We start from the raw sequence: 72,089 nt of genomic DNA, 5'->3' as shown, positions 1-72,089 counted from the left end.
ATTTGTGTACCGATACATAGGTAGTGTATCGATACATACATTAAGGAATGAAAGGTTGGAGTATACTAATTAGAATACTGATATGTATCAATGTATTATTATCTAGATATAGAACATAATCTCGTTCCGGAACAATCGAAGAATTAGGTTTGAATCAACGCAAGCAAGGCCAATGTGAGTTCATAATATAGGGATAATCTAATGGAAATAAGACTTGTGATGAGTTTATTTCCTAGGTTAATTCTGTAGTATAATAATTATAACATGCATACATTATAGTCTTTATTTACATATGCATAAGTCATATATGTATAGATATGATTCACTACATGTTATATGAACCATATGAATGTATTCAAATATTTGTATTATAGAATATAAGATGCATGGTTATATGAACAGGTGGAATGTGATAGAAGAAAATATATATGTGGTTACAATGGAAATGATATAATTACATGTTTATATGAATTATAATCTTAATGCCCATTTTATGTAATATGAGAGCTATAGGTATAGTTGACATGCCAAGAGTCGAGGGTTTCATAGGTCCTTCGGGACATATTCACAGGTCTTTCGAGACAAAATTTCATATTCCACTCAGTGGGACTTATACGAGATGTGGTGACAGTAGATGTGCACAACCTTTATGTACTCGAATACCTTATGTTCTCAGTATATACATGGTCCTATAAATTATATGAAAAATGTGTATTGCATGATATGTTATAGTATTAGTATTGTATATATATATTGAATCATAGGAAGTGATATGGAATTCTGATTTCAATGTTGCATGTTCATATTCATAAGAAATGCATTATCATTATAAGTTTATGCCTCACTAAGTCTATGACTTAGCGTGTAAGTGATTTACACGTAGGTACAGAAAAGCCAGAAGATCGATCTTAAGAGTAGCAAAACAACATATCATCATTTGAAGATCAGATCAGAAGAACAATACACAGTATGTCTGTTTATATAATAATATATGTGTTGGCATGTAAATAGAGTCGTTTAGTATGTATACTCTGATCGACTTTTGTCATGTTTTAAACGTATATATGTAAATGGTAAATGTATAGTTATGAAAGTTTAAATTTTATGAGTTTTATATAGAGTCATTCATTACTGTTCATGGTATTGTTCATTACTTCTCACAGTACTGTTCATACCATATAGTACTATTCATAAAAATATTTCTTTCCTTAAATTTGTCATAACGAACATAATTCAACGGTGTATTATCTTATTTTCTTAATATAAGTCCAAACGTTTTGTATTTTGTAAGAATATTCTTTTAAAAAATAAATGTGACATCTCAGACTCGTATCCGGGTCGGGTACGGGTTGGGGTATTACATTTAATGGTATAAGAGCTATGGTTTAGCCGATTTTAGGCATAAACCAGGGTCTAGATTATCTTTATATGTGTACATACCAACATAAATGTGAAAACTTCTGATCTGGTATAGTAATGAGTATGTTGTTTTGCTAATAGAACAATATGTTTACTCTTATTAGATGTTCGGACAAGATAGCTCCCGAAGTGAAGCGGGAGATGAGAGGCTGACCGAAAGTAGTAATTCACCTGCCCTGGCCAAGCAAGGTGAAGAACAGGCACCTTCTAGATTGCTTGTGCAAGACCAAGATATCTTCTTCAGGACGTTGGAAGCAATCTTGAAGCGTTTCCAATCTCTTACCTCCTCAACACAGAGGATGAATATTGCAAAGGAGCTGAAGGGATTAGGAGCTCCTGATTTCAAAGGAGAAGCTGAGGAAGGTCCTGTTATTGCGGACCTTTGGCTCAATGATATAAAGATCATCTTAGAAGGACTCCACTGTTCTGATGTGGAGTAGCTGGACGGAGTCATCTCCTTGCTTCTTGGGCAAACGAGAATTTTGTGGACAAATGTCACTTTGAGGATGACCAGTGATCAAGTGAGATGGTCTCTGTTCCTGGAAGAGTTTAGGCATAAGTATATAGGAGACTAGTTCATCAAGCAAATGAAACATGAATTCTTAAATTTAAAATAAATGAACCGCACTGTATATGAGTATGAGAGTGAATTTAATAAGTTAAGTCGTTTTGCAGCAGAGTTGGTGCCTACAGAGAAAGATGCCTACGAGTGGTTTGTTGAGGGCTTGCGTCCAAGGCTAAAAGAAATATTGATTGTATTGAATCTGTCCTCATTCCAAGAAGTAGTAAACTGTGCTAAAGCTCTAGAGAGAGCTCGGAGTGAATGGTTTGGGGAGCAGAGAACTCAACCATCCAAAAGAACTGGAGCTTCATCAAGCTCTACACTACCTAAGAGAGGTAGAGATTCTGGTTTTCGATATCAAACTAGATCTGAATCAGTGGCATCATCTGCTAGAGAATCAAATTAGGCAAGAGCTAGACGAACTCAATCTGTAGGGACTGGTGATGGGCGAGCACAGTAGAGTCAAGTTGGGCAGTGTCAGATCTGTGGAAGAAACCATAGTTAAATATGTAGAGTTAAAATAGGAGCTTGTTTTTGATGTGGGGAAATAGGAAATTTCATGAGAGACTGTCCCTTGACGGCCGATGAGTCAGTTTCACTGGAAAAATCTGCTTCAATGTCCCAAAGGGGACTAGGTAGAGGAAGGGGTAGAACTCAACCTGAATCCTCTACTCAATAGGAAGTTTGCACCACTGCTCGAGTGTATAACCTCAAAACCAATGAAGACCAAGATAACCCAGAGATAATAGCAGTTACATTTCTACTGTTTGATAAACGTGTTATGGTTTTGATTAATCCGGGATCTACATACTCATGTATTAGTAGTAAATTAGTAAGAGAATTGAACATTCAGTTAGAAACTACTAGCAACGAGGTGATAGTGACGAATCCATTAGGGCATAGTGCTTGTGTGAATTTGATATGTCGGGATGTCCCATACAGATTCAGGGAATTGAATTCCCTGCTAATCTGATGGAATTACTCTTTGAAGAATTTGTAATGATATTGGGAATGGACTGGTTATATCGCTATTATGAAAATGTCGATTGTAGATTAAAAAGGGTAACGTTAACCAGTTTAGATGGATTAGAAGTGGTAATATTCAGTGAAAGATGGAATCCATTGGCAAACATTATCTCGGTGATGTCAGCAAAAAAAGTTATTGTTACAGGGATGTCGGGGTTTCATGGGTAATGTATTGGATACTAGAACTGAGGAGAAAGGGTTAGAAGAAATCCCTATAGTTAAAGAATTTCCTGATGTTTTTCCAGTAGAATTATTGGGGTTACCTCCGGATAGAGAAGTGGAATTCCATATTGAAATAATGCCTTGAACTGCACCTATTGCCATGGCACCATATAGAATTGCTCCAAAAGAGTTACAATAGTTGAAGATACAGTTACAGGAGTTATTGGAAAAAGGATTCATAAGACCGAGTGTTTCACCATGGGGAGCTCCAGTGTTGTTTGTGAAAAAGAAGGATGGGTGAATGCATCTCTGTATCGACTACAGGCAGCTCAATAAAGTAACTATTAAGAATAAGTATCATCTCCCTAGAATTGATTATTTATTTGATTAGTTGAGAGGAGCTTCTGTCTTCTATAAGATTGATTTACGATCTGAATATCATCACTTGAAGGTTCAAGAGAAAGATATTCCAAAGACCGCATTTAGAACAAGGTATGGCCACTATGAATTTATTGTAATGCCTTTCGGAGTTACAAATGCATCGGCTACCTTTATGGATTTAATGAATAGAATATTTCAACCATATCTAAACCATTATGTAGTGGTTTTCATCGATGACATATTGGTATATTCAAAGATGAAAGAATATCATAGTGAACACTTGAGAACAGTATTGCAGATTCTACGAGACAATAAGTTATATGCCAAGCTATCCAAATGTGAGTTCTGGTTGAATGAAGTAATATTTCTCAGACATGTGATTTCTGCGGAAGGAATTTGAGTATATCCTCAAAAGGTAAAAGTTATTCTAGAATGGGAGGTCCCAAAGAATGTATCTGAAGTTCCAAGTTTTTTGGGATTGGCGGGTTACTATCGAAGGTTTGTTAAAAACTTTTCGATGATCGCTTTACCTTTGACCAAGCTAATGAGAAAATGTGTGACATTTGTGTGGACTTCCGAATGTCAAGAAAGTTTTGACATGTTGAAAAAGATTTTAACAAAAGCTTCAGTACTAGTTCAATCGGAGTTTGGTAAAAACTATGTGGTGTACAGTGACGCGTCCCATGATGGTTTGGGATGTGTATTAATGCAAGAAGGTAAGGTGATGGCTTATGCGTCAAGGTAATTAAAACCACATGAGAAGAATTATCCGACACAAGATTTGGAGATGGCTGCAGTAGTGTTCACTCTTAAGATTTGGTGTCACTACCTGTATGGTGAACGTTGCTAGTTATATACCGATCACAAGAGTTTAAAGTACTTGATGACTCAGAAGAAGTTGAATTTAAAGCAAAGAATATGGGTGGAATTTCTAAAAGACTATGATGTAGTAATGGACTTTCATCTTGGAAAAGTAAATGTAGTAGCAGATGCTTTAAGCCGGAAGACGTTTACAACCTTATGAGCCCTGGATGTTAGGTTATCATGGAATGATGATGGTGTTTAATGTGCGGAATTATCCCTTCGACCATCGTGGATAGACAAAGTCAAGGAATTACAAGCTAGAGATGAAAAGTACAAAAAACGGTTATGACAACTACAGAACGGAGAGCTCAATGATTATGAGATAAAAGCTTATGGGAATCTATACTATCGATGGAGATGAGTAATTCCAGATAATGATGAGTTGAAGAATGATTTGTTAATGGAAGGTCAATATAGTCCTTTGGAGATGCACCCAGGAGGAAACAAAATGTATATGGATCTCAAGAGTCGTTATTGGTGGCCAGTAATGAAAAGAAATATTAGAAAATTTGTGTCCAAATGTTTGACTTGTTAGTAAGTCAAAGCTGAGCATCAGGTTCCGTCAGGATTATTGCAACCAATGTAGATTCCTCAATGGAAATGGGAAAATGTATCGATGGATTTTGTATCGGGTTGCCTTTGACTCCGAACAAAAGAGATTCAGTTTGGGTGATCGTAGATAGATTGACTAAGTCAGCCCATTTTATTCTGGTACGAGCTGATTTTTCCATGGATAAATATACCTAATTGTATATCAGAGAAATTATCAGATTATATGGGGTACCAATTTCAACTGTTTTGGATAGGGATCCTAGATTTACTTCGAGGTTTTGGAAATCTTTACAATGAGCATTGAGGACTCGATTGAATTTTAGCACAGCATTTCATCCTCAGACTGATGGACAATCTGAGCGGACTATCCAAATCCTAGAGGACATGTTAAGAGCTTGTGTGATTGAGTTCAAAGGATCGTGTGAAAAATATTTGTGACTTACTGAATTTGCCTACGATAATAGTTACCAGTCAAGTATCAAAATGACTCCTTATGAGGCTTTATACGGAATGAAGTGTCGTACGCCTTTGAACTGGTACGAGCTAAAAGATAAAGAAGTTCTGGGTCTAAATTGATTCAGGAAGTGGAAGAAAACGTTCATGTGATCCAGAATAATTTGAAAGTGAAAAATGATAGACAGAAATCGTATGCAGATCTAAAGAGAAAGGAAATTGAATTCCAAGTTGGAGATAAAGTATTTTTAAAGGTGTCTTCTTGGAAGAATGTGTTAAGGTTTGGAAGGAAAGGAAAGTTGATTCCTCGGTTTATTGGACCATATGAGATTGTTAAAAGAGTAGTACCAGTGGCATATCAACTAGCTTTGCCATCTGAGATGGAAAAGATACATGAAGTCTTTCACGTTTCAATGCTTCGAAGATATAGATCTGATCCTACTCATATCGTGACACCAGAAAAGATTGAGGTTCAACCTGATCTGATTTATGAAGAAGAACCTGTTCAAATATTAGGTCACGAAGTGAAACAACTAAGGAATAAGACTATTCCATTGGTTAAGGTATTGTGGAGGAATCACAAGATAGAAGAAGCAACGTGGGAGGTTTAAGAGGATATGAGGTATCACTACCCTCATTTGTTCTTGTAATGAGAATTCGAGGATTAATTTTCTTAAGGGGGAGATTTGTAACATCCTTACTACCGGGTTAGTGAATAAATTGTGAAATTTTAAATTTCAGTTACCAAATTAGATAAATTGAGAAAATTCAAGGATTTAATTGAAACATTTAGTGAATGATGAATTAGCAAAGGAATGAATAAGAAAGGGGTAAAGGAGTCATTGAACAAAGAAAATAATTAAATAATAAGTGTGGGTATTTTAATACCCATGTGGAACATGTTTGGGAAACAAATGTTTCCAGACTTCTCTTCTTCATCTTCTTCTTCTCCAACCATGAAGCATACAAGCAAAGGTGAGTTTCTTAATTAGTTGAGTATTTGCTGAATTAAAGGTTGGGTTATGATCCTTAGGTGATACTTAAGCTTAAGAAAAGCTTAAGTTGTCTTATAATCAAAAGATAAAGAAGTTATAAGAGATTAAATAGAAGGGGTGTTTAAATGAATTTCTGGAAAATAGTTGATAAGTTGAATTCTAAACTAAATTTGACTTGTCATCAACCTAATTAAGAGATATGAAGTGTTAGAACCGGATTTAGAACATGTTGCAAAGTTGGTGTAATTCTTGAATTTCATATGGATGATAAGATTTTGAGGTTTAAGAGGTGTTAAATGAGTAGTAATGGATATAAGTATATGGATGTGAGTTAGGAATATGTACGGGGATGAAATATGAAGTTTTTTAGCTAAGTTGAGTAATTTTGGTGTATAAAATATGAATTTTGGACTGGTGTATATATCGGTACACATTCAACATATACCGATACATCAAGGGTAAATTTCCAGAAAATAGTCAGAGTGTACCGATACACGGGAAGTGTATCGATACACCCCTTTAAATGAAAACTTCGAATGTAATTTGTGTACCGATACATAGGTAGTATATCGATGCACACGTTAAGGAATGAAAGGTTAGAGTATACTAATTAGAATATTGATATGTATCAATGTATTATTATGTAGATATAGAACGTAATCCCGTTCCAAAATAATCGAAGAATTAGGATTGAATCAACGCAAGCAAGGACAAGGTGACTGTATAATATAGGGATAATCTAATGGAAATAAGACTTACAATGAGTCTATTTCCTAGGTTAATTCCATAGTATAATAGTTATGAACATGCATACATTATAGTCTTTATTTACATATGCATAAGTCATATATGTATACATATGATTCACTACATGTTATATGAACCATATGAATGTATTCAAATTTTTGTATTATAGAATATAAGATGTATGGTTATATGCATAGGTGAAATGTGATAGAAGAAAAGATATATGTGGTTACAATGGAAATGATATAAATACATGTTTATATGAATTATAATCTTAATGCCCATGTTATGTAATATGAGAGCTATAGGTATAGTTGGCATGCCAAGAGTCGAGGGTTTCATAGGTCCTTCGGGATAACTCATAGGTCCTTCGGGACATATTCACAGGTCCTTCGGGATAAAATTTCATATGCCACTTAATGGGACTTATAGGAGCTGTGGTGACAGCAGATGTGCACAACCTCTATGTACTCGAATACCTTATGTTCTCAGTATATACATGGGCTTATAAATTATATGAAAAATGTGTATTGCCTGATATGTTATAGTATTAGTATTGTATATATTGAATCATAGGAAGTGATATGGAATTCTGATTTCTATGTTGCATTTTCATATTCATAAGAAATGCATTATCATTATAAGTTTATGCCTCACTAAGTATATGACTTAGCGTGTAAGTGATTTACACGTAGGTACAGAAAAGCCAGAAGATCGATCTTAAGAGCAGCAAAACAGCATATCATCATTTGAAAATCAGATCAGAAGAACATTACACAGTATATATGTTTATGTAATATATGTGTTGGCATGTAAATAGAGATGTTTAGTATGTATGCTCTAATCGACTTTTGTAATGTTTTAAACGTATATATGTAAATAGTAAATGTATAGTTATGAAATTTAAAATTTTATGAGTTTTATATAGAGTCGTTCATTACTGTTCACGGTACTGTTCATTACTATTCACAGTACAGTTCATTTCGTATAGTACTATTCATAAAAACGTTTCTTTCCTTAAATTTGTTATACAGAACATAATTCAACGGTATATTATTGTATTTTCTTAATATAAGTCCAAACGTTTTGTATTTTGTAAGAATATTGTTTTAAAAAGTAAATGTGACATCTCAGAATCGTATCCGGGTCAGGTATGGGTTAGGGGTATTACAATATTATTTGCTACGACGTCGGGATCTGAATGGTCTTTCATAGTGTTAGCATCTTGATACTGCATTCAATTCATATAGTCTCTGGCACGCTGAGTATGTCGCCTTTGTCTGAATGACTGCTCGATCTCAGGGTCAAATGGTATTCATGATTCATCAGCAAATCTCTTGCTTATGCAACGAAAAAAACCTACAAATGAAAATAAGAAAACAAACAAGTCAAAATAAATAAATAAAATGTGACAAGAAAATAAAAAATTTCTATGGAATAAATTATCAAAATTCTTCCAGTTGTTAATCCCCAACAACGGCGCCAAAAATTTTATTACTTGTAAATGTATATGCGAAGGCAAGCAAATTTGTGCAAGTGTACACAATCAAAGCAAGTAATATAGTAGAAAGTTGAATATCGCCTCCACAGGGATTGGCGAGAATTTTTTATGTTTTGCTACAGCTGGAACTTGGTGTCACAAGCTAGTCCTACGATTCTTATCAAAAAAGAAAGCAAACAATATTAAATGGTATAAACATATGGAAAAGTATTGCCGAGACAGGAAATATTGAAAATTGTGGTGTGCAGAAAAGTTTGGTCGAGGCAATAAAAATATGCAAAGGTAAAAAATAAAAGTTGTCTAAGGAAATAAAAATCTTGAGTTTGATATATTCAGAAAAACCTCACGCAATAAGACTTCTTATGGAGAACTTATGTTGGTTTTGCTATGGCGAGAAGTTATTTTATGCTAAGAATGATTTATTGTTCTATGTTTATGTTGCCCTACATTATTACTAGAGTATTCAAAGACGGTTGCTACAGCAATATTACTCTACATGAGCTACAACCCTTGGTTTGTCAAACGGTTGTTGTGGTAATACCCCTCAGCGTAAACTGTAGTCTTGGCGTATCTTACAAAGTATTTACCCCTTTTAGTCAAATGAAACCCTCTCCTTATCTTTAAGGAGGATTAAAACCTCACCATCCTGGATTAGTTTTGTTGTTTATGTAGATCTACCCTAACTCTCTTGATATTAGGCATCTATTCCTAGAGAAATGGCATTCTCTCGAAAGCTCTTACAAAGTTTGGGAATATTTTTCTGAGGCACCAGTTAATCTCTCAAAAACTCTTACAGTGTCAAGGCAAAATATTTAAACAATAAAGAAAACAACACTTAGCATAAACAAAATGCATCATTCATTAACAAGAAAATAATGTTTCAACAAAACAATAACCAACACTAAGTAAAACAGTTCATGGTTCGGTGAATATCATCCAAAATTAATTCTTTAAGTATAGCCCTTAACATGATATGAAGATGAAGAACAAAGGAAGAAAAACTCCTAAAATAAGAGCTCTGTTGTGACATTCTGACCACCACCATGCCTGTTCCAGCGGCCAGCCTCTCTCGAGGGCCTGACCGTTGTTCCAATGAAGTCTAGCCATGGAGGACACCAAGGACGGTCGAGTGGGAACAATGGAAAAGTAGGGTGTTATAGCCGCTTACTCCAAACCTAGGGTATATTCTCTCTTTGATTGCGTAGCTTTTTGAAAAGCTATAATAGGGTACTTATAGTGGGAATTTCTAGGGTTTAATGCCCTTAGAAATTCCCTAAATACCCTCGTTAACATACCCATTTTATAAATGACATAAGAGCTGGAAGTGGTCAATTTCCTTGATGAGGGCATGATTGTACGTGAGGATAAAGTTGGGCAAGTGACGTTAGCAATTCTGTTGAACCACGTCAAACTTGCAAGACAAATCTTACCTTGGCAAGAAAATATGTTATTCACTATCGTCTTCTTGTATTCCTATAGCCCTGGAGAATTGCTTTGTCTCAGCAAATAAATTTCTTCTTCGTCATTTCCTACATCAATGGAACCAGCAAACAAGATCCCTCTTCAGAAGCATTAGTTAAACCAAATAAAGTTTGCATCAGCAAAACTCATCCACCACATGCAAATGTATACTTTATACAACTAAAATTCTATGAAAAATGGCTTTTAGGCAAACAATAACCTAAGTAAAAAAGACATGTAACCCCCCAGACTGGTGCGGATAACCCGATCCGATCAGGGTTGTCACATTAGGGCCACCGGAGCGACCCACCGTAAAAATAGCAAAAAATTTAAACTTTTTAACAGAACATGTAAACTTATAAAATCATGCATCAATATAAAAAATTAAACAGATTTTCAGACTCGTATATAAAACAAAATACAATTACATGCCCCCTAATCACATGTACCATACTCTGCAACAACGCCGGAAGAACTCCCTTACTGATAACGATAGTTGCACTGGTATAATTCTTTTAACCTGAAAAGATGAGTAACAGAGTGAGCTTTGAAAAGCTCAGTAATACAGAACTACCAGATGATGCTGAAGAACGTGCAGATACAGATAAACATATCTTTCCTTATTGGTTCCGAACATCTACAGATTGTTATGTTGATCGGAGATCCTATTGATATTTCAGATATTAACAGACAATGAGCTTTTAGTTCAAATAAATACTTTAAATGCTTGAGTTCAGGAGATCGGAATAGGTTGTCTAGTGTGTTCCCATAAAACCAGTAGAAAGATACAGTTCTTTTAAAATATATATATATATATATATACCCCCATCCCATCACATCATAAATGTGTAGGTTCCCCAGAACCGTACACCCAGCCCAACAACACATCATATAAGGCCCTGATCACAAATCCGAGGAACCTGAAGAAATACTTCCTTCAACAATACTCCCCAATTAAAACATTTTTCCGTCATTAAACGGAGATATCAGAAATCAAAACAGAATTCAGAACAGATATCAGAACAGAATCCAGATCAGAAATCAGAATAGAATTCAGGTCAGAAATCAGATAAAATATTTATATATGATTATGGAACACACCAGAGTTTACAGATATTATTCAGAGATATTGGATAATCTTATCGGGTAGAGAGACATAAATCTTCAGTTTACCGATAGAATGTCGGAAGTTAGAAAAACTATTTGAAAAGTTCATTAACTGATAGAATCATCAGTTATTCAGGATATAATTTATCGGGATTATCTTATTCACACACTTTTCTGAATCTCTACGAAATTTGAAGGTATTCAGAATCTTTACAATCTATGACGATTAATCCGATTATCGAACAACTCCAGATGAATAGCTCCCAGAACCAATACTTATCAACTTGTCAATTCATTAACCTTCCAGGGTATTTACTCTTTAATACCAAATATTCTTATCCATAGATCATCTTCTGAGTCATCACTGAATAAATCTTAAGGAGACAAACAAATATTCTAATGGTCTTTATTTCATTTCCATGTTTCAACTATACCAGGAAATGCTGACGTACTTGATTTGTGGTTCATAATCCATAGGGATGATACATCATATAATCCAAGTTTCAAAACTTATTCCAATCTCTTACTTAATCCTCAGTCTTTGAGGTTACTTAGTTCATTTAACAGTCAAGTCCTTTACAATTACATCAGGGTTTTCCATAGTAATTCAGACTTCGGAATTTCATATACATATTACACTTCCGTTCAATTCAATTTGGTAGTCGTAGTTGATTTGTCGAACAAACGTCTAATTCTTTTGTACTGAATGTGATCCAGAGTTGAGCTAAGTTGAATACTTCCAAAATTTATCATCGAGTCAAACTTAAGAAGATGAACACACATTCCAGTAATATCTATTCCATTCAGGTATTGACATAGCTTTAGGGTTGACCTACTCACTTAAATTTTCCATTACTTTTAAAGGCAAGCCAATACCTATGCTTATTTGGATTCCTTAATTTATCCAAGGCATTTACTTGGTATAGGTCATGAGGGTATTTTGGTAATTTTGGTGTTCAGTTTTATTCCATTTATTTCAGAGCTCGAGGATATCCAATCATTCCTGAGCTTGGTGATATTCTTGGGTCATTTCCATTACAAGGGTATTTTGGTCATTTTACAGATCTACGGTATTTCAATTTTTTCCCTCCATCCGGTCTTATTATTTAATTCTAATTTATCATCTATTCCAGTACTTTCGAACAATTCTGATAAAAGAGCACCCTCCGATAAATTATTCTTCAGGTATTTACTAATAACTCGGATATTTTTGGGTCAAGTGCCTTCTCAGATTTTACAAACGAAATATCTTGAATTTTTCTTTACAAAGACATGATCTTAATAATCAAATTCGTACTTAATCGGGTTAAGTACAAATCCTCAAAGTACTTTCTCCTTCAGGGTCAACTCTGACTATTTTACCTCTCAAGGGCATTTTTTTAATTTCTTAACCAGATAATTTCTATATTAGCTCTTAACGAAAATAATATAATATAGAGATCCTATGATTAATTGTTTTCTCGAACCTTCTCTGATCTTGAAATGATTCCTTAAAAGACTTCTAGTATCTTCTATAAATCCTCTTTGGGGTTAAAAACCGGTTATCCTTAATTTCTAAGTAAACTACATTTCTTATGCACATCAGTAGTTATATCGGATCAATATGTCTTTTCAGAGTTATTAACCAACTTCCAGGGACTATTCTTATCATCCTACAATATAAGGGTATTTTCATAATTTTACCCTATCAGAATATTCTCATGATTTCTCATCCGAGTATCTTTAATATTTAATTTTTAATGACATATATTATAAGCTACAAATCCATGATAATCCCTTTATCACTAATCACAGAACTCATAATATAATTCTAACAATCCATCAATTTCTTATATTAATCATCTGAACCATAATCAGTTACCAAATTTCTACTGTATTCGGATCAAGTGTAGAAATTCATTAACTATACAAATGAGACCAACATTATCTTATTCATGCATTTATCAATATTCACATGTTTCATAAAGCATAAAGAGGTAGTAAAGTATTACCTCGATTTTCCGTGTCATACTGGTCAAACATTTAAATTCCATTCGAACGTCCTCGATCTTTGATTCAACTTCCAATATTTTCCTCTCAATCCAGACCATCAAAATTACTAACTCGTATCCAAATAATTTTCCTCGCCATAAAGATAGCTTATTAGAATTGAAATAATAATTTGGAAACCCAATTAGTATAATAGAATAATTGTGGGGCTACTTTAATAATTAATCGCTAAAATTAGGGACTGAACCGAATTAATTTGCACTATTTAGCCATAAACTAAAGGAAACTATGAGACAAGGCCAAGTTCTTACCAAAACCTTGAGTACTCATCATGTAATTTTCAACTTTATTTTTTTTTTAAGTCTCCACCCACGTGATTCTCCTGTTAGAATCATAACCCCAATTTTTTTCCAACCTTTCAATCCATTTCTTTAACATTTCATATCTTTTTTTTCCCAAATGCTCTATACACAAATATGATTTCACGATCAGCCTATCACCGATCGTCGGTGACCACCGCATCGACCACCATTTTTTTGTCACCACCCGTGACCCAAAATACATCACTCGAACCACCTTATGATTCTCATCCCAAATCCAAACTTTGATCATCCAAAACCATCACCAATCATCGTAAATCTAGAGAAAACATTCGGTTTTCTTGAAGTAAATCACGTTGGCCTGCCTCCGATGACCTTTTGATGAAGCTAAAATCGAGTTATGTTGTTCATGGCATCAGCGAGGACCCTTTCACCGCCACTTTGTTTCCAGAATTGGGTTTTCGAATAGGCATATAGACTGGTAGAGGCAGACTCATAGATGATAAAGCTTTGCTTGAACTGCAACAAGGTTGTGCGCTCATCCTCTCCAAGACAGATCGTGAATATTATGCGTAAGTCTTTTTTTTTCAGCTATTTCAAACACCTGTATTTAAAATCGAGTTAAACTATAAAATCTTGCAGCATGTGGTTCTCTTTTTTCTAGGTTATAATATTAAAAATAATAATAAAATTCTCATCAATCCAAAAGATAGGAATTCACGTGAATTCCAGAACCTCCTAAAGCTAAAAGAGTTCTGAATCTCTAATTTTGGTCTTGTAAGAGATAGAAACACTATTATTAAGAAATAATATTTTTTTTATTGTAGGGTTCACTTTTGAAGCAACTAGCAATAACAAACAAAAGTGTTGGCAGTGGAGTGGTTGTAGTACTTGCAGAAAGAGACAAAGAAGAAATGGGGTGTTACAAGACCCATAACACTATCTTTTAGGAAGTTATTATACAACTTCTACAATTTCAACTTAACTTTGTAAAGCTAATGTTGGAAAAAAAATACCTAATCATAAAATAATTTTGACAAAAAATACATCTCCCATAACAAAAAGTTACACCAAATTACACAATTTTCAAATTACATAATGGTTTTCATAAAATGCAAAAACTTGTCGACAAAATATTTATAGATCATCTTCATTTCCACCTGGGATTTTGAGAAGCAGGATCTTGAGACTGAGGTTGGATGGAAAAGCTCTAATGAGAGGACATCATCCACCTAACTGTATTCACTGAGCCTTGTGTTTTTTGGCTCTCTTAATGGTGTTGGGTGAAACCTTGTGGATCGGACATTGTTGGCCTCCTAATCTAAAAAGTGAAATATCATTAAACTTTATTGCACCCATATAGAATCCTTATATGGATAAGAAATAAATAATTTTTGACACTTACAGGTAGTTTAGATTTACCAACTTGTATTTAGGGTTGAGGTTATGTGGCAGAGCTCTACTGAGAGGGCATCATCCACCTGACTATTTCGTTTGAGGGTTGTTTGTTCGGGCTCTCTTGTTGGTGATGAATTGAACATGTTGGATTGGTTTCTCTTAGTAGCATAACCTACAAAATAAATTGTAATAATTACACAGTAAATGTATTATGTAAAATATTTATTAAATGTATTGAATTGTTTGTGAAGTTAACATACATGATTTGTGTCTCCTCTGTTTGGTGATGGAACATGTGTGTTGCCACTAATTTGTCCCCTACAAGACCTCTTATTGTGTCCTTTGTTACCATATTTGGTGCATGTCATCGTAACCCCCTTTTTGGTTTTTCTTCCAGTTGCTTGTAATGGTTCATCAGACTTCTTTCTTCTATTCTTATGAGGTCTGTCAAGAGGTATTCTCATGATTAGTGGTAAGATAAGTTCACATGTATTGCATTGATCCCATTACTTTGGACCTCTAACTAGTTAAACCATGTTTGCATATATGCTTAGTTGGGTTTGTTTGAAGTAGTAACTACTAACATAAGACTTAGGCCTCTCTTGATTCCTTAAAATAACAGATACAACATATATACATGGAATACTTGCATTGATCTCATTTCAGTAAAGAAAAGTGATGTATATAATAAAAAATATATAAGTAAATTTATTTTACCTATAAGATCTCATTTTCTACAGTTGTATGAATGTGATTCTATGTCCACAACATGTTGATCTACATTTCCAGTAGAGACCTCCCACTTATGTCCTCCTACATGCTAAGGGAAACACCTGACAATATGCAAAACAGTAAACATTTGTATAATTGCAAATTGAAACAGTAAACACAAAATTTAAATAAGAAACACTAAATTTAAACAGTTAACATATTTGCAAACACAAAATTTAAACATGTAGCAAATAACAAATTGAAAATTTTAAACAGTAAATTACCTCATGGACTGTATTATAACAGTGTCAACCTTCTTTTGAATTTTAGGACAAAGTTGACCATTAATCTTCTCAGTAGTTTCTTTCTTACTTGCATGATCTTTGATCTAATCATCTCCGTCATGATCAAAATTGGCTTGTCCTTTGCTTCCAATATCATCTTAACAAAACACATACACACACACACACACACAATTAATTGGGATCATGTTCTATTTGTTAAAACACAGGAAAAAAGATAAATAATAATTTTACCTTGTTAAAACTCTCACACAAGTTGTTAAGGAGCATGTCAGACTTACACCTTGTTGAAAAATGAGACTTTAACCACTGTGCAGGGTCCTTATTTTTCAACCAATCATAAGCATCTTCTGGCATTGATCTCATTTCAGTCATTGAATCAGTGAATTGTTTCTTGTATGTTTCTTTGCAGTTTTCCATAGTTAATTTTTTAATTCCTTTCTTTGGTTGCTCCTCTTTGACTTAAAGTTATAATATAGATATATCACACATGTTTTGTGCTCACCATTAGGAAACAGTTCTGAAATTACCTCAACTAAACTCTATAAGCATTAATTAATTAATCATTAGTAAAGTAAATGACATACATAAATTTGAAATTAATATAAAATTAAATTATTTACCTTCCGCTTGTCTGACATAAATGTATAGTGATGGGAGTTTGTAAGCTCTAGGTTTGCTTCAATAAGTTGTAAAAAAGAAGTTCAAGATAAATGGATTTCACTCTCAACTGCAGCATAAGCTAATGGATATCTAGGCATTACCTTCTTTGTATATGATCTGCAATGTATGAGAAATGGATCTTTCATTTTTGTGTTAAATCGGCAGTGTTGCTTCAACCTTGACAAAATGCTTGATCGTAGTCGATATTTGTGATTTCCAGCACCTATTTATAAGATCAATGTGTGAAACTAATGTGTTAAATCTTTGCATGTATGTGTTATGACCTCAAGAGAAATAGAAAGGAATCGAGGAAATAGAGAAGAAAAGAGACTACAGAAGAGAACTTTCACCCAATATTTTCATAATGATTTTCACAGGCACTTAGTTTTTTATTTTTTTTTACAATGGTACTTGAGAATCTTTGAAATGCCATGTAGGTATCCTTCTAACCAACTCTTTCTAACAGATTTTATCCTTCTGTTGCAGGTCTAATGGGCTTCTTTCCCTAGATCGGTCCATATGACTCATGTTCAGCTTATGGAAGTTTTAATCATTCCTCGTGCCTCTCACGTATGTTGCTACACTTTCCCAATTCTGCTCCTTCAATCCCTAACCCTTGATCATCAATTACCCATTCCTCATCAATTCTTTGTCTTTCCACTTCTCCAACTATGACAATACCCACCCCTTGAGACAATCTTTGTCCCCAAGGATCAAATGAGGGAAATTGGCCTTTGAGAACAGACAAGTCCTCACAAGTACCGTGTGTCTCATCCATATTTTCCCAGCGTACTAAAAGTTGAGTCATTTGTTTGTTATCATGATTAACAATATGTTTTCCTATAATCTTGGATGGTTCGATTCACAACCGGTTGTCTTTATCTATTGTAGGGGATCAGTTGCAGATGTTGAGGCTTCACCAATATGTTTCTTCAGGAGACTAACATGGAACACCGGGTGCAAATGCAATGTTAAAGGTAAGTCTAGACTATATGCAACTTTCCCGATTATCTACAAAATCTTGTATGGATCATAATATTTGGCTGCCAATTTCAGGTTTTTGCACAAGGCGAGGGAAGTTTGTCTGTAAGGTCATAATTTGAGGTAAACCTTGTCTCTAACTTCAAATACTCTTTCTGATATGTTCTTGTCTTCTTGTTGTTTCATATAATTACTAGCCTGTTCCAATTGATACTTAACTAGCTGTCGAATTTCTTCTCTATTATTCATCATCTCACTGACAGATTGTACTAGAGAGTTTGTGTTCCATACCATAGTTGGGGGTTTGTAGCTGTATAAAGCATGTAAAGGGGTTAGTTGTAGGGCGGTGTAGAAGGTGGTATTATAACACCATTCTGTATGAGGCAACCATTTAGCCCATTGTTTAGGTAAAAAAAACAAAGTCCCCTAAGATATTGCTCTAAGCATTGATTGACTCTATCTATTTGTCCATTTGTTTCTGGATGGTAAGCAGTACTAAACAGAGTTTTAGTTCCCAACTACTTCATCAGTTCCCTTCAGCAGATACTAGTAAATTTTTTGTCCCTGTCTGAAATGACCATTTTAGGTTGATGTAGTTTATAGACATTATCCATGTATAATTTAGCTACATCAGCTGCAGAATAAGGATGGGATAGTGCTAAGAAATTATTGTATTTAGTGAATTTGTCGACCACAACCAAGATACAGCTCTTTCTTAGTGATATAGGCAGTCCTTCGATAAAATCAGTTGTAATAATATCCCATGCTTGGTTAGGAATAGGTAGAGATTGTAACAAGCCAGGCTTTACTATATGTTCGACTTTAGTTTGCTGACAAACTGCACAGGACTTCACATAAGTAGCCACCATAGCCTTAAGCCTAGGCCATTAGAAATAAGATGCAATTATGTGATATGTAGCCTGGGTTCCAGAATGACCTTCATGTGGGGAATCATGCAAAGTTGGAAGAATTTGTAGTCTAAGACTACCAACAGTACCAATATAAACCCTTCAATTGTATCTGAGGATACCTTTGGAATATTTTCATTTAGTGTCAACAGTGGGACTGACAGTCATGGTTGAAATCCATTCAATAGCTAGTTTATCTTTTTTATAACTCTCCTCTACTTCTTGAACCCATCTAGGTATTAGTAAAGTAACTCTCATAGCATGACATTGAGCTTGCTCTTCCCGCTATCTTGATAAGGCATCTACAACCAAATTAGATTTGCTTTTTCTATACTAAATAGTGTAGTCTAGCCCCAGTAGTTTAGTTAACCCCTTCTTCTATATTGTGGTAGTTAACTTATGCTCCAATAAATACTTCAAGGGTTCATGATTTGTCTTAATAATAAATGGCTTGCCTTCTAAATAATGTCTCCACTTAGATATTGCTAATAATATAGCAAGATATTCATATTCATATATGGAAAGGGTAGAATGTCTAGGGCTTAAAGTTTTGCTAAGATAGGCTATAGGCCTTCCATCCTGAGAAAGAACAATACCTATTCCTCCAGAACTAGCATCTTTTCTAAATAAAAAACATTTAGAAAAATCTGGTCATGCCAACATGTTTTAATTCCTCAAATGCAGTGAAAGCATCATTATTCCATGTAAATCAGTTTTTCTTTAACATATGTGTCAATGGTTTGCTGATGGTTCCATAGTTTCTGATAAACCTTATGTAGTAGCTTGTTAAACCCAAAAACTCACGCAGAGACTTTAAGGTTTTAGGCACATGCCAATTCTTCATTGCCACCACCTTGTAAGGATCAATAGTTACTTCTGCAGCTGATATAATGTGGCTTAAATACTCCACGTGAGTTTATCCAAAGAAACATTTGGACAACTTGGCAAATAATTGATTCACTTGCAGAACCTCTAAAACCATTTGTAAATGTGAAATATGGTCGGTCATAGAGTTATTGTAGACTAAGATGTCATCAAACAACGCCAATACAAATTTTCTAAGGAATTAACTCAACAATTCATTAATGGGTGCTTGAAATGTAGTAGGAGCATTTGTAAGGCCGAAAGGCATTACCTTGAATTCATAATGGCTCTGATGTGTCCTGAATTTTTTTTGAAGATGTCTTCTGCTTTAATTTTGATTTGTCAGTACCCTGATCTCAGATCAATTTTGGAAAAGTAGAATGCCCCATTTAATTCATCCAGTAAATCCTCAACCATAAGAATAGGGAACTTATCTTTAACTATCATATTGTTTAAATGTTTGTAGTCTACACAAAATCTCCAAGTAAAATTTTTTTTCTTAATAAGGAGGCATGGAGAGGCAAATGGTATCTTACTAGGTTGTATAATAGATGAAGATAGCATGCTAGCAATCTGTCTTTCTACCTCGGCCTTCTGGTTATGAGCAAATCTATAGTGTCTTGAGTTAACAGGTGTAGAATCAGGTTTTAGGGGAAATGGCATGATCATGGCTTCTTTTAGGTGGTAGGCCTTCAGGTTCAGCAAAAATGGCACTGTATTTCTCTAATAGAGGTTGGATTTTTGTAGGAATAGGTGGAGAAGTCCCTGTCATACTTATCATAACAATGTGACCCAAAATAGATGCATCCAAGGCTGTCATTTTTAATAAAGTGTCCCCTGAGATCTATTGTAATGTTGTAGAAGGTTGTTGTCCTTGAATAATAATTGGTTCCCCTTTATGTACAAAGCTTAATGTCATATTATTGAAGTCCATCAAGATTGGACTAAACAATTTCATCCACTCAACCCTAGGACCATGTCACTTCCACCCAATTTAAGTAATTTGAAATCATGTAGAAATTAGTGTCCTTGCATCTATCATTCCACCTTGTTGCATCTAGCTGAATTGAAAAGTTATTGATCATTGGCTACTGTGATGGCCAAGGGATAAGGTGTAGTTACTTAAATACCATCATCAGCCCATTGTGGTGTTAAAAAAATGCGAGTGTTTCCACTATCAATCAATATATTCAATGGCCTGCCTTGAATAGTCCTTTGGATCCTCAATGTATTATGGCCAATGCAGCCAGTAATAGCATTCATAGAAATCTCAAGGCTCTCTTTTTCTTGTAGTACCTGATGGTCTGAATCACTAAGTAAAGTTTCCAAGGGTGTAGTAGTTTCTTCCTCAATAATCATTTTTAAATGTCTTGGTTTGCATTAATGGCCTGGGCAAATTTCTCACCACATTTAAAACATAGGTTATTCTGTCGTCGATGTTCAATGAGATTCTGTTTTGGATGTGGTATTACTGTGTTTTTGGGAGGCAATGGTAGTGGATTTGGTTTAGAAGAAGTTAATGGGTTTAGGTATGGTGGGTTTTTAAAAGGTTGTTACATTCGTATATTCTCAAACTCAACAGATAATTCATAGAGCTTAGCTTGTATGCATGCTTCAAAAAGTATTTTAAGGTTTAGAGCCTTAACTCTATATTTGATGTCTTCCCTCAGCCCACTGATAAAAAGAGATACAAAGAAGTCATCGCCTAAGGTAGGATTTTGTAAAAGCATGTGAGGTTGTAGCTCTTCAAAAATATCCTAGTAGTTTTCCACAGAGCCTTTTTGCACCTGTTTTATAAATTCCTCCACTATATCAGAGAAGTATTGATCACTGAACCGGTGGCATGTATCTCCCTTGAATTCATGCCATGACACATAATTCTTCTGCATGATGTAGCTATCAAATCAGATCTCTACCTTACCCGTTAAATACATAGTGGTCACTTTTACCCTCTGATCTTCAGGAACATTACAGAGGACAAAATATTTAAGACATTTTTGTATACACCCCCTTTGATTGACCCCTTCAAAGAACAGTAATTCAATCTTAAGTCTATGCCTCATAGATCCTAAAGTATTAAAGAAACCCCCCGGACCTCGTTTATCATTCTCAAATCCCAACATATTGGGTCTAAGTATATTAATTTCACCCTTTTGATTATCAGGTTTAAAATTGTTCTTAATGACTAGAAAATCATCAGGTCTAGTTTTTAAAATCCTAGGTTCATCAGGCTTATAAGAAAATCGAGACTTTTCGTTAATCATAGTGATCATAACTGATTTCTTCCCTCCATTTTAAGAAGTATTAAGAGTTTGTACATGTTCACTAGCATATAGGTCCTTATCACCATTTATGCCCGTCAAGATCTTCAAGAGCTCCTCCATATAACCCTGGTTTGTGGTAATTTTGGATTCCAATGAGGTAATTTATGTTTCCTGATTTTCTCACTATTTAGAAGGGTTAGTTTTCTCTTGGGATTGTTTCACCAAAGCTGTTAAATCTTCCAATTGTTTTTGTATTGCTGCAAAATTGGAAGTTTCTGACATATTTTGATTGTTCTTTGGCATACCAAATGATGATTGTCAGGAATGGTGGCTCTAGATGCCAATTGTTATGACCTCAAGAGAAATATAAAGGAATTCGAGGAAATAGAGAAGAAAAGAGAATGCATAAGAGAACTTTCATTCAACATTTTCATAATGATTTCCTACAGGTACTCGGTTTTTTATTTGTTTACAATGGTACTTGAGAATCTTTGAAATGCCAGGTAGTTGTCCTTCTAACCAACTCTTGCTAACCGATTCTATCCTTCTGTTGCAGGTATAATGGGCTTCCTTGCGTGGATCGGTCCACGTGACTCATGTTCAGCTTATGGAAGTTTTAATCCTTCCCCGTGCCTCTCACGCGCGTTGCTACACTTTCCTAATTTTGCTCCTTCAATCCCTAACCCTCGATCATCAATTCCCCATTCCTCATCGATTCCTCATCTTTCCTCATCTCAAACTGTGACACTATGATTACTCAGGCTATGGACAATCAACCGGAAAGGTAATCATAGCTTGAATCGTGTACTCTTACTACATGACTGAACTAACTGAATCTTATAGCTCGGTCTGAACTATGTATATGGCTTTCTTCAGCCTAGTGAACATAATACCTACACCGACATCGAAGCTGCGTACAAGTGTCTCGAAGGGAGCTATGGTGCCAAGCAAGAAAACATCATCCTCTATGGTTAGTCTGTGGGAAGTGGTCCTACAGTAAATCTCACTGCTCGTCTACCTCGACTAGGAGCTGTTGTTCTGCATAGCCCTATTCTATCAGGTTTACGAGTCATGTATCCCATAAAACGCGCTTACTGCTTTGACATCTACAAGGTTCGACATTTTGCTCTCTAATCGGTTCCTTTCTATCGAGTTTGATGTTCAAAGTGTGTGTATGTTTGGCTTCACTATGTGTCTTAACTTGATTTACATGGTTTTTGTAGAAAATTGACAAAATCTCATTAGTTAAGTCTCCTGTGCTGATAATTCATGTAAGTTTCTAGTCGATATTTTGAATCAATTAATGCATGAAACAATATCAGCAATGACTATTATTAAGTTCTGCGATTCTGTTCCGGGCTCGAAATCCAGGGAACTTATGACGATGTTGTCAACTGCTCTCACGGGAAGCAACTATGGGAACTTTGCCAAGTAAAATATGAACCATTATGGGTCAAAGGAGGGGACCACTGTGATTTGGAACTCTATCCCGAGTACATTAGGCATGTCAAGAAATTTATATCATCGGTTGAAAGAAAACCTTCAAGAAGAGCCGGTTCTCAAAGAAGCACAGATGGTATCAAACACTCGAGGCGAAGCGCCGACTATTTCAAACCTCCAAGGAGGAGTATGGATCAAAAGGACAACCCCCGGAGAAGCTCCGATACCCGTGAAAAGCCTAGGACAAGCACCGATAGACCTGAAAGACGGAAGTTTCACGAGTATACAAAATTTAACATCATTGACCAACTAGAAAACCTTAGAATATTCTTAGATCATATGGAAAGAACGGACCGATCACGGAGAAATGTAGAATACATCGAGAAACACTACAAGAAATTTCTATAATTGTGAAAAATTTAGTTTTGTCAAAATTAGTTTTGTCACTATTAATAACTTTTTAGTGACAAAATAAATATTTGTCGCATTAAATTAAAAAGAATCATGTACAATTATGACAAAATTTAAAATCATCATAATAATTTATCACAATTAGTAAATACGAGTAACATACAGTGACAAAATAAATTTTATTATGAATTTTTGTCACAAATATTTCCCTCCAATTTTTTGGCGTCAAATTAAAAGCATATAGTGACAAATGTTGTAACTATAACAGAAAAAATTGTCACAACAAATAATGAGATTTAGATTTGTTGTGATAAATTTTGTTTGTAATTATATATTTTAATTATAGTGACAAAATGTATAGTCACAAATGATTATCTCTAATTTTTGGTACAAAAACAAAATCATATAGTGACATGATTTGTAGCTATAAGCTATAATTATTCTTACAAAAAAGTTGTCAGAACAACAAATAATGAGATTCAAGTTTTTAGTAAAAAACAATGTTTGTCGTTATATGTTTTAATTATAGTGACAACATATATTGTTACAAAAATTTCCCTCCATATTTTTTTACGTCAAAAAAGTCATATAGTGACAAATTTGTAACTATAAGTGTTATTATAGAAAAATATTGTCACAAAATATTGATATTACGTTTTTGTGAAAAATATAGCTATAAATTTTAACTATAACGATAACATATATTGTCATAATTATTTTTCTCCACTTTTTTGTTTCAAAAGTTATATGGACAATTTTTATAATTATAATTTATAGTTTTTGTTATAGAAAAAATTATCACATCAAATAATAAAATTCAGGTTTTTTGTAATCAATAATTTTTTACTTATATATTTTAATCATTATGAAAAAAAATATACTATCATAACCATTTATCACTATTGAACACGTTATAATATTCTTTCATAATAACAAATTGTAAAAAATGAATAAAAATATTCATTATAATTTCAAACTGTGAAACCCTGTAATTTGAGAAATTTTAACTTAAATTCCTAATTTGAAATCAGTGACTAAATTGCCAAATTAGAAAGTTAGGTCCCATTTTTGTAAAATCCTAGAAAGTTTAATGACTTACGATACAATTATACCAATTTTATTTGAAAACAAACTTCCTCTACCCCGATAAAACTCTGCTGAGTGCCCCCTTTTATTTTAAAACCCTAGCAGCTACTCCCATTCTCCCTTCAAGCTGCCCCGCTCTCTTTTCCGTCGCTGGTTGTTCGTAGGTAAGCCACCGACCACTATTTGAACCTATCATTTCAAACCTCGTTCTATTTTCGTTGTCGTTACACCACGTTGGGTCGTGGTTCTTGGTTCATTTTTACCGCCACTAGCGACGTCGTGGTCGTTCGTGGGTGTCGAATTGTTCGGTCAGCCTCACCCTCGTCAGATGAGGCCCCTACGCATTTGGTTATCTTCTGTCCGGTACTTGGAAGGTTGAGGTCGGCCTCTGCAGCACATATGTCTCACTCTTGTTTATGTCACCGGCCGTTATAGGTCACAACAAGTACAACCATGATACCACCGACCCTTGAGGGTTGCTATCGGTGTAACCCGTCACCGACAATTTGTTTTTTTCATACTGGCAATATCTGTATTCGAACAAAACTCCACTGCCTATTGTCGGATCAAAAGCGATTCAAGTTCCTTGAAAACAACGTCGAGCTTTACGCCGAGAAGGTCAATAATCGAGGCCTTTGTGCCATGCTAAGGCTGAATCTCTTAAATTATAAGCTCCTCATAGGTCTCGTTGTCCATAGGTATATGCTCAATATTGATTCTTCTTTTAAAGATTTCATGTGTGTTTATGCAGTACTCATTTTTTATATTTTGTTTAATGTATAAAATGAATTTTAATAAGTAGGATTACTTATATAATGTCATATACAAAGCAGATTGGCATCTTACTTCCAACTTTTTGTGTCGGAAGGTGACTAAAGTAATTAGATGATATTTCCTCTGTTTATTTCATGCCAGCTGAAATGCATTTTATTTCCATGCAGTAACCTTAGTAGAGGGAACAATATTAAATTTTTTTATTTTTAATTTGCCTTTCAGTTATGGATTTTATTTTGTATGTGTGCATGATATGTTTAAAAGAAGTTTTGCAGTAACCTTAGTAAAGGGAACAATATTAAAATTTTCTTATTTTAGTAAATGGTCTGATCTTGTTTTGTTTATTAAATATTTCAACCTTTTGATTTATTTCACTTATATTTGCAGGGAAAAATGAGAACAATCTTAGTTGAAGAAACTGAAAAAGGCATTGAAGTGAACGGACGTCAAATTTTAGAAAACGTTTTAAATTCAAAATATGGTTACATTCGTGGACTTAGTTAAGGAGTAAAGCCAAGTAGTTCCGAAGTAATATTCTTTCACAATAACAAATATTAATTTATCATCATAAAAAATTGTGACAAGTAATATTCTTTCACAACAATAAATTGTAACAAAATTATTTAGTCACAGTAAAAAGTTATAAAAAAATTTAGTTACGAAATAAAAATAGTGAGAAAATAAATTTTGTTGTAATATGTCTTTTTGTCACTAAAACATTTTTTGTTTGATTTATAATTTAACTTAATTGTGATGAAATTTACTTTTTGTGATAAAATAATTATTTTTATTTAACAAATGTTTTATTTCTGTAAGTTACATTTAGCGACGAAATAGCAACTGCGATAAAATAATTTTTGTTGCCTTATGTATTTTCGTCACAACAACCCTTTATATTTGATTTTTAAATATAAGTTAGTTATGACAAAATGTACTTCTCGTGACGAAATAGTTGATTGATTGTTACAAATAATTTATTGTGATAAGTTAATTATAGTAACGAAATTTCATTGTTACTATAAATATTATACAATGGTAACGAACACAATTTTGTCACAATATACTTTACATGACAAGGTTGTTCTAACAAAAATGGTAACAAATAAAATTGGTCAGAATAAATATATCGTGACAAATTTAGTACTTTTAGTGATAAATAATTTTGTTGAAACAATCGAAATTTCTTGTAGTGAATTGGTTAGATAGAATTCGAGCAGTTTAGAAGGGGGTTCGTTCCTGCTCATCAAGTTCGTTAAAATGGAGGGGGAATTGGTTTTCACTAATAACTTAATAATTGTTTTAGAATTTGTGAGTTGTTCTTCAAAGTTGCAGGTTAACAGTATGGATTTTAGAATTTCTTGTAATTTTCTTGAGATTTGTTCTCTTTGATCTTCAATGAAAGCATGGAACCGGTCTATATTTCTGTTGTGGAAAACTCGAAGTTCGTAATTAATAACGATAAGTTACGATGTAATTGCATGAAAATATAATTATTATCATAGTAAATATACGAGTGTGTAGTTATAAGGAACTCTAATTCTTTTTACGTGTTTGACTTATAGTATGTAATTACATCTTAATTTTACGTCAATGTTCCATATACAAATTGTAATTACACAATTACATAAGTTTAAATTTTAAAATAATATAAATGAAACATGAATCAATTTACTTCAGTGGTGAAAGTAATTGTCTTTTTCGTTGAGGTCATAGGTTTGAACACTAAAAAACTGCAGCAATGTAATTGAGTGTTTTCGATGATCATTTTATAACTTTAAATAGTATTCGAATAACTTAAAACAAAATCCTATAGTCGATGATCATTTATATATTTTATCCTAAATTATAACAATAGATTAAAATTGTCATATTTGTATAATTACACCCCAATTTAATTACTAGATAACTTTTCTAATATGTCTTAATTTTTCTCTATTTTTGACGATTTTTCTTATTATTAATTTATGTTTTTTAAGCTACCAAAGGTCAATGAGTTGATTGAACTGAGAATTAAAGGTTCAAACGATTCAACATTAGATTCAATACTATTAATCAAGATATGTTAACCATATGCTTAGACCTGTTTGGTAATAACTTTTTTTTAAAATGATTTTTAAAAGTAATGTAGAAAAGAATTTGTAGAAGTATTTCTCAAAAATAAATTTTGAATTCAATTATTTAGAATTACTATTAAAAATTAAGTTTGAAAAGATAAAATATTTATTATAGATATTATGTTATAAATTAAAAATATAAATATAAATTATATTTATATTTATTAATACTATGATACATAAAATATATAACTTAAACTATAATAAAAATATATTTTATAATAATTCATTATTAATATTTAATATATAAATTATGAACTTTATTATTTTTCATTAATTAAAATAAATTATTCTTTTTGTTCCACTAAATTTGTCTAATATTGACTTTTTAAAAGAAAAAAAAAATTAAACTTTTGTCATGATCGTTTTAAATAATTAAATTTATAAAAATATATATTTAAAAGTTACTTGATTGAAAGTTTTTAAAATATTTTTATTAATAATAAATTTTAAACAATAGCAGGTCAAAGTTAAATAAAAAATTGATAGAAAAAACTCAACAATAGATGATTTTCATAAGACAGAGGGAGTATTAAGTAATAAATTATTTTTCTAATAATGTTAGTATTAAATTATTAAAATAAAATATAAATATATAATTGAGTGGAACGCATGTATTAATAAGGGTAAAATTATAATTTGCTTTCAAATACAAAGTTAAAAATAAAATAAAAAACTAAAAATCATAACTTTTGCTATCGGTTTAAAACTATCGTTTTCACCTCATATTTCTTTTTCATCTTTTTACCCGTTTGATATTAATTTTGAGGTCAAAACGATCTTTTTTTTTTACTAAAAATACTTTTAAAAAGTATTATTAAACTTGTGTGATTTTTTTAATATAATTCAAATTAGACAAATATTTTAAATTTCTCCCGAAATAGTATCATATATGATTTTTTTAAACGTGAAAATTTTATTAATTTTATGATTTCATTAGTTATCTTCACAACAAATTTATTATATCTTTTACAAACTAAATCTTCCATTAGTTATGCAACTTGAAAATTGTCGATATATTATATAAAAATCTGATCTAAATTGACCCGTCCACTAACGAAAACCATTTATATTATTAGAATTTTCCTACAAAGGTTAGTAGCGTTGAATTGGCCGGCAAAATGGGTTAGGTTCATTCGCTGAAAAGTCAAACAAATTTCCCATAAAACACCTAGGTTTAGCGATAGTTTACTTAGTACTATTGTTTTTGCAGAAATTTGCTCGGGGAACTGAACAATGGCCGCTACCGCCGGCAGCAGCCACAAAAACCCTGCTTTCGAAGCCGACGAGGACATCCCAAGTAACCCATCTCACGAGTTCGCTCAATTCGGAGCCGGGTGTTTCTGGGGAGTCGAGTTGGCGTTCCAGAGAGTCGAAGGCGTAGTCAAAACAGAGGTCGGCTACTCTCAGGGTCATACCCACGACCCGAATTACGAGTTGGTATGCACCGGTTCTACTAACCACGTCGAGGTGATTCGGATTCAGTTCGACCCTGAAATCTGCCCTTACACCACTCTCCTCTCCGTTTTCTGGAACCGCCACGATCCAACCACTCTCAATCGCCAGGTATGTCGACTCTTGATTATATTGCACACCAGGTATTTGTGGTTTTTCCTCAATAGGTACTTTACTACTTTTCGAACTTTTTTGTTAGGGTGGAGATGTGGGAGCACAGTATAGATCTGGGATTTACTACTACAACGAGAACCAGGCTCGTTTGGCAAGGGAGTCACTGGAGGCCAAGCAATCGGAGTTGGGAGATAAGAAAATCGTGACGGAGATTCTGCCGGCGAAAAGGTTTTATAGGGCCGAAGAGTACCATCAGCAATACTTGGAGAAAGGTGGACGCTTTGGAGCTAAACAATCTGCTACCAAAGGCTGCACTGATCCCATCAGATGCTATGGCTGAATCCATTTTCACCATATTTGTAATATCCGAAGTTTACATCTTTTAAGCTTCTTGTACGAGACTCTCGAATAAAAATAAGGTTTTAATTAAGTTAATATTTTCAAGTTTAATATTATACTAATATATAATCAAAATATTCAATACCAACAATTGGTTAATCTAATAGGATGAGACACTAAATCTCTAAGTAATATCAAGAGTTTGAATCGTGATATTTGTTAATAGAGAAACTCTTATAGAATAAGAATTTTTAATAATCACGTATTTTATTCTATATATGAATTACATTGGAGAGATATAATCATGATTTTGGATTAGATAACAAATTTTATTTTTTTAAATACCAAAATTATGATGCATGTAATATCATATATTAAATTTCCCGCCTCTTGTGTATGGCATATCTTATATTCATATTATTTTGGTTATTTTTCTGCTAAACATGTAAAAATAAGATATTCTTTCCAAACAAAACTCTTTTCTACAAATTATAATCTTTTTTCCTAAAATATCTACAAGTTCTAAGTGCTCATTGATTTATTTTACATAATGTCACTTTCATCTACCTCTTATATTTCTTTTTCTCTTGTGGGAGCCATGAGAAAATGAGAGTAAATAACGCGGACACAAAAGACAAAGGATGCAAGTAGTATTTCAATTGAGTAGGAAAGCTCACCAACGCCCATATGCAGTTCATAATAATAATTTCCTTCCAAAGAATGTGAGAATTTACAGTGATTGTCTTTATCCTCAACAGGTGAGTTACCTGTTAAGCTTCAGCATATGAAGATTTGGAATTCTCCAAAGTTGCCTTGTTTATCATCACCTACGGATTTGGAACCCATTGCAGATTCAGTTCACAATAACACTTGCCTAGAGCTCCTCTTTATGTATCTATTTTGAAAAAAAAAATATGTACTTACTTAGATGAAAAATTACTTTAAATACTTAGAAGAGAAAATAGTATGCTTTGGATATTTTTGATATAAGCCTTTAAAAAACTTTAAAGTACTATTATCTAGTGTATCCTCTTAAACAAATCAATATTACGAACCAAGTGGCTTCTGTGGTAAAGGAATTGTTGTTATTCCTAAGGACTCAGGTTCGAGCACCATAGATGTTAGGGGTGTGAGTGTTCAATGCGAAAGATTGAGAGTTATCTTTGAACAGATACTGCCTTGTACTTATCCTAGGTTAATAAAAAAAATTCTTCAATCAAATTTGATAATAAAATAAGCTGGCTTAATACCCCAAAAAATGATTAACCTATATGTTTTCTCATTTAGGTGTATAGAAATTTTTCCTATCAATTCAGGTGTCTAACATTATAAAATTATTATTTTAAGTGTTTCTATCGAAAATGACCATCAAAATATTTTGTTGTTAAGAGAGATATATCATATTTATATAATTTTAAAAATTTTAAATAAAATTCAAAAACTCAAAATTATAATTTTTAAAAAATCCTAAAACTTTTCTCAAATCTAAAAACCCTAAATATTTCTCAAATATATAAAAAACACAAAAAAAACTAAAAAAACCCTCAAACTTCAACCATTGTCACCACCGATGCTGTCGTTGATTCTCTGACCGTCATCATCGATGAGTAGTCACCCTAACCATCGTCGTCCACCAATGACCGACCGTCGATCCAATTCCTTAAATTTCTAAACTTAAATCCTTAGAATATCAAATATTTGAATACCATAATTTATAAAATCCCTTTGACCGACTGTTTGAACTTTGAAACAGTAACAACAGTGGTAGTCGATCGATCGTTTGATTCCCCATTCAACTTTAGCCGGTTCACGGTGAGCATTTGGGAGAGGTTTTACTGTAGGGGAGAAGAGGGCATGTGCGGGGAGGAGGTGACACATGTAGGGTGGAGAAATATCTTTCTTAAAAATTATTTTTTTAAAAATGTATAAATACGAAACGTGATATTTAACATAATTTTTAATTGCGGTTGCGATTGAAACACTTAAAATGATAACGTGCATATAAATTAATTGAAAGTTTAGACACTATTAGAATATTATAATGTTAATAAAGATTAGTTAGTATTTGTTATTAGTTAGGACTTAGTTTGTTATTAATTTGTTAGTAATTTGTTATGATTTGTTGCTTACTTGGGCTATATAAGCCATACCTTTGTATGAGGTTGAAGTAGAGTATTATTCAATATTCAATAGAAAATTTCTGTCATATATCTTTCTTTACATTTCCTCCTTCCACGTTTGTTAGTTCCATGGCTACATTCCCATATGGTATCATTCGCTAAAAGATCCTGGCGTCGTTTTTCTCTTCTACCGTTGCGCCGACGATTGAGTTCCTTTACTCTCACTCTTTTCTTTTCTTCCAAACAAGTCACTCAAAATCATTGTTCTTTTTCTTTTTTTCCTCTTTTTTCTCATGATCCAAACAACATTCTACCCTACCATTAAACACATCAATGTTAACAACAACAACAATGGCATCGGCCATAGCCATAAAAGCAAGCTCGCAAGAACCTTTCACAAAGTCATAAACCTAAAGTCCTCGACAAAATTCTCTTCAAACAATGGTATTGGAATCTACGTTTTCCCATCACAGAACAAATTCGAGTGTTACAATTCAAATCCAGATCAGAAAATCTCTTCCCGTGGAAATCCCAAGCAGAAAGCTATGTTGGAAGCTTTGGTTGCGAAGATTTTTGCTAGTTTTATAGCCATCAAAGCTGCTTATGAAGAACTTCAAATGGCGCAAAACCCGTACAACAATGGCGCTGTTCAGGCTGCTGATGAAGCCATTGTTGAATAACTGAGAACACTATCGGAGTTAAAGCGAAAGTTCTTGAAGATAGAGCTTGATCTTTCACCTCTAATCACTTTAATGCTTGCAGAAATTCAAGAACAACAGAGCTTGATGAAGACTTACGAGATCACAATCAAGAAACTGGAATCCGACGTTGAAGCAGAAGGTTCAGAGGTTGATTCACTCCATAAATAGTTCAAAGATCGCCTTTCAACAAGTCCCTGGAGAAGAAATTAAACGCTAGCGGATCGTTATTGATGTTCGATAATATCAATAAGATTTCAACGTTGAATCCGAGTCATTTTCTGCAAGTTTTGCATAAATCTTTGCGATCAGTTCGTAGTTTCGTGAAAATTGATGATCAATGAAATAGAGTTAGCGAATTGGGATCTCGATGCAGCGGCTAAAGCCATTGAACCGAGTGTTATTTTCGTTAAACAAATCACAGGTGCTTCGCGTTTGAATCTTTTGTGTAGAACAATGCTTGAAGGCTTCAATCTCCATGATTTTTGCCTCGGCAAAGAGCTTAAACCCAGAAAAACAGACCCAGGTAAGCATTTCAATGAATTCAAGGCCCTGAGATCAGCAAATTCAAAGTTGTTTTTAGCTCGAAATCCATATTCTTCTTTCAGGAAATTCATTAGGTCTAAGTATCTCAACCTTGTATAAGAGGATGAAGAAGAAAGAAATGAAGGTGAATAAGAAGAACGAAAGAAAGCATCGACACTTCCGATTCAAGTCGAACGGAAGGAAGCATCGACACTTCCAATTCAAGTCGAACGGAAGGAAGCATCGGCACTTCCGATTCAAGTCGAACGGAAGGAAGCATCGACACTTCCGATTCAAGTCGAACGGAAAGATGTATTGTACTTTCGTTTCAAGTGTTCGTTTTTTTTATCAAGAATATTGAAGAAGTGGGGAGAATATTAGAATGTTAATAAAGATTAGTTAGTTTTTGTTATTAGTTAGGACTTAGTTTGTTATTAGTTTGTTAGTAGTTTGTTATGATCTGTTTCTTACTTGGGCTATATAAGCCATACCTTTGTATGAGGTTGAAGTAGAGTATTATTCAATAGGAAATTTCTGTCATATATCTCTCTTTACATTTCCTCCTTCCACGTTTGTTAGTTCCCCTGCATTCTCACAGACACATAAATAAGAAAGGGTAAGTTACAAATTTGATAACTAAATTTTATCTTTTCTCTTGTTTCACTCATTGTACTATAAATCTTATCAATTTTCTCACTAAATTTAATACATTAGGTTTTTTGGTCAATCAGTCGTTACATAATTAACGACGTTAAAATAAGTTGTCATATAAATGAAAAACGACATCGTTTTAATGAAAATTTTATTTTTTAAAACAACTTGTTAATTTTGATTGGTTATTGGAACCATTACACCTTATTCTCACACATCGGATATAGTTTTATGTTAAGCGGATGACTAACTGACACGTGGACAATCACCCTATTTGGCATTTCTAGACTGAGTGGATTGAATCAGTGATTGGATTGCCACGCCAAACTGAGTTGGAATCTTTTGCTCACTAAAAGCCGCTTTTATTACGGGTAGTTCTGCTGTGCGGCGCTTAAAAAACGGTTAATATACGACGTGATCGGTTAAATAAGTGACCGGTTAAAATTTAGATCGGTTATGTTATATTATTTAACCGGAAATATTATCAAGTACAATAACATATTAGGTAGCGCTTATATAATGTAATAGGTAGCGCTGATATTGACCTATTTTATAAGTAAATCGGTATATTTATACCTGTAACATTGCAAATTTACCTATTACATTATAATTATCGGTTTTGATATCTTTTGGATCGATGTTTTTTATAAATGTATCGACACTATATGCGTTCACCTTTTGTCATTTATAGACCGATTTTATCATATTTTTACATGTTATATTATTATGGATCGATACATTTTTATAAAGTATCGACACTTTATTGGCGCTATAACTTCTTCTCTTATTAATTCCAAAAATGTCGATACTTATAATAAATTATCGACACTTTCAACATATCTGGTAGTGCTTTACCTATTTTGTCATTTCGAGACCGGTTTTATCATATTTTTACCTGTTATATTGTTATGGATCGATACATTTTTATAAAATATCGACACTTTATTGGCGCTATAACTTCTTCTCTTTTAAATTTCAAAAGTGTCGATACTTATAATAAATTATCGACACTTTCAACATAACTGGTAGCGCTTTACCAGTTTTGTCATTTCGAGATCGATTTTGTCATATTATTACCTGTTATATTGTTATGGATCGATACATTTTTATAAAGTATCGACACTTTATTGGCTCTATAACTTCTTCTCTTTTAAATTTCAAAAATGTCGATACTTATAATAAATTATCGACACTTTCAACATAACCGGTAGCGCTTTACCTGTTTTGTCATTTCGAGACCGGTTTTGTCATATTTTTACATGTTATATTGTTATGGATCGATACATTTTTATAAAGTATCGCCACGTTATTGGCGCTATAACTTCTTCTCTTATTAATTCCAAAAGTCGATACTTATAATAAATTATCGACACTTTCAACATAACCGGTAACGCTTTACCTGTTTTGTCATTTCGAGACCGGTTTTGTCATATTTTTACATGTTATATTGTTATGGATCGATACATTTTTATAAAGTATCGACACTTTATTGGCACTATAACTCTTCTCTTTTAAATTCCAAAAGTTTCGATACGTATAATAAATTATCGACACTTTCAACATAACCGGTAGCGCTTTACCTGTTTTGTCATTTCGAGACCGGTTTTGTCATATTTTTACCTGTTATATTGTTATGGATCGATATATTTTTATAAAGTATCGACACTTTATTGACGATATAACTTCTTCTCTTTTAAAAAAGGTAAAATTTACCTGATATGTTGAAAGTGTCCATACATTTTATAAAAAGGATCCATACTTTTTTTAAAGTTATGTAATTTATGTTTCAATTTTTTAATAGGTTTCATGTTTTCCACCAACAATATTAATTTAATAATTCATTTACACAAAAAATTATTTGATTGTTTTGATATTTTATAAAATATTATTTAGAATTTAAATTTAACAATATGTTTAGGTAGAAAATGTATTGACACATATTTAGGTAGTTATTGTACATACCTAAATATGTACTGCGAATTTAATGTTGTACCCACCCTTTAACTACCATTACCAATACCACATCCTATTGAAAGCAGCACGACTGAAACATGTTCAAAAAGAACCTTTGCTTACATCTCCATCAACTCCGGGACCACTGAACTTGCACAACAAAATTTTTGCCATGGATCATACTGATGTAGACAATGTTAAGCCAACCGAGGAATGCCATGAAGTACATAATGTTGATGAATCTGACAGATTGGTTGGTCGGCTCTTCTGTTCACGTGATCAAGCTTGGTACTTTTACAAGGGATTCGCACGGGAACATGGGTTTAGTGCACGTAAGGGAACAACACGGCTTGACGTGGAAGGGAATGTGAAGACACAAGAATTTTGTTGTTCCAAAGAAGGGTTTCGAGGATCAAAAGTCAATACTTTTGATCGTCAACGTGCTCATACGCCAGTCACAAGAACATGATGTAAGGCTAGAGTCTTAGTTACAGCAACAAATACAAACGATCAGTGGGTTATAAGTAAGTCTGATCAGAAACATAATCATGCATTGTGCACACCTGCTATGACACCATTTATGCGTTCTAATAGAGTTGTAAGTAAGGCTGATATCGATGAGGCAACAACATTGAAAGAGGTCGTTGTTGGCACGTCACAAGTAATGAACTATTTAACGCAGCAGGCAGGGGGCTATCATAATGTTGGATTTACACATAAAGACCTCTACAATGCACTTCAAAGAGGTAAAGCAAAGGAAATCGTCGATGGGGATGTGAATGCGCTTATTGCCTACTTTGATTATAAGAAACATGATGATCCCGGGTTTTTTATGACATTCTCGGTAGACGAATCGGGAGCATTGTATAATCTTATTTGGTCGGATTCTACACCGAGATCGGATTACACATGCTTCGGTGATGTAATTGCGTTCGACACAACGTACAAAGATAATTTGTATGGTCAACCAATTATGCCTATTGTCGGTGTCAATCATTACCATAACACAATTGTGTTTGCCACTGCCATAATCGCTGACGAGACGTCTCAATATTTCGAGTGGGTGCTACAGAATTTTTTAGAAGCCATGATGAATAAATCACCTATTTCAGTTGTCACCGATGGGGATAGGGCAATGCAGAGGGCTATCAGATCTGTTATCCCTTATGCTAAGCACAGATTATGTTCTTGGCATCTTTCTCGCAATGCACAAGCTAACATTGGTGACCCAAACAATACATAAAAACCCTATCGCGATTACTGTAATAATAAAAAATCAGGGTTTTGACAACATACTTTTCGATTCGACTGCAGCAACAAACAAACAAACTTCGTTTTAGAAACGCCTTCTGAAATGCAGCAACAATTACGCTTCGATTTCAAAAACTCGTCCGTTCTATCTATTTTCAGAGGATATTTAGCTATGACATTTATATTTTCATCGGATATGTTATTTATATTTAATCGATACAAATACAAAAGTGTCGATACTTTTATGTCAGGTGTCGATACTTTCGAAAGGATAATTACGTATTTCTTTGAAAGTATCGATAATTTATTACACATACTTACGAAAGTATCAACACTTTTAATATATCCGGTATCATTTTTCCGGTTTTATCATTTTGATACCGGTTTTATCATATTTTTACCTGTTATATCGTTGTTTGATCGATACATTTTTTAAAAGTATCGACACTTTATAGGCGCTAAAACTGCTTCTCTTTTAAATTCACAAAGTGTCGATCCTTATATAAAGTTTCGACACTTTCAATATATCCGGTAGCGTTTTACCGGTTTCATCATTTTGATACCAGTTTTATCATATTTTTACCTGTTATATCGTTGTTGATCGATATATTTTTTGAAAGTATCGACACTTTGTAGGCGCTAAAACTGCTTCTCTTTTAAATTAACGAAGTGTCGATCCTTATATTAAAGTACCGACACTTTAAATATATTCGATACCGCTTTACCGGTTTTATGATTTCAATATTGGTTTTGTCATAATTTTACTTGTTATATCATTGTGGATTAATACATTTTTAATTTGGATCGACACGAACCGACAAGTTAAGTTTGCCGGTTGCATAATTTTTTAATATTTCTTCATGACTTAGACCTACTACATTATTATTAGTCAACATTTCCGGTAGCGCTAAACCGAATTTGTTAAATATCTTTTAATATATCCGATAACGCCGTATATTAGCCGTATATTAACACGCCGTTCCTGAGACATTCCCTTTTATTACAAAACCGGTTCTTTTGGAATTATCTGTCGCATCGTCATCGTTTTATCCTTGGCCAAATCAGCTTACAAGAATCGTCCAGTAAAATTAGATTTTTAAAATTAAAAGGTTTAAAAAAAAATTCTAAACTTCCCTAAAATTAATTTTTAATATATAAAGAATTTTTCGTTAAAAATAAATATCTAAAATTTCTAACGTTAGACTTTTAGGTGTTTGCATCATATTATCGTTAAATTTAATTATTATCTAACACATGTCGCACATATAAAATTTTAATTTTTTATTAAAAACAATTAATATTATAATTTAAAAATAAAACAAAAAACTTCAAAATTTATTTACTTCACCGTCGGTCTGAGACTATTACCGTTGACACAATCAGTATCATCCTGTCGCCACAATCAAAATACAATCTACAACTCACCGTGAAACTGTATCGATCGTCATGAAAAGTGACGCAAATGGCCGTTGGATCGTTTGTTGTTTTCCAACGATTTCAACGGCTCCAAATGTTTGTTCTTTAAACGGCAGCCACCATTGAGTTCATAATCATGATTCGAGCCCAGCCGATGGTGACCAATCTTCGTCGGAGGTGGGCGGATGGGAGGGAGAGGAGACGACGTGGGGGCTTATTTTTTAAAAAATAATTTGTTATTTTTAAAAGATAAAAAAATAAAAAATATAATGATAAGCACCTAAATGTAACACCCCCAACCCGGTACCCAACACAAATACGAGTCTGAGATGTCACATTGACTTTTTAAAACAATATTCTTATAAAATAACAAAACATTATGATAATATACCATTGAATTATGTTTCATTATAACAAATTTAAGGCATAAACGTTTTTATGAATAGTATTATATTGTATGAACAGTACCGTGAACAGTAATGAACAGTACTGTATGAATAGACACATGGAAGACATTATGAATTTTCTCCATTTCATATGGCAAAGATAACTGATATGCTATTGGTCATATCCGTTTAACAATCTCATATGGCCCAATGAACCTAGGACTCAACTTTCCTTTCCGACCAAATCGTAATACTTTCTTCCAGGGAGATACTTTCAAGAAAACTTTTTCTCCAACTTCAAATTCAATTTCTTTTCTTTTAAGGTCATAATAGGACTTTTGTCGATCAAATGCCACTTTGAGATTATGTTAAATTTCCCGAACTTTCTCTTCCACATCTTGAATCAAATCCGGACCAAGAACACTTCGGTTTTTAAGTTCATACCAGTTTAATTGAGTACGATATTTCCTCCTATATAACGCCTCTTAGGGTTCCATCTTGATACTGGACTGATAACTATTGTTGTAAGTGAATTATGCCAATGGTAAATATTTCACCCACGACCCTTTGAACTCAATGATACATGCTCTCAACATATCTTCCAAGATCTGAATAGTCCTCTCTGATTGTCCGTCGGTCTGAGGATGAAAGGCTGTACTAAAGTTTAGGCGAGTTCCCAACGCTTCATGAAGGAATTTTCAGAATCTCGAAGTGAATCGAGGGTCTCAATCAGAAACTACAGAAACATGCACTCCATGCAATCTAATAATTTCTCTAATTTACAACTCTGCGTACTTTTCCATAGAGAAATCTGTTCTAACCGGAAGGAAATGCGCTGACTTAATCAATCGATCAACAATTACCAAATTGAATCTCTTTTGTTTAGAGTCGAGGGTATCCCCGAAACAAAATACATCGTCACATTTTCCCACTTCCATTGTGGAATGTAAAGTGGTTGCAATAATCCTGTCGGAACTTGATGCTCGGCTTTGACTTGTTGACATACCAAACACTTAGATACAAATTCAGTGATGCTTCGTTTCATCTCCGGTCACCAATACTGATTCTTCATATCCATATACATCTTGGTTCCACCCGGATGCATCATCAACAGACTACAATGAGCCTCTATCAATAGATCTTTCTTCAATTCCTCATCGTCTGTATCACCATTCTTCCTTTATAATACAATTTCCCATTCGACTTAACCTCAAAATCCTTAATCTCTTTATTCTTTACTTGCTTTATTCTTTTCAAACACATTTCATCTTTACTTTGTAATTCTCCAATTCGATCCAGCCACGCTGGTTTAAGCTTTAACTTCGCACATACACCACCGTTTCCAGTTAAAGATAATCTTGCGTCTATAGCTTGTAAAGTTGCAAACGTTTTCCTGCTCAAAGCATTTGCTACCACTTAGCCTTTCCGGGATGATAGTCAATTATCACATCAAAATATTTTAAGAACTCAACCCATCTCCTTTGCCTCAAATTAAGCTCTTTTTGAGCCATCAAATACTTCAAGCTCTTATGATCCGTATACAAGTAACAACATTCTCCGTACAGGTAGTAACGCCAAATCTTGAGAGCAAACACTACAGCAACTATTTCTAAATCATGAGTTGGATAATTCTTTTCATTTAGTTTCAACTGTCTTGATGTATACGCCACCATTTTCCCTTCTTGCATTAATACACATCCCAACCCATTATGGGACGCATCACTGTACACCACAAAATTCTTACCGGATTTAGGTTGAACTAACACAGGAGCTTCTGTCAAAATTCTCTTTAAAGCTTCAAAACTTTCTTGACAATCTGAAGTCAAAACAAATGGTACGTTCTTTATCATCAGCTTTGTTAAAGGCAATACTAACATCGAAAAATTCTTAACAAATCTCCGATAATAACCTGCAAGTCCAAGGAAACTCCAAACTTCCTATACATTCTTTGAAACTTCCCATTCCATTATAGCTTTAATCTTTTGAGGGTCCACCCTAATCCCATCTGCAGAGATCACATGCTATAGTGTATCGATGCACAAAAACATCGAATATAAATTGTGTATCGATACACTTCTACAGTGTACCGATGCACTGCTACAATATTTCAGCTCAACTTATAAAACTCATAAAAATTTAACCTTTTATCACTATACAGTTACCATGTACATAATTACGTTTAAAACATTACAAAACTCGATCAGAGCATAAATACTTAATTACCAAATTTATTTACATGCCAACCTATTTATCACATAATAATACATACTGCGTAATTTACTTCTGATTTGATAGTTGTAGGAGTAATGTTGTCCCAGTTGTCTAACCTTGATTGTTTATCTTCTCTGATCCTACATGTGAAACACTCACACGTTAGGTCATCGACTTAGTGAGGCATAATAATAATGACAATAAAATATAATAAAAATGTCATAATGAAATGCAATATCATGAAATCAAATATTTAATCCATGCAAATTGCATAACCATGTATCTTACCCATAATCTGATCAAATTAACCATCATGAATTCATATAATAAGTTCAATATCATATGATACAATACTGAGAACCTGAGGTATGTGAGTATTGTGAGGTTGTGCACTATGTTGTCACCACAGTTCGTATAAATTGCACTGAAGTGCCACGTAGAATTTGCACCGAAGTGTCGCGTAGAATTGCACCGTAGTGCCATATAAAATTGTCCATAAGGATCACATAGAAATTCCTTAAGAATCATATACATATACCAAGGATCAAGTAGGTGTCTCAAAATACCTCATACATGTTCCAAAGAATACATATATATCCCGAAGGACCACGTAGAATTGTCCCAAAGGACCGCGTAGGCCCTCTACTCTTAGCATGCCAACTATACCTATAGTTCTCATCTACATAACATGGGCTTTCACAATTCACATAGTTTATATCACGTAGACATGTAACTTCTTACCTTATCACATGGCTCATATAAACTTTTCATACATATTCACTTAGATCATTTTCACATAATGCATATAATATGAATTCATGTCATGTATCATAATATGAAATGTAATCATGTACCAATGATATTGTAACTAAACTTATCACAAGTCTAGAGTTTAATAGGCTATTATAACCATGTTATGCATATGCACTCACCTATATTTCCTTGCCTTTCTCTCGATCAATCTTACTTGTCACTTATTCCAGAACTCGTTTAGGCTCTGTATCTACATAAATATAATTTTCAATATGATTATCAGAAGACTAAACCTTATACTTCGATGCTATTAACTTAAACAAATTTAATAGACCCGTATTCACTTTTTCCTTTAGGGGTGTACCGATGCACCCATAGTGCATCGGTACCCAAAATAGCTTCGAAATTTTCATGCATCGATGCCTGCCGGTGTTTATCGATGCACCTTCAAAATTGGTCTTAGTGCATCGGTACCCATTCATAGTGTACCGATGCACCTGTCAATAATAAATTGGTTTCTCCACAACTTTTCATTAAATTTCCTTATATAAAACTTCTTTTATATCACTCAACTCAACTATAATCATTTTAACTAACTTCTATCATTCCAACACCTTATTATCTCCTATATCTCATTCAAATTCTTAAAACTAAGAATCTTACTAAATTTTCCATGTAATCCAAACTTTGATTTAACACTTATAACTTCTTATTCACACCTATGACAAGTCAATTTCAGCTTCTAAATCCATTTATACATCCTTATTTAAAATTTCACTTATCCATTTCTTCCCTTTAATCTTCCATAACCTACAACTCTTTCAGTTTCTATGACCCTTTTTATCTTCATCATGTTTCCTAAGTGTTGAATTATGTTTCGATATAAAAAATTTAAAGGAAAAATGTTTTTGGACTTGAATTGAATTTATTCAAAGTTTTAAAAAGGTTTCAAAAATAATTCAAAGTCCATTAAATTTGGATTTGAGCAAAAATGCTAAAGGGTGTCAAAGTGCATCCATGCACCCCTGCAGTGCATCCATGCACCTGCCACTAGTGCATCGATGCACTATGCAGTGCATCCATACACTCAAACACCGAAAGCAATTAGTGCATCGATACACCCTGCTGTGCATCCATGCACCAAGGCTGCAACGGCTAGTAACGGCTAGTTTATTTGAATTTAATGAAGGGGTATCGATGCACCTTGATAGTGCACCGATGCACCATGTTATGGGCAGCCCTTTTGAGTAGAAAAATCATTCCCAAACAGCTCCAAAACATCCCCAACGGCTATATACAACATCAAACACATTCCAAGCTATAAATACAAACTAAGGACACTTGAAGAAAAAAGAGAACAACTATCCAAGCATTCAAACACAAGAGAAGAGTTTTTCATTCTTATTTTCATCTTTCTCTTGTAAATATTTTGTTCTTGTGAGCTCAATCTTGTAAACACCTATCTTTGAGAGGTTTTCTTGTTTACATTTTCCTTTAATTGTAAAGGGGTTTTGGTTCTAGCTTAGCCCGTGAAAAGCTAGGGGAAAGGTTCTAGTTTATCCCGTAAAAACTAGGGAGTTGTAAAGGTTATCTCTTTGTCCTCAAAAGAAAGAACAAATTAGTGAATTTGTTGGAAAATCCTTGGTGAGGAGCTAAGGTAGTGGAGGTAGACTTGGTTGATAAGTCGAACCACTATAAATCGATGTGCAATTCTCTATCTTTCAATCTCCTTACTCCCTAAACACAAAAACCGATCCCGACCCTCTTTGCAAGCAATTCTGGTTGTCAATTCGAGCATCCAAAAATCCCAACACTAAGTCTTCCTTAATCAAAACCATACTTTAATCTTAAGAATTAACCAAAAGAAATCAAACTCACCTTGACTTGGGTTGCTTCACGGTTGGAGAAGAAGAAGGTTGAAGAAGAGAAATGTCTGGAAACATTTTGTTTCCCCAAACATGTTCCACAAGGGATATAAACACGCACAACAATTATTTAATTATTTTCCTTGTTAAAAGACTCATTTACCCATTGATATAAACACGCACAACATTATTTAATTATTTTCCTTGTTAAAAGACTCATTTACCCATTGACTTCTCCTTTATTTGCTAACTCATCCTACACAAAATATTTCAATTAAATCCTTGAATTTCTCAATTTATCTAATTTAGTCACTGAAATTTAAAATCTCACACTTTGGTTACTAACCCAGTATTGAGGATGTTACACTAAAAGTACAACAAAAAAAATATTAGACATTTATTTTTAACGAAAAATCTTTGGACATCGAAATTCAATTTGCAATATAATTTAAGAATTTGTTTTTGTATTAGGCCAAAGAAAAAGGATAAAAAATAAAAATTAATCTATCATTAAAAAGCTTCGACTGGTAAAAATAAATAAATTTTGTTTTATTGGTGTAAATATAGATGAACTTTATCTTCTGATATTAATACTCAAAAGTGCATATAGTTTGGTTCGATAAATTTTTTAAATAGTCCTTTGATTTCTTATTCGAGTAATCTTAGTTTTTTTTATGTTAACTTTAGTTTTTGAAATTGTGTATTTTATTTAATAAAATATCTTTTTTCTGACTTCTATATATTTTGTATAAGTTTTTCATGATTATTTATTAAAATTATAATTAATAATTCATATAAAACATTTTTAGAGAGTTCACTAGTTTTAAGAATAAATACTCATTTTTATATCATAAAATAATTAAAATAAAATAAAAAATTAAATTTGATTTGATTTGGTTCAAATCACTGCAAGAAATAAAATCTTTAGTGATAATTTAATTGTGACATTAAAGAATTTTGTCATTGAAATATGTTATTTGTGTCAAAAATTATTTTTATCACTTTTAGAATGGATAATTGTGACTTATTTTTCTTTGATCACTTTTTAGGTAATAATTGTGACAATTTTAAAGTACATCACAATTAATTGGTTACTAATAGTGTTTTATTGTGACCAAAAGTAAGTTGTCATTATTAATTAACCACTAATAATAGGTTCAAATTGGCGCTAACTTATTTTTCACAGAGAAAATTATAATAGTGACAATATATTAAATAGAAATTATTATTATTTATAATTATGACTAAAATATTTTGTCACTAGTATATGTTGGTGATATGTGACAACAACTATTTTTGTCACTATGAAGTGAATAATTGTGTCATATTTCTTTGGTTGCTATAAACTATGATTTTTTTAAAAATTGATTAGTTTTTATATTTAATTTATGATTTTTATTGAGATATATGTGAATTTTGCTAATATCAATTAATTATTAGTTCTTTATATTCTTTTAATTTAGGACTTTCACCACAATGGTTAATACATTGTCAAATATTATTGTTTTATTTTATTAAATATAATTTAAGGACACTTGGTGTTATTTTAGGTTTAAATCTTATTATTTACATGTTTATATTTTAAAACCAACCTAACTATTTTTATATTTTTCTTCCAAAAACATATTTTATATGAAAAATTACATAAAACTTAATCAAATTATTACAATGATAATTATTATAATTAATATATTTTCATAAAATAAATAAAATTAATCCAAAAATAGTTTAATCTAAATATTAATTTTTTTCCGGAAACAAATATTTCTTTCTTAGCATAGTGGTTAAGCGTTGCACTTTTAATCTGAAGGTCCCAAGTTCGATATTCTTGAAATCCATGTATTATATTAATTATTAAAAAAAATGTCTAGTTTCGTAAAGATGAATACAATTAAAAATTAGAATATATCTACTATAATGATTTAATAATAAATATTTTAATTAATCAATTTAATTATGTAATTGTGATAAAATATTTGTCCCTAATATGGATAATATTAATGTCTAAAATTTTGTCACTGTTATTAATATTTTTTGCCAAAAAAGTCACAAAAGACAAAAGTAGTTTGACAAAATTGGATAAATCGTACTAATATAATAGTGACGGAGTTATTAGTGATGGTGAGTGACGACTTAAAAGCTTATCACTATGATATCAGTGATGAATTTAAACTTTTAATGGTTGTTCTTAGTGTCACTGAAAACGGAATTTCTTGTTGTGGATAATCATATTTTAAAACTCTTGAACCATAATTCGTGTAAATACTAAAATTTAATTGGGTTTCAACTTTTTTTTCAAAATTCAAACACATAAGGGTAGTTGGCACGGTTTTTTCGAAAATGACTTTTAAGAATATGATAGAAAAGAATTTTTTAAAGTGCTATTTAAACTTTACGTTTAAGAATATGTTAAAAAGTGAGTTTGAAAGATAAAATATCTATTATAGATATTGTGTTGTAAATTAAATTATAAAATTAAAATTATATTTACACTTATTAATACTATGATATATAAAATATATCTTTAAGTATAATAAAAATATAAAATACATTATTAAGTAATAAATTATTAAAAATTTATTAAATACATTTTTTAATGATGTTAATATTAAATTATTATGTAAAATTATATTAAATATAGAACTTAAATTATATTTACTTTTAAATAATTAAAATAAATTAACTAATATATTTTTAAGGAGATTAATATTAAATTATTAAAATAAAATGTAACTACATAATTGAGTGGAGCTCATACCATAAAATAGATAAAATTATAATTTGCTCTCAAATGCAAAGTTGAAAATGAAAAAGCTATAAATCTTAGATTTTACGATTGTTTGAAACCATCGTTTTCATCACAATTTTTTTATATTTTTAACCTATTTGATATTAAGTTTACGATAAAACGAACTTTTTCAAATGAAAAAATCTTAATTAGAATCCAGTGAATGGATGTGTGGTTTGACTTATAAAGTGGAGCTTTTCCTTATATAGTTTTCAAATCCTCTAATTTTCTTGTCATGATGATTATCAAACTATGCACGACTTCTATTATATATATGATCTCCTTTACATTTACTAAATGAATTGCACTAGTTGCGATCCTTCATATTTGTATTGACTAGAAATGATCAACTCCTAACCTGAAGTTACACGTTAAGTGACCAACTACCATTCCATGGAATCAAATTTCCTAATAAATTGTCTCTAACTATAGAGTATTTTTGTTGAGTCTATTAATTTTAGAAATTACAAAATGATCTCATGACTACATGACGTTGTTTTGTTAAGTCACTCGATTATTAAAAGTTACAAAATAATCACATGATTAACCATATGTCCTAAACCTCTACATTTACTAAATGAATTGCACTAGTTGCGATCCTTCATATTTGTATTGACTAGAAATGATCAACTCCTAACCTGAAGTTACACGTTAAGTGACCAACTACCATTCCATGGAATCAAATTTCCTAATAAATTATAGGATAAATAAAGTATATAAATTGTCCTCTAACTATAGAGTATTATTTTGTTGAGTCTATTAATTTTAGAAATTACAAAATGATCTCATGACTACATGACGTTGTTTTGTTAAGTCACTCGATTATTAAAAGTTACAAAATAATCACATGATTAATCATATGTCCTAAACTCTCATTTCCTTTTGATTGAGATTGATAAAATCCAATCCCATAACTATTGAGTTTATTTTGTGGATCGAATCTTCGTTTATATTATGTCATCGAGCAGTGCTTAAAAGCTACGTTGGTGTCAATATACATAATTAAAATATGATTTAATCATATTCTAGTAACATTAACATCCAGTTGAGACTACTATCAAATTTAATGATCATTTTGTAAACTTTTAGTAATCGGTGAATCAACAAAAAAAGCACCCTATATTTTAGAGATTATTTTATAACTTTTAATCATTAACAGACTCAAAAATCACATTATAATTAAGGATCATTTTTATACTTTACCCTAAAAACATAATACCCTTTGATTTTTGACTAATCCCAAACGTTTAAGTATTAATTAAATCCTATCTGATTCCCATTTTCCTCACTCAAAAAAATCATGAAGTGCTGGGAACTTCTGTGTGCGGCGCCTAAAAAATGGCTAAAAAAACGGCGTGACCGGTTAAAATTTAGACCGGTTTGTTATATCATTTAACCGGAAATATTATCAAGTACAATAACATATTAGGAAACGCTTTTATAATGTAATAGGTAGCGCTTATATAATAAAATAGCATTTAACCGAAAATTATCAAGTACAATAACATATTAGGTAGTGCTTATATAATGTAATAGGTAGCGTTTATATTGACCTATTTATAAGTAAACTGATATTTATACTGGTAACATTGCAAATTTACCTATTATATTATAATTATCGATTTCGATGTTTTTTGGATCGATACAATTTGAAATGTATCGACACTTTATGCGTGCACCACGTTGGGCATTCATTCTGGAAAAAAGTATCGACACAAACTTAAAAAGTGTCGATACATTATTCAGACCTATTTTCTCATAAAACCGGTATATTCTATTGGGTACATTATAAATTTACCTATCACATTGTAATTATCGGTTTCGATGTTTTTGGGATCGATACTTTTAATAAATGTATTGACACTTTATGCGTGCACCCGTTTGGCATTCATTATGGACAAAATGTATCGACACAAATTTAACAAGTGTCGATACTTTATGCTGACCTATTTTCTCATAAAATCGATATATTTATACCGGTTACATTGTAAATTTACATATACATTATAATTATCGGTTTGATTTATTGGGATCGATACTTTTAATAAATGTATCGATACTTTATGCGTGCACCTCGTTTGGGCATTCATTCTGGACAATAAGTATCGACACAAATTGCACAAGTGTCGATACATTATGTTGACTTGTTTTCTAATTAACCGGTATTTATATCGGTTACATTGTTAATTTACCTATTACCTTATAATTATTGGTTTTGATGTTTTTGGGTCGATACTTTTAGAAAATGTATCGACATATATTTAGGTAGTTATTGTACATACCTAAATATGTCATGCGAATTTAATGTTGTACCACCCTTCAACTACCACTACCAATACCACATCCTATTGAAAGCACGACTGAAACATGTTCAATGAACCTTTACTTACATCTTCATCAACTCTGGGACCACTGAACTTGCACAACAAAATTTTTGTCATGGGTCATACTGATACAGACAATGTTAAGCCAACCGAGGAATGCCATGAAGTACATAATGTTGATGAATCTGACAGATTGGTTGGTCAACTCTTCTCTTCACGTGATCAAGCTTGGTACTTTTACAAGGGATTCGCATGGGAACATGGGTTTAGTGCACGTAAGGGAACAACACGGCTTGACGTGGAAGGGAATGTGAAGAACAAGAATTTTTTTGTTCCAAAGAAGGGTTTCGAGTATCAAAAGTCAATATTGTTGATCGCCAACGTGCTCATATGCCAGTCACAAGAACAGGATGCAAGGCTAGAGTTGTAGTTACAGCAACAAATACAAACGATCACTGGGTTATAAGTAAGTCTTATCAGAAACATAATCATGCATTGTGCACACCTACTATGACATCATTTATGCGTTCTAATAGAGTTGTAAGTAAGGCTAATATCGATGAGGCAACAACATTGAAAGAGGTCGGTGTTGGCACGTCATAAGTAATGAACTATTTAACGCAGCAGGCAGAGGGCTATCATAATGTTGGATTTACTCATAAAGACCTCTACAACGCACTTCAAAGAAGTAAAGCAAAGGAAATCGTCGATGGGGATATGAATGCGCTTATTGCTTACTTTGATTATAAGAAACATGATGATCCCAGGTTTTTTATGACATACTCGGTAGACGAATCAGGGGCATTGCATAATCTTATTTGGCTGGATTCTACATCAAGATCATATTACACATGCTTCGGTGATGTAATTGCGTTCGACACAACGTACAAAGATAATTTGTATGGTCGACCAATTATGCCTATTGTCGGTGTTAATCATCACCATAACACAATTGTGTTTGCCTCTGCCATAATCGCTGATGAGACGTCTCAATCTTTCGAGTGGGTGCTATAGAATTTTTTGGAAGCCATGATGAACCAATCGCCTATTTCAGTTGTCACCGATGGGGATAGGGAAATGCAGAGGGCTATCAAATATGTTATCCCTTATGCTAATCACAGATTATGTTATTGGCATCTTTCTTGCAATGCACAAGCTAACGTTCGGTTGTTTCAGAATTCAACGTCGAAAAGCATCCATGGGTGATTGATAAGGGAAATACTCGGCACTTATGGGCACAAGCATATTTAACTGGTCATTTCTTTGCCAATATTCACTCAACACAAAGGTGCGAGTCTATGAATGCTTCACTAGTGATTGCACTGAAACACAAGAAGATATATTTAGATGTTGTTCGTGCAATTGAAGATGGAATTAGTAGAATGCGTATGAAGGAGGTGAAAGCAGATTACTTAAGTTCCCAGACGAAGCCCTTCAGATCACAAAATGGTCGACCTTGAAATCCATCCTGCTAAGATTTTTACCCACGAATCTTTTCGTGCGTTCCAAGATGAACTTCAACGGGAGACATTGTACCGGATTGAGGAAGGGATTCAATCCTTATCAAATGAATGTCAACATTATATTTTGACAAAGTACAAAGAAAAAATAGGACATTTGAAATTAGTTTTGATTATCATACGGAAACCCTAATTTGCTCCTGTAAAAAATTCGAGATCGTTGGACTTCCTTGTTGCCATCAACTTCACATTTTGAAGCACTTGTATTACACATTTTGCCTGAGACTTTGATTCAAAGTAGGTGGACTAAGGATGCGAAGGCTTCTGCACCCAGTTATGTTGACTTGAATGTGCCTCAAGAAGTGATGCAAATGGCAAGGTTCGCTGCTCTACATTCAACGTCAAGTAGGTTATGCTACATTGCATCAAAGACAGACGCGTCTTTCAAAACCGCAAGAGATGAGATGAAAAGACTAATAGAAGAATTTGAAAACTCGTTTGGTTTAAATGATTCAGTCAACCAAATCAGTGTAGTAAACAACGTTCGTGACCCTCAACGAAAACAACGCAAGAGAAAAGAAGTACCGAAGAATAAGGTCGAGAAGAAAATTCAGCGATATGGGTACTGCAATGGTGAGGGACATAACAAACTAATATGTCCTCAATTCAAGCTCAGTCTGAATATAAGCACACAACCTACATCAAATAATTTTTTCGAAGACGGAATGGAATGGCCATTCAGTCCCGCACGTGATGACAACGATCTCCATATATCGTAAGTATTAACATGACTTCTATTGTGTATAAGAAACATGTACAACAACCTATTGATAACTTTTCTCATCTCATACATAATTACATTCACATACATTATAAATCTTATACAAAATTAACCCTACATTAACAAAATTTCCTCTCTTAGTCTATTTTGATTGTGGCTTACGAGACGTTTAATATTTCATCCGCATCATCACATAAATGCCAAACAATCTGTAGACTATAGTCTCCTGCAATCATGGCCGGAATCAGTTCTGTAGCTGGGATTATCCAGGTTAATCATGTTGACTGCATAGCCAATAAAACCTGGGGGTCTAAATGGTAAGCTAGGAATTGATAGGGCAAGTATTCTTTGAGGGTTTAGGGTTTAAAGCCCTCAAACGTAAGGAATGCATGATTGAACATTACGTATAATAGTTGTATTCAGTTATTGAAGAATTGTTCTTAATTTTATATAAGGACATTGTTATGATATACGTTCACGTTTCGGGACCAATTAGTTAGATGTGCAGTAGCCTATATCCTCGAGGCAGAGCACAAGAAATCTGGCACTTAAAGATTTACCAAGAGCGGTAGCTCTTGCTCTGAATGAAGAACAAACCTATAATCAACTTTGCAATTATGCCTATCATGCTGAAGAGAACCTGCTGAAAAATAGGATTTGCACACAACTGCAATCATTTTAAATGCTAAACCCAACTCCTCACATGGAAAATTATACAACAGAGATGTCAGGATTTCCCATAAAATGAATGACATCTCTGTTGCATAATTTTCTATGTGAGTTGTTGGGTTTAGGGTTTAAAATGCTTGCAGTTGTGTGTAAATACTATTATTCAGTAGGTTCTCTTCAGCATGATAGGCATAATTGCAAAGTTGATTCTAGGTTCGGTCTTCATGCAGAGTAAAAGCTATCGCTCTTGGTAAATCTTTAAGTAATAGATTTCTTGTGCTCTGCCTCGAGGATATAGGCTACTGCACGCATCTAACTAATTGGTCCCGAAACGTGAACGTATATCATAACAACTATCCTTGTATAAAATTAAGAACACTTTTTCAACAACTGAATACAACTATATACGTAACGTTCAATCATGCACTCCTTGTGTTGGAGGGCTCTAAACCCTAAACCCTCAAAGAAAACTTATCTTACCAATTCCTAGCTTACCATTTGGACCCTGCAAGGGGTTTTATTGGCTATGTTGTCAACATGATTATGAGCTTTCTTTATCCTTTCGCATTCAGTCAGGCTGTAGAGATTTGAATCAATTAAATTGGATTAAATACTTTAATACAATTACCATTTCAAGAACAATTACATGAATACATTGATACTTACTGGTCGCTTTCGATTTTATTCAATATTGATACGCTAGGTCTCCATTTGAAGGTCATCATCTTCGCGAACAAAGATTGAACTTTCAACCTATAACCGTTCACAAACAAAAACTTTAAAACCTAACCCTCTTTTTGAAGACTTTCTAAAAAATTAGGGTTTTAACAACATACCTATCAAACAGAAGAAGGGAAAAAAGTGTACAATCTGGAAATCACTACTATAATATCGATAAATTTACATGAATAACTGATTGTAACTGTTATGAACGCTGGTATTCATCAGAGTGGAAGAGAAGAAAACTGCCTTTAGGGTTTGTCAATTTAGGGTTTGTATACATATAAATAATAAAGGAAAAAAACGTGTTATTTAAAAAGTATCGACAAAAATTTAAAAGGGTTGATACATTATGTTGACCTATTCTCTCATAAAACCGGTATATTTATACCGGTTACATTGTAAATTTACCTATTACGTCATAATTATCGGTTTCGATGTTTTTTGGATCGATACAATTTCAAATGTATCAACACTTTCTACCTGCACCCCGTTTGGCATTCATTCTGGACAAAATGTATCGACACAAATCTAAAATGTGTCGATACATTATTCACCTATTTTCTCAAAAAACTGGTAAATTTATACCCTTTACAATGTAAATTTACCTATTATATTATAATTATCGGTTTCAATGTTTTTGGGATTGATACTTTTTAAAACTGTATCGACACTTTATGTGTGCAACCCTTTTGGCATTCATTTTGGACAAAATATCGATACAAATTCCACAAGTGTCGATACATTATATAGACCTATTATCTCATAAAACTGGTATAATTATATCGGTTACATTGTAAATTTACCTATTACATTATAATTATGGGTTTCGATGTTTCTGGGGTCGATACTTTTTATAAATGTATCGACACTTTATGCGTTCACCATTTTGGCCAATCATTCTAGACAAAAAGTATCGACACAAAATTCAAAACTGTTGACACATTATGTAGACCTATTCTCACATAAAACCGATATATTTATACTGGTTATATTACAAAATTACCTATTACATTATAATTATGGGTTTCGATGTTTTTGGGATCGATACTTTTTAAAAATGTATCGACACTTTATGCGTGCACCACGTTGGCATTCATTTTGGACAAAAAGTATCGACACAAATTCCACAAGTGTCGATACATTATGTATCTATTTCTCAAAAAACCAATAAATTTATATCGGTTACATTGTAAATTTACCTATTACATTATAATTTTCGGTTTCGATGTTTTTGGGATCGATATTTTTTAAGCATGTATCGACACTTTATGGGAAACTTTAAGTTTGGAAACTTTATGTGTCGATACATGTTTGTAAGTTACCGATATTTCTAACTATGAAAACTTTGTTGTGAAGATTATAGAAAATGATTCTTTAATAATGTGTTTCGATACATTTGCACGAGATGTAAATACATTAATAACTAGTATTGATATTTCAACAATCCTCAAATGTATCTGTATACAGAGAAGCAAATATGGATATAAAACCCAACCAATCAACCAACAACAATTCGAAGATCAAATGTCGTTATATATTCGGAGCAATCAACCTAAACGCAAGGGAAATCCGACCATCATAATTTTGAGTAACAAGCAGGAAGACTGGATATGCGAAGAATGCCTTCTGAATATTATCCATTTCATCCAGCTCATGAAGATAGGATAACAGTAAACCAAAATAGTCTGAGAGAAAATAGTTGATGTAGAAGCAGCTGCATATTTAAAATCTCAAAGGAGATCCATTTGGTTCTCAAACATTTAAAGCATCGGAAGCATTTTGGAGTTATGATTTGGGTGGTACATGGGTAATGCAACAAAATGCATCCAAAAATTCTCAATAATTAAACGCTAGATCCTTTAATAATGATAGAATAATTGAAGATACACACGTAAAGCATAAGTACCGGTACAATTAACAATGTAAATGGATAAAAGTTCTCTGGTATTTTGTACACGTATACCCTTCAATTATTTTTGTTATTATTACAAGTTGTAGACCTCTATTATCGAGATTTTTAGTCGCCATTTGTTGCATTTCCCGTATACCACCCAGATCATACGTCTGAAACATTTCTGACGCTTTAACTATTTCAGAACCAAATGCATCACCGTTGAGATTTTAAATCTGCAGCTGATTCTACATCAAGTATGTTTGGCTAAGACGATTTCAGTTTAGGGTTAACCTACCTCAGTAAGCTGGTTGAAATGGATAGTATCCGGAAGGCATTCTTCGAATATATCTTCCTGCTTGTTAACCAAAAATTACGATGGTCGGGATTTCCCTCGCGTTTAAAGATAAAAAAAACAATTGAAATTAGGAATAATCAATGATAACATGCATATTAGCTAAGTTAATAAGTTTTGAAAAAGGTAAGTTGTTACCTTATAAATGAAATTTGAAACACTGCCGATGCTTCCATTGAGTAAGTTGTTGTTTGGATGGAACAAAGGCTCGGGCTAATATTTATAGTGGAGCCGAAATTTATATTGAAACTCAAACTCAAATTGAAATTTAAATTCAAACTCCAATTACATATGAAATGAATTTGAAATGCAGTGTTAAATTGAACATGGAAATTGTATAATTGATTCATATTGTTCAAGTAACATGCGTTATGAACCATCAAGCGGGTAAAAGACAATATTGATTGAGTTCAAAGCTGAGTTGTGAGTTGATGGGGTTGTCATACTTGTCACATGGTTGAAAAAAAGTACTCACATGGAAGATAGATAGATTGTTTTGTTATGCACAACCTATCCCATCCGAATGAAGATATACATACAATATAATCAAATCAAAACATAAATACATGCACAAGAAATTTATACATAACAATGTTCAAATAATGTACCCACAACGAAATTAATCCGATGAAAAAGGGTTATTTCTAACGAAGTCCGAAACATTAGGCGCCTTCAACAAATTTTCCAAATACTCTCGTATGTTACCGCCTTTTTCTAAGGACATATATAAATAATTTCAATTATCAAACTAATGAGGTGCAATTTTACTAACAATAAACCAAATTCACATAAGCATGAATAAATTTGTGTCATACCTAGAGCATTGTCGCCCGAATGGGAAGCAGCGTCAAAGGAATGTGGACATATGTAATTGTATTTCTATATAAACACATAAATTGTTAATCAATCAATGTATGAACACTTGTTTAACTGGAAAAACATATTGCATAAATGTAACTTACCGGATTATAAATCATTTTTTTCGCTGAATCATCGACCAATAGTGTATTTAGGTCGTTAAAATAAGGAAACGCGTTCCAAACATCATTGAGATCTTTACAATATGTAACATTATCGTATGTTTTGCAATTTGCTTGATCCTGTTCACAACAGTCAAACATAAATATGTAGGAATCATAGACAAATAAAAGTTAGCAAACTGTAATGACATTCATCTTACCCAAGTGAATAGAAAATGGCCAGATAGCAAAGGTAGTTTCTCAAGTACAGGGTCGATGTTATGCCTGAGATTGTAATCAAGTTTGAATGTTAACATTTAATTGTATATTACAATTTTGGCTACAGTAATTCAATTGCTCAACAGTTTAACCTCATCTTGGAAGACCAAATGGCAACAACAAAATTGTCTACACAAAAATGCATAAATTCATAATCCTGTTCTGAGGACAACATCTACAACATGAAGAAAATGAGATTAAAGTTCTACGCTTATATGTTAAAATAATGGATACAAGATAACAAAATTAAAATCTTTTGGTTGTCTTGGGAAGTAGGCAAGGACACCATTGATATAAAAATTACAAGTTTTCTTGCAGGCGGCGTTGCATACACGATATACTTGTTTGAATCATCATCATCATCATTGTCTTCATCTTCATTGACCTCTTGGTTGTCCACATCTATTAAAAGAAAATAAAATACATTTCAGAACGTGTAAATGTTTAGAAACATAAATAATTAATTACCTAACTCGTTTGATGCCGTTGACGTAATTCGTCACACAACATGGAGACTTCATCACAATGATGAAATATCGGCTCGCATTCCACTCACAAAGAATCAATATGCTCCCGAAAATTGACCATGTATTCCATCACTGTCTTAATTATGACATCCTCTCCAACTGGAGCTTCTTCTATCATTGCGTCTCCAATTGGTTGGTCGTCTTCATGGCCAATGGGGTACATTTCCTCCCTCTCTTGATCTAATCCGACATCCTTGACACACTTCCAATTGATTTTTCAACAAAATCATATCCCGTTTTTTTACTAAATAACATGTCAATCTTGCGGGTTAATTGAACAGGGGCATCATGCGAAAAATCAACTTCTTATTCAACAGATGGCTGGTGACACATCCATATGGTAGTGAAGTTGAAATTATTGCTCCCTTTGTGACCATATATAGAATTGCATTAAATATCAGTTTAGCAATGTTTGGAGCCGTTTCGGATTTATACTTTGCTATCCACCAATAATCGCTGTCTCGAAGCGTTGAATGTTTTCCCCCAGTAGGCCGGATATACCAAGTGAGCATTTTGTGAAACACTCTCGACTCTACATCTAGGTGAATTGGGCTATTTCTAACAACCCGTTGTATTGTAGTATCTAAATCATTTTCATCTGAATCCCCCTTATTATCGACAGCTAGACCCTCCGCAATAGTATCCGGAGATATATATATATATCCTTCCCCATGACATGGGTATTAATTCCTATTATATTAGTCTTATTAGGCTCGTGCTGAAGGAAGCATTGTTGTAGAAGACTCTAACTACGTTGGGGTAATATTTTGGTTCTACACCAAGGAATTCAAGCCAACCCCAAGTTGTAAATGTGGATTTAAAACTAAATATGGTCCTTACTTTAAAACTTTTCTGCCATCTTTCTTTCTTCGTATCAAATCTAAAGTTCAGAGTTTCAAACGACCTAATTTCCTCAGAAGAAGCGATTGTTTGAGAATGAGGTTGTGGTTGAGAAGAGCTTTGATAAAGACCGCGCTTTTGACGTTGACGTTTTAGAGCCATTTTGGGTGTGGATGGTATTACATTGGAACACAAACACATTCAAGAAAAAAACTCCAATCTGGAAATCAATTAAACCCATTAAATATCGATAAATTTACCTGAATATCTGATCGTCACTGTTATGAGAACGCTGGTATTCGTCGGAGAGGAAGAGTTCTCTTATGTCTTTAGGTTTAGGATTTGTTGACTTGGAGTTTATATCGATTATAATATATAAATAATGAAGGGGGAAACACGCGATTTTTAAAATGGTATCGACACAAATTTAACAATTGACGATACTTTATGCTGACCTATTTTCTCATAAAACTGGTATATTTATATCGGTTACATTGGAAATTTACCTATTACATTATAATTATCGGTTTCGATGTTTTTGGGATCGGCACTTTTTAAAAATGTATTGACACTTAATGGGTGCACCCTTTTGGCATCATTCTAGATAAAAAGTATCGACACGAATTCCATAAGTGTCGATACATTTTCTAGACCTATTCTCACATAAAACCGGTATATTTATACCGGTTACATTGAAAAATTACCTATTACATTATAATCATGTGTTTCGATGTTTCTGGGATCTATACTTTTTATAAATGTATAGACACTTTATGTGTGCACCATTTGTTTTTGCATTCATTTTGGACAAAATGTATCGATAAAGTGTTGATACATTATGTAGACCTATTCTCACATAAAACAGGTATATTTATACTGGTTACATTTCAAAATTACCTATTACATTATAATTATGGGTTTCGATATCTCTGGGATCGACACTTTTAAAAAATGTATCGACACTTTATGCGTTCACCATTTTGGGCTTTCATTCTGGACAAAAAGTATCGACACCAATTTCAATTGTGTCGATACATTATGTATACCTATTCTCATATAAAATCGGTATATTTATACCGATTACATTACAAAATTACCTATTAAATTATAATTATGGGTTTCGATGTCTCTGGGATCGGCACTTTTAAAAATGTATCGACACTTTATGGGTGCACCCTTTTGGTCATTCCTTCAGGACAAACAGTATCGACACAAATTCCAAAAGTGTTGATACATTATGTAGACCTATTCTCTCATAAAATCGGTGTAGTTATACCGGTTACATTATAAATTTACCTATTACATTATAATTATGGGTTTCGATGTTTCTGGGATCGATACTTTTTATAAATGTATCGACACTTTATGCGTTCATCATTTGGGGCAATCATTCTGGACAAAAAGTATCGACACCAATTTCAAAAGTGTCGATACATTATGTAGACCTATTCTCACATAAAACTGGTATACTTATACCGGTTATATTACAAAATTACCTATTACATTATAATTATGGGTTTCTATGTTTTTGGTATCGATATTTTTTATAAATGTATCGACACATCTGCTTACCTATTTTTTGGAAACTTTACGTTTGAGAACTTTACGTTTGGGAACCATATTGGACAAAATGTTGGAAATAAAACTTTGTGTTTATTAATTTTGTCATTAAAAAAGTCTATTTTTACCACCTACATTGTAAATTTACCTTTTACTTGAAAGTTATTGAATTTTGTAGTTATTGTACATACCCTCAATATGGAATGGCCATTCAGTGCCGCACATGATGATAATTATGATGACATGTGGAATAATGCAGACAACGATCTCCATATATCGTAAGTATCAATATGACTCTTTCTGTGTATAAGAAACATGTACAACAACCTACTGCTAACTTTTCTCATCTCATACATAATTACATTCACATACAAAATTATAAATCGTATACAAAATTATAAATCTTATACAAAATTAACCCTACATTTACATCATCGCTTCCTTTTGTTATTCTTGTGTCTCATGGCAGCTTTTGTTATCTCCTCTCTTAGTTGATTTTGATTGTGGCTTACGAGATCGTTTAATATTCGCTATCGATCTCACTGTCCAACAACCAATATTCAAATTGTCAGTACGTTAAGTATTGTAAACCACAACATTCAATCTATGACTTTTAACAATTTAACCGCAAACGAATTTTTAATTCCACTTACAAAATCACCAGTTGCCCCTGTAGAACCGATCGATTCCATCCGCATCATCACATACATGCCGCAATCATATCTGTTACAAAATTTGAATATCACACATGTCAATTATGAAACCTGCATAAATTAAGCTTTCTATTTATGATAACATCTCATACCCATTCACTTGATCATTCATCTTATGCTCCACAAATTTGAAATTTTTCAAGGGGAACTTTCCTAGAGATCCACATGCTTCTACCCAATTGTGTTTCTTATCATAATTATATAATATTTTCATCTGCATTAAAAATATGAAGTTATGATCCAAATAAATTATGCATTATAATTTACATAATTTCCTTTCATACATACCAATCTCTTAGCATCATTCACTCTCTATTTAGCTGCTTCAGATCTAAACAAACTATCATATATTGTTACAACACGATCTACCATATCCAACACCAACATATACCAATATGAATTATTGTAGTTTATTGTGATCATGATCTGCAACAAATTTCACACCCAATTTGACAAAATTTAACATTCTATATCCGAAAACATCATTTGCAATTCATACAGTGTCTTACCTTCTCACAGTCGGTGAATTTCACATAGTTACACAATATGGGACCCAAAAGGTAGCAATATCCTCAACCCTTACTTTGATGTTGGCATCCAATGCTTGTTGCTACAATTACGTGACAATCATTATCAATTTATCGTCTATAACACTACTTTTCAACATTTATTAATTTAACTCACCGCTAAGTGGTATGGAAGGTAGTCAATCCTCCGGAGTGACTTTTTCGAATCGTAGCATATTGTCCAAGTGAGAAAATCAATAACCTAACAAAATTAATTACATAATCAGGACATATTCAATAGGTTTTAACATTTTGTACTTTCTACTTACCACACCGCCAACCCATTCCATAGGCTTCAACGTTGCAACGTCGGATACACTAGCGAATTGATTTCCCATTGAGATTACAGAATATATGTATGAATCGTTAGGATTAATATCTTTGTCATGAAATATTTAAATATCACTCACAAAGCAATTTATTTCACTTACCTCGATTCTAACCCACTATTCCATAAATAATCACCAATTACATCTTCGAGGTCATCAATTCCGCTTGGAATAACGCTTTTTCATCCTATAATTTTGCATACAAACTTTTGTCACAACAACATGATAAAGATCAAATTAAGTTTTCCTTTATTCAACTTATCTTCTGCTTCTTCTTCTGGGGTACAGGACATTCCGAATCCAAATCTGCATCTATAACACTCTCTGGTGTATAGATCACATCGACATCCTTCCTCCTCATTTCTTCCATCTTTTCTTCTTCTTCCTTCTTTTCTTCTTCATATTTTTTCAGTTCATCATATTTTTGCTCTACATAGCTCTTCATCTCTTTTATTTCACCCTTCAATTTTTCCCCTTCATCCAAGTATTCATCAACCACCCCCTTCACCCCCGTAAGTTTGCTCTTCAATTCCACAACCTCCTTCACCACTCCATCAATTTTTTCTCCCGTCACCATAAGGTCACCCCTCAACACCTCAACTTCTTTCAGCACTTCACCCGTCAACACCTCAACTTCTTTCACCACTCCATCTATTTTTCCTTCCACTTCCCCATTATGCCTCTCAAGTGTCTCTTCGACTCTCTCAAGTTTCTCTTTGACTCTTGATTGTCTTTGCATGATATCAAATTGGATTTTTTTATATCACCTAATTCAGACATCAAAATGTCGAATTTACTCTATTTTCCCTCACCGTCATCCCCCAATACAACCATCTCTTCTTCATTCTCCTCTGCCTCCACTACTTCCTTGCCAATAACCTTCAAAATTAAATTACAATATTAAAACATTGATTATATTCTTAATATTATTTAATTACATTTATTACCCTTTCTTGCTTCCTCAGTCTATCCAACTTCAACTTCGCCATCACTCTAACGACCTCTTCCTTCCCCCATGCATGGATGTGTGCCACTCCGGTTCTTTCATAAGTGGCACTGCCTCACAGCCAGACCAAAAATGAACAGTGCAACCTGTTTATAATAAAATTTATAATTTATATAATAACTATACTATCATTTTATATAAAAAAACAAAAACAGTCTTCAACTCATTTACCTCTAAGATTGCTATGCACCCTTTGAGGTATCTCTGGCTGCCCTTTTTAAAGGTTATTATTGATTCAATCAATCTCGAATGGACATATTCAGCCCAATTGAATTCACCCTTCAAGCCTTAATCGCAAATGAGCTTCATATAGTCCTTGTTCGTTGACGCATCACCCGTTGGACAAAGAAAGATCCCGACAAGGTACAATAGAACTCGTGCCTTCAGTTCATCCCCCCGTAAGATCCACTTTTGATTTCCTCTTCAAGTTCAGCATATGTCACCTTCTGCTTCAAACCATATTTGGAGGCAAGTGCTTTCCAGTTCTTACTCTTAGAGACTTCTACAACACTTTTGCCTTCATTTCCTACCCCCAAGACGGTTGCAGCACTTGGGATCCCAAAGGAAATGAAAAATCACCATTTAGCAATACAGTGTTTGAATCAAATTGCTCCATCAAGGATCGACACAATTCCCTCTGAATAGGTCGACCCCTTACTCCTACCAACGATCCAAACCTTTCTCCCAGCACATTCAACTGACCATTCTCCTTAAGGTGTTTAATTAATGAATTCACCCTTTTAATGCTACACCTTGTCGACACTTCCTACATTTTTAACAATATATAATGTTATAGTTCTTATATATTTTGTATCAACGTATTTACAAGTTTAATAAATACCTTCTTTTCATGTGTTTTCCTCCATTCTTTGTATTCTTCACTATTCATATTTGACTGTGCGATATAAGGTTCCTTATCAGCATCACTCATCGAATTCCATTTCTCCAACACATCATTTCCCACCTAATATTAAGCATAAATGTTTCTTAATCAATACATTAACGCTAAATAATACTCAATGTCACTTTTAATTTACATATCGAACCGATGTGTTCGCCACTTTCCTTCATCCTTTGGCATTCACTCATACTGTCAACATTTAAAATTTGTAATCAATTTAAAGTTCTTAAATACTTTAATCCTATTACCATTTCAACAATAATAACAAAAAGACATTGATACTCTAGAAGTAAATATATCCACCCTTTGGTTGCTTTCGAATCTCAGCCTCAATTTCAACGTCATCTTCACCACCAACAATTCCAAGATCCTTTGACTTCATTTTTCCTTCATATATCAGTTTACGCAAATCAAATCAAATTCTGGTTACATACACTTTATTCAATATACGAATATCGATAAATACTCTTGTAGTAAAATGGTTTCCTTCAAAAGAATTTGAATGGCCACTACAACAAGTATCGACACATTTATACAACCTACAATATCATTTTCTACCTATAATATTATAAACATGTATCTATATTTATTTTCTACCTATAATATTATATAATCGGTCTCAGATCCTTCTTGGATTCGATTCGAAATCCCCAAACCAAACCCAAAAACCCTAATCCCTAATTCCTTCAAACGAATGAGAACACTCAACACTCCAAGTATCGGCATATTTATACAACCTATAATATCATTTTGTACATATAATATTTAATAAAAGTATCGATATTTATATTTTACCTAGAATATCACTTTCTAACTGTAATCGGTCTCAAATGCTTCTTCACTCCAAATCCCTAAACAACACATAAAAATCCTATTTTTATTACTGTAATAATAAAAAAACTAGAGTTTCGACAACGTACTTTTCGATTCGATTGCAGCAACAAACAAACAAACTTCGCTTTAGAAACGCCTTCTGAAATGCAGCAACAATTACGCTTCGATTTCAAAAACTCGTCCGTTCTATCTATTTTTCAGAGGATATTTAACTGTGCCTTTTATATTTTCACCGGATATGTTATTTATATTTAATCGATACAACTACCAAAGTGTCGATACTTTTATGTCATGTGTCGATACTTTCGATAGTATAATTACCTATTTCTTTGAAAGTATCGATAATTTATTACGCGTATTTATTAAAGTATCAACAATTTCAATATATCCGATAGCGCTTTACCGATTTTGTCATTTCGAGACCGATTTTATCATATTTTTACCTGTTATATCGTTATGGATCGATACATTTTTATAAAGTATCGATACTTTATAGGCACTAAAATTACTTCTTTTTTAAATTCACAATGTGTCGATACTTATATTAAAATATCGACACTTTCAATATATTCGGTCGCTCTATATCGATTTTGTCCTTTAGAGACATGTTTTGTCATATTTTTACCTGTTATATCATTGTGGATCGATACATTGTTATAAAGTATAGACACTTTGTAGGCGCTAAAATTTCTCTTTTAAATTCACACAGTGTCGATACTTATATTAAAGTATCGACACTTTCAATATATTCGGTAGCGCTTTACCGGTTTTATCTTTACCGGTTTTATCATATTTTTACTGTTATATTGATATATCGATACATTTTTTAAAGTATCGACATAAACCGTCAAACTAAGTTTGTTGGTTGTCAAATTTTTTAATATTTCTTCATGATTTAGACCTACTACATTATTATTACTCAACATTTCCGATAGCGCTAAATCAAATTTACTAAATATCTTTTAATGTATCGATAACGCCGTATATTAACCCGACTTTCCTAAGAAATCCCGAAGTGCTTGGGCATAGTAATCCATAATAATATTATCGTCATGCATGATGACATGTCAGCTTGTTAATCTCTTCGCTTTTCAAGTAACGGCCTATAAATTTCAAGTCCCACCCAATATTGCCCGCCACACCAGTCTATCTTTTAATTTCTCTCTAATGGAACACAACGTTTACGACTCAACTTCCTCGCCGTTTCCTCCGTCTCTCACTTATCTGTACCCGACATCCACATCCTTACCTCCGGTGGCCTCCGCATCCCCGCTTATTCCGGAGTCTTGGTAATCCTCTCTCAGCTTTAAGAGTCTTTTGGATTTCAAAGCTTTTCGTTTTTTTTTGCTGCTCGAATTGATATTCTTTTCTGATTAAAAAAGGCAATGGCGTCGCCGGTGCTGGAAAATATAATCGAGAGGCCACTTAAGCACCGGAGCTCCGAACCGTTCATCCCGATTCTCGGCGTTCCATGCGACGCCGTTTCTGCTTTTGTTGATTACCTCTGTTCTTCCAGGTTGGTGGCTTAAGCATTTGATGTTCCGCACACTCTTTTGTTTTTCCAAATGATCTCCGCTTCTTCCTTGTTTTCCACGACGATGGAAAATCCACTACCGAATATAATTAGTAAAATTATAATATTATTATAAAAGTAATAAAAAAATATAAATATGACTTGTGAGAAAGTGCCACGTGGCTATTCAATCGCTGCTTGTAGCATTCTAAGTTGGTCGGCTATAGAATTTTCTAATATTTCTCCGAAATTTGTGGATGCGTTTTTCGTTTAAGATTCATATATTATTCTTTTTTTCGTTTGTTTTTAGTGCCGAAGTTGAATTGAGAGAAATTATTCAATGAATTTGCAATAGGTGCGAGGAAGAACAACTGGCGAAATATGGGATTCATCTGTTAGCACAGGCTCTGCGACGTTCCCGATCTTCATCTCAAGTGCATGAAACACATTGCCGCACATTTCAAATCTGTCGAACAAACCGAAGCTTGGAGTTTTATGCAGGATAACGATCCCTGGCTCGAGCTCGAATTCTTCCATTCATCGATGAATCTGAAACGGTAAATCACAACTAAATAAGCAAAAAAGAAAATCACCCAGACTGTTCTTAACATCGTAGTGATGATAATTCTGTTATTTGTAATAGTGGATTCTGAGTGTTCGATATAATGTCGCAGAGAAAAATGAGAATGAGGCGGCACATGAAAGAACAGAGCTTGTATTTACAGTTAAGCGAGGCAATGGAGTTTTTACAGCACATGTGCACGGAAGGGTGCACAACTGTGGGGCCCTATGACGTGAAACCGGCTAAGAAACCGGGTCCTTGCAACAACTACGCGACGTGCCATGGTGTTCGGCTGTTGATAAAGCATTTCGCTTTGTGCAAGAGAAGGGTTAATGGTGGAGGGTGCTCTCGCTGCAAGCGAATGTGGCAGTTTCTTCGGCTCCACTCCTCCATTTGTGATCAGCCTGATTCTTGCAGGGTTCCACTTTGCAGGTAAATAATCTAAACCCTTGACCAATCATTGTCTTTTATTTGGGAATTTGCTTAATTGTTCGGATTAATATAATATCCTATGTCCTTGGCTGCGGAAATTGAACTGCTTGTGAATTTCTAGAGGTCACCAGCCTGGCTAGTCCATGCATGGCATTTTGTCTGTTCTATATACTACCCCGTTTTGAATTTTAATGCCCTTTGGTGGTTGGTAGGTTTAAGTAATTAACATAGGATAAGAACGGGGCAACTTTTAGGATTCTACCTGTCGAGTTGGCTTGTCCCTATCAATGTTTAGTCCCTTTTTAACGTTTTCTTTTGATATTTTTAACTCAATTATAGGCCATGACTAGATATTTGCTAACTTCGGGCACAAACAAAATATCTATCATAAGATAAAGAGTTGTGGAGATTTCTACTTGTCCTCATGAAAATAACATCAAACCAACTCATGCATCTTATTGTGGAGATTAAGTTGCAAATCTTCTGTTTAGCGGATTAGACTAGAGGTTTTATTGCTAAGAATGTTCAATCAAGTAACTTCTTAGTTTTTGTTTTAAAATTTTATAAATTTATCTTTTAATTTTTTTATAAATTTATATTCTTCTTAACATAAAATTATGTGTTCGACTCCGCTCAAGATAATAAGTAGTGATTAAGTTGCAAATCTTCTGTTTAGTGGATAAGACTAGAGATTTTATTGCTAAGAATGGGAATCAGGCCACTTCTTTGGTACCATCTGTACAGGGATTGCACACTTGGTCAATTCTCACAACTGGCAAACATATAATTAACTTTGAAAAGTGTTGTTGCTTATTGGTGGGTCCTAAAAGGTTCTCATTTTGAATATTAATTTGCAGACATTCATCATCAAAACATTAAAACATTGTTTACTATGTAACAGGCAATTCAAAGTGAAAGCACAACAACAGAAGATGGGCGATGATGCAAAGTGGAAGGTGCTTGTGAAGAAGGTTTTATCAGCAAAAGCCATATCTTCTTTAGCTCTACCCAAGAGAAAGAGAGAACGAGCTGAGGGAAACAATGGGTACCCATCAGGTCCTTAAAAACTTCAAGTTATGGGTACCCATACCTGGTTTTTGGGAGTTTTTATAGTGTAATTCTCTTATGATGGTAGTGTATGAGTTGCTGTCTAGAGCAAGACTACGTAAAAAGTATTCGTATTTGATATTTCTACTCAATATATATTCAAATTTTAAATATAAATAATTAAAGAATCAAATGAATCGAAATCCGACACATTCAGATTATCTTGCCATCCTTAGTCGAAGATATTTTTTTTGGGTATCTTGTAATTATCGTAGAGTAAAATGCTCGTATTCTGATTAGCTCGAGCTTGGGTTATGAAATTTTTAATGTTTTTAATATATTTCGATTGATCGATTAAGTTAACAATATAAATAGATATCTAAGCTCGGTCTAAAGTTGGAATAGTTAGTTACCTGAGCAAAATTGGCCCAATACGGCAAATTGAAAAAATAATTAGCTCGATAGGGCAGGTAGAAATTTATTTTAGAATCTATGACATTTGTTACAGTATTCTTGGATCTTGTCACGTCGAGGTTACGAGTTCCAATGAAAAATATATTTTATTTGACTGATTCATCTGGTTTAATATTTAATTATTTTTCTTGAAACTCATCTTATCGAGGTGACGAGTTTTATTAAAATAATATTTTTTTCTCGAATTTGGAGTGTTTTTTAAATACTAAAAAAATAAATGAAACTCGTCATGCTGAGATCACGAGTTCCAACCGTTATATTGATATATTTTATTAAATACAAAGTATTAAATGGTGTGATTGGACACTAAAATAAAGTGATATATCGTTGAAAAGTTAAGGAGATTGTAATAGATTTTGTTTATAAAAACAACAAACCATAAACATTACATTAAACCCTAAAATATAAAACATTACATTAAGGAGATAATAATAACAAACCATAAAAATTACATTAAGAATATAAAAACGACAAACCTAACGCATTACGTTTAGGACATAAATTGTAACACCCTAATCTAATCCGAGCCAAAGATCACTAGATCACGATGTCACACAGAACCACCAGAGTGACTAACCCAAAATTTTATTTTAAACATAATTGATTATAAACATATGATAAAAATCCATCCATATTGAAAATAATAAAAGCATTACATTTAAGTTTTACAAATACAGAGGAACTCCCAAAATATTCAAAACATACAACGTTGAGTTTAAATCAAGAGTTATAACCGATATACTAGGCTCCATAATAGTACATGTCCTCTAAAAGTGACTCAAGACATACTCTGAAATACTTGGGATGCTTTGGTCTACTTCACTGAAATGTCTGGTGATGATAACTCCCCACGAACGGTCTCTTAACTTGCGCACAAAAACACATTCTGAACGTTGAGCTTACGAGCTCAGTGCCTCACTAAAAACTATATTATACTACATGTGTTCACTAAATGCGCTAGCTAGTGGCACATATACAAAAGCATGAGAGATACAGGTCTACTATATTGTGGCGGGCATTATGGTGCAGTTGAGGGTTCTGCATCTCGGAGCTCATGTACCCCTCTAGGCTGCCTGAATACCCGAAAGTACACTGGGTGAGATCCGAAATTTACATCGGAAATGTACACCCGACAATTAACTCCGTCAAGTTTTGGGGCATCTACCCCCAGTTGGTTGTTAAGTGCTTTGGCAATGAATGGGATGTCTAATTGTACGATTGTATGTACTAAAGTGACTCGGGTGTCCTGATTATGTCTCGAGCATCAAAGAATGCTAGTTTTATTTCACATTAGTTGTTCTGTTTCTAGCTATTTTGAGTTAATTTAGTGTTCTCACTTGTAGTTTTATTTCATGGTATTATGGTATTGTTGGGCCCCTCGAGTCTGATCTTAAAAAAATTGGATTATTTATCCAATATCGCACGCTAGTATTAATATTGACCCTTCAGTATCGGTATAAAACCTTGGGTATTGATACCCACCTTTAGGTATTAATACCAACTGACTGATTTAGGCTGATTTAGGACGGACAACATCGATACTCCTGGTTGAGTATCAATACTCCGGTGATGTGGTTTCGAGACTAGGTTTGGTTATCGATACCAAAATTTGGTACGATGTTTGGAAAAATAGGTTGGGATCGATACCTCTATGGAGAGTATCAATACTCCCATGAGTACCGATACCAAAATGGTCTACTGGAATCGAGTTTGTGTTCTCGGTATCGATACCACCCCATGGGTATCGAGACCAACCTTGCAGTATTGATACTCCTTGAATGTGTATCGATACTCTTGTTGAATTTACTCTTTATCGATACTCCTTGAAGGCGTATTGATACTCCCTGTTGAATTTACTCTTTGTTTTAACAATAATATCGGTAGTGTTCTTTTAGTACCGATACCCTCACTCAAAAATGCCCTGTTTGGGCATGAAAAATGCAACCTTTCAATTCTACACTGATTTCTGATCTCTACCATGAAAATGCTACTTAATTCATGCAACCTACCAAACACATTTAAATGATCTACATATGGTAGAATTTATTTTGAATTGGGTTACCTTGCTATTCTTAGATGTTGGAAGCACCCAAGGTTCTACCAAGAGTGAGCTTCTCTTTTCCCTTAGCGTTGGAGTTTTCTCCAACTTCTCTCACTAAGCAAGAAATCAAAACAAGGGTCACCAATGATGTTGGAAAGTTAGAGATGAATTTAAAATATTTCTAAAGGCTTGAATCTCTCTAAAACGGACTGAAATACTTGGGTTGCGAACACCCCAACTGAACCCATATTAGATTTTTTTCACCAAAACTTGCACTTGGAAGCTTGATTGAAAGCTAAGGAGATGGTGGTTTTGATTCTTATCTTGAAATCTTGGAATGAAAATGATAACTAACAAAGTTTACACCTTGCTCATGCAAGAGAGAAGAGAAACGAGTGGAAGAAGGAAAGAAAACAAACCTTGTGAAGAAAAAGAGATGGCAAAAGATCAGACGTGATATCACACATCCTTAATTGGTTTTCAGCTTTTGTTTTGAAAAATGGGTAAATTAATTCTTTGGCCATCCTAGTTTTATACTTGTTTTAAAAACACCCATTTTTCATATGATTGGGCCAAAACCAATCCTAAACTCAAAGCTAATTTGGTCTAAGCTTCTCTACAAGGCTAATGGAATCCACTTGGCTCACTCGGGTTAACCCAAAACAAACTACCCTGGTTTTGGGGCGTTACATAAATACAACAAACTTTACACACACCTTAAACAAAAAATAAAATCATAAGCATACCGCTATTCTTTATGATGTTTTAATCTTCGTAACCAGTAGACTCGATAGAAATAACAATCAGTTTTTTTTAATTCTCCATGCTTTTTCTTGTTTTCGTTTACGTACAAATTGGAACCATACTTATGGGTATCCATCATCTATCTCTGTTTCTTCATCATTTTTCTTAGTTTGTGGGATATTCGAGCTAGAAGCAGCATCCTCAACCATTAGAGGAAGGTCTACATCAGCAAATTCTATAAACAAATTGACATTAGATATAGAATGAGAGTAGTATGTCTCAATCATACTAGCAAGGTCGACATCATCACTTAGATGAAACCATCTTGCATGATAGTGACAAATTATAATATAAGGAAGATATTCTTCTATTGCCTCCGAGCTGATCCATTTTTTCTATTTTCAACTTTAACTTGTCTAGTTGAATTTTTTTGAAAGACATGCTTAAATATTTGTAATCATAAAAAATAATTGCAAGAATAGTAACCATGTTAGCAAAAATCTCAAGTTTTAGAAGTGAAATACTCAAATTCTTTTAGATTTGTTTTTCTTCATGTGAGTAAATTAGCTTTCACCTCACACATATTTATAGGCCTTCAGGAAGCGCTTCATGTAGGACAAAATTATATAACAAAAAAATAGGTTTATGAAAAACTACATAACATCAAATAAAAATATATAAAAATATGTTTATATCAGTCCTTATCTAATATAAATTGAAATGAAGTGATATATCACTAAAAAGTTTCTGAAGTGAAGCGATTGGCACTGAAAAGTTTTTTTCATTGTGTATTAAATGATGTCATAACCATTTTTTTGAAAAATAATTAATTTAAAAAAAAACAATTATGACTTTATTTGAAAATTGACGATTTTGAATTAATTTGAAAATTTTGAATGGGAGTCGCCATCTACCTTTGGGTTAAGTAGGTCGAATTCCTAAAAACATCATTCAAAACAATTTCAAGGAAAAATCATTTTTAAGACAAAAATTGGTCTGCGCTTACCAAAAACCTGATTTAACGAGTCCGTGAGTCGACTACGCGTGGGGAATGATTAGCACCCCTACAGCGCCCAAAATTGGTACATAGTCACTTATATATTATCGTAAAATGATGGAAATTATAAATCGAATATAAATTTAGAATATGATATAGTTATTAAAGTTTAATTAATTCACTTTGAATTATTTATTAGGGAAAATCCTTTAATTCGAAAAGAAAATATCGATATTTGCTCATCCTCCTAAAGGAAGGCTATCTCTCCTATTTCTTGCCTAAAAATAATATCTCCTCCTCAATTTTTCAAGAAGTACAAATTGAATATAAATCGACTATTTATAATTGCATAGAATAAATTACTATTTAAAAGAAACACACATTGCATCATTTGAATAAAAAACAAATTAATTCTCACTTTAAAAAATAATAATAAATTCGATTTATTTCAAGTTCATATTTCGTTCGAATGTCATATCATATCGCACTACTTCAACCAAGCAATGCTTTCCATGCCCATTCTACAAATAAGTGTTCTTGAAAATAGTTACGAGTAAGAGATTTAATAAGCCTTTATTATCGAATATATATTGTATTTTACAAATTGAACAATAAATAAAATAAAAAACATGATATTATATTATATATATCTAACATATGGTGATTACACGTATGTCAAGATTATTTAAATCATACAACATGTACATGCAGAAAAGTTTAAAGAAGTAAAAATTAAAAAGATAACTTAATAATTATCATTGGGATCAAATTAAACAAGTAGTAAATCATATGGACTTAAAGGACATTATCTCCTAATATTGCATATGCTAATTAAACAGGGCAGTGGTGAAGATGGAAATCAGGCCAAAGTTAAGGATCGAAAGCAGAAATGAGCGTTTTTTTTTCTGGCGATGAACATAAGGGATCAAAATGCACAAAATGCAGATTACCAACCAAAATCAGAAATAAAACCAAAAGGCATATCAACTAAAAAATAAGGATAAACAATATTGAAGTTGCATGTCAAATGTATAAATCTATAAAATACGAGAATACTCGAATAGAAGGACCAAAACGAACATCATATCAAATTATTAGCCAAGACCCGATATTAAACCAAGTATATTAAAGAACAGATAATGACTAAAATAAAAGCAAGCGAAACATGAAACTAGAAATTAAAAGATTCAAGATTACATTCAATGATTAAAATGAAAGAGTACAAAATCTAAGACCAGAGTTAAACATCAACGAAAATGGTATAATACAAAGGGTAATGACTTAAATATAAACAAGGAAAAATAGGTACCCAAAACAAGTTATCACAAAACTCCATTAATGACTAAAACAAGATATTACACACGAGCAAGGACTGAAACTGCAATTATACCTTTTCTCAAAACACGCGACCCCTACCCCCTATACGACTTCTCATAGAAGCTGAGATATAAGCCCTCTTTAAGGGTTTTCCTTGAAACCATATTTCATTTTCTTCTTTCAGCTGACTCCTAAAGAGAACAAAAAGGAGAGAGCTCTCCCATAACCCACCCCGCCGCCGTGAAACAAAAAACACAAATCCCTC

At 33.2% G+C, this 72,089-nt stretch overlaps 1 protein-coding gene and 2 pseudogenes across 1 annotated transcript; all 3 read left to right on the top strand.

Moving 5' to 3' along the window:
- The first annotated feature begins 22,375 nt into the window (after positions 1 to 22,375).
- On the top strand, positions 22,376 to 23,478 carry LOC120172215 (annotated as a pseudogene).
- A 5,150-nt stretch (positions 23,479 to 28,628) lies between these two features.
- Positions 28,629 to 29,474, top strand: LOC120172245 (peptide methionine sulfoxide reductase-like). The gene is made up of 2 exons (XM_039179754.1): positions 28,629 to 29,021; positions 29,110 to 29,474. The coding sequence occupies exons 1-2, from the start codon at positions 28,692 to 28,694 to the stop codon at positions 29,362 to 29,364; spliced, it is 585 nt and encodes a 194-aa protein (XP_039035685.1). The 5' UTR covers positions 28,629 to 28,691; the 3' UTR covers positions 29,365 to 29,474.
- A 2,761-nt stretch (positions 29,475 to 32,235) lies between these two features.
- Positions 32,236 to 66,426, top strand: LOC120172214 (annotated as a pseudogene).
- Positions 66,427 to 72,089: the final 5,663 nt, after the last annotated feature.

This window comes from Hibiscus syriacus, unplaced genomic scaffold (assembly GCF_006381635.1).
Source record: "Hibiscus syriacus cultivar Baekdansim isolate YM2019G1 unplaced genomic scaffold, ASM638163v2 tig00111847_pilon, whole genome shotgun sequence".
Lineage (NCBI taxonomy): Eukaryota > Viridiplantae > Streptophyta > Magnoliopsida > Malvales > Malvaceae > Hibiscus > Hibiscus syriacus.
This window is presented reverse-complemented; position numbering and strand designations above follow the sequence as displayed.

Excerpts from the sequence above, each read along its gene's own strand:
- LOC120172245 (XM_039179754.1), top strand. The coding sequence starts at position 28,692 with ATGGCCGCTACCGCCGGCAGCAGCCACAAAAACCCTGCTTTCGAAGCC. Across the intron at positions 29,022-29,109 it reads CAACCACTCTCAATCGCCAG|GGTGGAGATGTGGGAGCACA; the intron begins GTATGTCGACTC and ends CTTTTTTGTTAG.